Here is a 72,089-nt window from a genome sequence, read left to right on the forward strand (position 1 = left end):
CACAGATTCAAGTTTTTCTTTGGTACAGAGGAGTGTTCAGTGGTTACTTCCCACCATCGATGAAGAGTATTCCTGATGAGAACCTGTAAACTGGTCTGACCCCCTATCATTTGCTTACAGCCCACTTTCATCCCTGTTGCTCTCACACTGCATTGGACACCCCACCCTGCTTGCCTCCAGAATCCGAACTTCAGTTCTTGTAACAAATATTTAGCAAATGCCTACTCTGAGGCAGGTACTGTTCTAGACTCTGGGGATGCAGCAATGGGTGAAAGGGGAAAACCAGAATTCCTTGCTTTCATGGAGCTTATATTCTTCAGTTGTTGGAAAATGTGCCTGGATTGTGTGGCTTCCCTTTTCTGAGCCAGCCTCAGAAAGGTCCAGAAGCTAGACCATTTCCCACAGCTCTTGCTACATTTGATTCAGACTTTTTCATCTCTCTGCTAGTCCTGAGTGGCTGAGGTCTCTGCCTGCCCTGCCAAAGTAAATAATAAGTCAAAACTAACGCAGATAGAAAGAGAGGCATTATCAGAAATTATATTTCTAAAGCTGGGCTGGGGCTGAGTGGATTAGGACCTTGGTTAGAATAGTGTAGACAAGTCTACACCATCTCTCCAATAGAAGTAGGCTTGTTGGCTTCTTGTTCAATGTCTTGTAGGGTGATGCTAAGCTCCCTAGAGTGTTGTAGTTCCACAGTTTAGGACACAGTATGTGGTTTCCAGTTTCAGTCTACTTAGCTCAGGACACATAGTCAGGCAGCATGGAGGGCTTGGCACAGTTCCTCATTCTCTGTCCTAGGGGGTCAGCAACATCACATTCCAGGCACTCTGTCCTCTTCTCCCCATGTATCCATAGCCACACACAAATTTGTCCTTCTAGGAAATAGGCAACAGCAGTTCTAATAAGCGTAGGAGGACACATCTAAACATGTTTATTCTACTAGAATACATATATAGCAAATGCAACATATTTATATTTGGATGACTGACTTTCAGAGTTTTCATGGTCTGAGCTTATCTTCCACATGAATTTCTCCTCTGTATACACCAACTTGATAAAGTTACCAATGAATACTCCATCTATCTCAGCTGGGCTTCACTTCTCCCCATTCCTCAGCCACCTTCCTATGGGAGGAAAATGATCTTCATAAAATAAATTACTATCTCTTAAGAAGTCACACGGCAAAGCAAAAGCACTTTGAATGGTGCTTGGCCAAGGCCTTGTGATTTTTAGAAATCCCCAAACCTACCTTTGCTTTATAGATCACATATTGACTCTTTATGAAGTACAAGGCCAAAACTTTGAATTGGGCACAATGAACTGAAACTCCCTGCTTTCAGAGGAAAAATTCAGAGATAAGAAGAGCAAAACTATACCTTGGTGATGTCATTTGTCCATAAGGCTCCAAAAGATTCATTTTAATGTTAATGTGAGGATCTTTTGTGATAAGAACAGGCCCAGTTATTAGCAAAACAAGGGAAATTAGGAACAAACTAGGGTTAAAGATCCAAGACTTTATCACATTTTCCTTATTTCCAGTGCAGAGACCAGATCTTATGGATTCTCCCCCACCCCTCTCTTACCACCCTACCCCCACAACCTGGTAGGAGCCTTTCCAGGGAAGAATCCTAGGGTGGTAGGGTACGATACAAGAAGGGAAAAAAGTAAGTATTTTATTTACATTTTTTGTATCTATAAATATAAGTGAGATTTGTGTATAATTTGTTTTTTTTTTGGTCCAGTTTTGGCATAGAATTACATTATAAATTAGTTCATAAAATTAGTTGGATAGATGTTCATTTTTTCTTGTGTCTGAAACAGTTTAATAAAAGGTGGATTATTTATCTGTTCCTTGAAGGTTTGAAAAAAATAATTTATAAACGTGCATGTGGGCCTGATGTCTTGTGGGTGGACGGGTGTGGGGGAAGACTTGAACACTGATTGAATTTCACATGGTTGTTGATTTACTCGTGTTTTCTATCCATTGTCTGAGTTAATTTAAAAATTTTGTATTTCAAAATAATCCATTCCATCTAAACTTTAAAATTTCCTGATACAAATTTATTCTCAGTATCTGTAACTGATTCCTTTTTCATTCTTGACACATTTTCTGTATCTTTTCTTTGTTTTTCTTAACTTGTTTGTTTACTTATTTTATTTTTTTACTGACTTTCTGTTCAGGTGAATGTCCTGCAAAGTGAATCCCCTGTAGATTTCTGTCAGACCAATGGGTCCCTATCTGGGTCTCTACCTGTCAACACCAGGGTATGAGATGAATTTCACAGCATTGCTAGAAGACATGGATTCAGGAATAGGCTTCACTGAGAAAGCTTACAGAAGTCAAGGTCAAGCAGCAGGAAGAAAGGCAAGGGTCCCCCTTATCCCCCATCCTTCTGTTGCCCACAGAGAGGCCCATGGGTGAACTGTTGGCCTGCAGTAAAGGTCTTCCTCTTCAGTGCAGGAACCTCTCCAACTCTGGCCACTCTTTTCATTGGGTGAGAGGGGTGAAGCAGCTTGTCAGTGGGTAACAAACAGGATGCTGGATGCCAGGCTCTCTAGATTTGGGGGCAGATCTGTCAGCAATGTTAGTGAGCTGCCTGGTGCTTGAAAACCTTGTTATCAACCCCTCTTCTGGTGGGCCACTGAAAAGCCATTAGTTGCCAAGGAAATTGAGTTCAGGTCCATCTCTCCACCTAGAAGGAAACAAGGAAAGACCCCATCTGGTTTCAGCTAGTTGATACTCAGACAGTTCAGAGTGAGCACTTAGGTCACGCCATCTGCCTGATCTCTGTTTCTGCTAGAGATGCATTACAATCACCCACTTGAATTTGGATTATGTCAATGTTGCCTTGCAACTGGGTCAGATCCGCCATGTGTATTTCAAGGTGATGTACATGGTCACAAAAATTCGTGATTATCTCTTTGACAGTTTGTCCCTCTTATTATTATGGAGTGTCCCTCATCACTTTTAGTAGTTTTGAGGGAATTTGAAAAAAATCAATCTTTTATTTTTCAACAGTGTTAGGTTTATGGAAAAATTGGGAAAAGAGTAAAGAATTCCCATACATATATCCTACACCCAGTTTTTCCTACTAATAACAATTTACATTAGTATGGTACATTTGTTACAATTACAAATACTGACATTCTAATATTGATAAATTAATTTTAACTGAAGTCCATACTTTATTCAGATTTCCCTAGTTTTTACCTAATGTCCTTTTTTTTTTTTTTTTTTTTTTTTTCCTGTTCCAGGATCTCCTCCAGGAAACCACATATCCCCTTAGGCTTCTCTTGGCTGTGACAGGTTCTCTGACTTTACTTGTTTTGAAGACCTTGACAATTTTGAGGACAACTAGTCAGATAGTCTGTAGAAGATCCCTCAATTGGGACTTATCTGATGATTTTTCTCATGATAAGACTGGAGTTATGGGTTTTAGGGAGGAAGACCATAGAGGTAAAGTATCATTCTCATTACATCATATCAAGGGTACATACAATGAACATGACTTACCACGTTGATGTTAAGCTTGATCACCTGGTTGAAGTAGTGTTTGTCAGGTTTCTTCATTATAAAATTACTCTTTTATCCCCCTTTCCCAACTCTGCTCTTTGAATGGGGTCATCATGAGTAGCCCACATCTTCAGAATTATGCTGTATCTCCTTGAGGGTGGAGTATCTACATAAATTATTTGAAATTCTGCCTAGGAGGTCTATTTTCTCCCATTTATGTATTTATTCAACTATTTGATTTATTTATATTACTATGGGCTCATGGATATTTATTTCATACTTTAGTTTATTAAGCAATATTACTCTATGTTGCTCAAGCTGTTCCACCTTTGACGATTGCAAGCCCTTTCAGTGTACTCCTGTGTCTCTTTGAAATACCCCTGTCAATGTAGTTTTTGTTTGTTTGTTTGTTTGTTTGTTTATTTAGTACTTCCTTACCTTCTGCCACTACAAGATGCTCCAGGGTTATCATGTATATTTTTTTCCCTCAGTCATTTCTCCAGAGAGCCCTGGTTCTTTTTATCAGAGAATGTTAGAACCCCAAATCTTGTCACTATACTGGGTGTCATTCCTTCTGGGCCCTATCAGCTGACAGAGCAAGGAAATATATGTGGGCACATTGGCCATGCACATACACACACTGATAAATATTTCTGTATGTAACTTTCTGTATATACATTAAGTTAAACGTGAGTTCATACTGATGTCACCAACTTTACTCCCTTATCACACAGATCATTCCAGCCCTCTCTCCTATCTGATCTGTAACCTTCCATTCCAACAGTGAGTAAGCTGGCTTTCACTATCTGTCATTAATTTATTTAATCATTCAATTCCAGTGTAAATATATATATATAGAGAGAGAGAGCAGTGTCATAAGTATTAACCCATACCTCTGTGGGAAACAACTTTATCAGCTTCACTAGTGCTTATGTGCAGTTTCTTTTGCCTTTAGTCTCATGGACTCCACTCATTTTCCAAAGTTACTTAGATCAGTACTTTTTCCCTCACCCCTTTCAGTGAGATTGTTTCATATATTTGTAATATAGTTATTGTTTTGTCACATTCTGCATTCCTTCCTTCCTATTAATGTTTTAAAAGTCAACTTCACTGAGCTGTAATTTATGTACAATAAATTACATCAATTTAAATGGTTGGAACTGGAGGGGATTATGCTAAGTGAAGTCAGTCAAGCAGAGAAAGACAATTATCATATGGTTTCACTCATATGTGGAACATAAACAATAGCATGGAGGACCATAAGGGAAGGGAGGGAAATCTGAAGGGGGAGAAATCAGAGAGAGAGATGAACCATGAGAGACTATGGACCCCGGGAAACAAACTGAGGGTTTCAGAGGGGAGGGGGTAACTGGGTGATGGGTATTAAGGAGGGCACGTGTTGTGATGAGCACTGGGTGTTATACGTAACTAATGAATCATTGAACACCACATCAAAAACTAATGATGTACTATATAGTGGCTAATTGAACGTAAATAAATAAATAAATAAATAAATAAATAAATAAATGTAATTCAGTGGGCACTGACAAATGCACACACCCAGGAAACTCCTGCCAGAATCAAGACAGAATATTCTTATCACCCTTGAAACTTCCCCAGACCCCATTGTCATCTATCCTCTCTCCACTTCTGTCCCCAATCAACTACTGATATACTTCTGATACTAAATGTCAGATTACATTTTTTGAATGATTTTGAGATGCACTCATGGTTTTGTGTATATCAATAGTATGTTCCTTTTTAAATTAAAAAAAAAAGTGACTAGTATTCCACTGTGTAGATACACCACAATTTATTTAATCTTTCACCTGTTGAGGAATATTTGGTTTGTTTCAAGGTTTCAGCTATTGTGAATGAATAGAGCTGCTATAAACACTATGTATAAGCATTTTTGTGAATATAGTATTTCTTTTTTTTGGAGGTAAGTAATTTGAAGTAGAGTGTCTGGGTCATACGGTTGGTGTAGGTTTAACTTTAAGAGAGCAACAAACACTTTTCCGAATTGACTGTATTTTCATTCCCACCAGTAGTGTCTGAGTGTTGTTACATTTTCTTCTCTCACTCTGACTTGCATCCCTCTTACAAGGATCCTTGTGATTACTGGACCTACTAGGACAATCCTGGATCGTCTACTCATCTCAAGATATTAACTTAATCACATCTGAGAAATCTCTTTTGCCATGGAAGATAACATTCAGGGGTCCCATTGATTAGGATGTGGACATCTTCCAGGGGCCATTTTTCAGCCTACCAGAGACCCTTGCTTCTCAATCAGAGCAGTCTAAAGGAATATGTGGCCATGTCTCATTACCCACACCAGCATTTTAAAAGCAATTTCTAATTTCACAGGGACTGATATAGCTGGGACACAGTGCAAACGTGCAGCATAGCAGGGCACCAGATCTGAGAGGTTAATTGGGTGATCCCATCATCCAGAGCATTTACGGCCAATGGGAGATGCTTGGCTTTTACTTAAAGTAAGACAGGGAGAAATTAAAGGACTCCCTGGCTATTGTGCCAAGAGTAGACTAAAGGAGGACAAGGTTGGAAGTGGGAGATGAGTTAGGAAGTGTTTGCAATAATCCAGGCACATATGAAAGTGGATTAGATCAAGGTGGAAGCGGTGGCAGTGGTCTGTAGTTGTAAGTTTCTGGTTTTAATTTAAAGGTAGAGTCAAAGGTTTGCTGGTGGGTGGAATTTGGGTTTGAGAGGAAGAGAGAAAGTAAGGATAACTTTTTTTTTTTTTTTTATCAGAGCCATTATATGGATGAAGTTAAAATTTATGAAATGGGATTATAACCTGCTGGTAGGTTAAAGGGGGCAGATTAGACTTAGTTTTGCACATGTTAAGTTGAGATGCCTATTAGATAATTTATGGAAATGTTGAGGAAGCAGTTGGATATACAAAAAAGTTTAGAGAAGAAGTCTGGGCTGAGGGAGTTTTCAGCATAGAGGTGGTACTTCAAGTCGTAAGAGTGGATAAAATAATCAAAATAGTGAGTATACAGAGATGATGACCAAGGACTGTTCCTAGAATTCTCCAGCATTGAGAGATCAGGGGCATGAGAAGTCCCCAGAAACACAAACTGAAAATTCACGATTCCTGAGGTAGGAGGAAAACCAGGAGAGTGTGTTGCCTTGGAAGCCAAGTGAAGAAATTGTTTCAAAGGGTTGGAAGTGATGAACTCTGTCAAGTAAGGTGCAGATTGAGACCTGATCACTGAATGTAGCAAGGTCATCTGTGAACTTGATAACAACAATTTTGATAGAGTTGGGTAAAGTGCAAAAATATGATTAGAAAAGTTTCAAGAATGGAAAGAAAAGTATTGGAGATAGTAACCACTTTCATGGTATTAAGCTCCAAGGGAAGGAGATAAATAGGGTGGTACCAAAAGGGTGAAGGGAGGGATGCCTGGGTGGCTCAGTTGGTTAAGTGGCTGCCTTCGGCTCAGGTCATGATCCCAGGGTCCTGGGATTGAGTCCCACATTGGGCTCCCTGTTCGGCGGGGAGCCTGCTTCTCCCTCTGCCTGCCGCTCCCCCTGCTTGTGCACTCTCTCACTCTTTGTCAAATAAATAAATAAAATCTTAAAAAAAAAAAAGGAGAAGGGAGGTCAAATAGGGTAGTTTTTAAGATAGGAGAAGAAACAATGTTTGGAGTAGATCTAGGGAAGGATTCAATATGGAGGGGGATATGATGGTGGAGAAGAGAGAACAACTGCTAGAGAGATGTCCTTAAGTAGACAAAAGGGATGGTCCTCAGCTGATCCTAGCTAGGAGTTAGGTCTTAGGTCCACGGGGTTTGGTTCTAGCTAGGAGCAGATAGTACATTAACATTTAACAGTTTTTTTCTTTATTCAAGTATAATTAAAATACAGTATTATATTAGTTTCAGGTGTACAATATAGTGATTCAAGGAGTCTATGTGTTTCTCAGTGCTCATCAAGATAAGTGTACCCTTAATCCCTGTTTCTATTCCTCCCATCCCCCCATCCACCTCCTCTCTGGCAGTCAGAGAAAGACAAATACCATATGATTTCACTCATACATGGAATTTAAGAAACAAAACAAATGAACAAACAAAGGGGGAAAAACAAGAGACAAATGACACAACAGACTTTTAAATATAGAGAACAAGCTGGTGGTTGCCAGAGGGAAGGTGAGAACATGAACATTTTGATCCCATTTGTTCAGAAAAGCCAGTAATGGATTAAGAAAAGCCATAACATTAAGGCAGCAATCCTATGCTCACAGGAAGTCCAACCCCTTACTTTAGAAAAAGAAAAATTTCCTAGAACCTAGTTTAGATTTAACCCATGATTTTTTATGGATCCATATTCTCCATGATTTTATTTTAAAATTTTTAATGGCTTCTATAAAAGAGTTTATAGAAGAACTGATTTGAGAAACACTAATTGGCATGATTAGAAGACTGGTTTCTTACCCCAGGAACTTTACTAGAAAGATGAATGAAGAAAGCTCCATATTGTCCCCAGTCATTGAGAGAATGCAATTTCTCCCCCTAAACCTTGGGAACTGCATTTCACTGAGAAAGTCTCTTTTCAGTAAAACTCCCTAGAAAAAATAATCAAATGAACCCTAGAAAGAAAGCTATAAAGATGGTTTTACTATACATACCCAAGCACAACCAAATTTCTTTGAAGGACTAAACATTCTCAGGGATTGCTTGGGTTCAGCTAGGAAGAGCATACAATTCTATCACTTTTTATCCCCCATGAGATAATCTCTTATTGGAACTAAATGCAGTGATAGGGCAGACATTTCTTGGAGTTAAGTAGGAACTTTCAGGGGATCATCATTCCCTTCTGGCTATGCATTTGAACCTTTACTGAGATCTCAGGGTTTTCTCTCTCCTCTTGATTCCATTTCTAAAAATGTTGAGTGTTATAAAAGGTCAAGAAAACTACCAAATTAGGATGCCATAGGAGAGGCTTATCCAATTAGTAGGTAGAGTAAGAGGGCTATAGATAGATGTACATGGAAAAGACTTTCCTTCTTTCCTGAAAGATGACTTCTTTTTCCTCACTCAGGCTTCATCTCTCTACTCCTGCTGGTTCACTTGGGTAGTAAGAGGCCCTGGAGTCTCTTTCTGGTAGTCCTTGACACCTTTGGGAGGCCAACCCAGCACCTGGTACAGCCCAGGGGACAGGTAACATTGAGTCAGGCACTTGGCCTGGTTCTGCAGAAGGCTAGTTGGAGTTGGAATGTCTTTCTCCAAGTCTTTCTTCGCTAATTGAGTGGGTCTTGTAGATGTGTGGATCCAGGAGAAGGAGAAGAAACCTACTGCAGGCTTGAATGTAAGACATAAAAGAAGTTTCTAAATCACAAACATGGTCAAACCCAGTTCACAAGGTAAGGAGACCTGTAATTTTTAGGACTTTATAGTGAACACTCTTGTTTAGTCTACCAAGCTCCTACTTTCTTCTAGGAACAATGCTCCTATTCTTTTGGGAACTGTATCTCCTTTCTCCTCCATCCCCTGCTTCTCCCTCCCCCAAGCCATCCTGTGGGCTGGCCTCATTCTTACATGACTCTGCCACCTGCCACTATTGATTAGGCCAAAAATGAGCATCTGACTCATGCTGGCTCAATCATATTTCTTCCCCAGAATTTTGTCCTGTGACATCATCTGTTCCTCTCCAGTTCTGACAACAGGAATCCCAGGAGCCATCTTCATTTCCTTCCTTTCCCTCACCCTACACCCAATCCATCAGCAAGGTCTAGCAGGCCTGTCTCTAAAAGCTATTGTTTTTTCCACCTCAAGCCATCACCTTGGTCAAGCTACCATCATCTCTCACCTGCATGATGGTGCCTTGACCCCTCCTAACTGGCTTCCCTACCTTTACTCTTGCCCTACTGAAAATAGCCTTTCTGCCCAGTAGCCAGAGTGATACTCTAATGATGGACATACGATTGTGCCATTTTCTGCTTAAACCTGTTCATAGCAGCACTGTGCACAATATCTAGAAGGTGGAAACAACTTACATGTCATTCAAGAATGAATAGATACACCAAATGTGATATGTCCATACAGTTATTATTCAGCCATAAAAATGAATGAAGGACTAATATGTGTTATAACTTAGGTGAACTTTGAAAGCATTATGCTAAGTAAAAGAAGCCAGACACAAAAGGCTTGTATCGTATCATTCCATTTATATGAAATATCCAGAATAGGTAAAGCCATAAAGACAGGAAGCAAACTGGTGGCTGCCAGGGGCTGGAGGGAGGTGAGAACAGGGAGTGATTGATTAGCGGGTGTGGGGTTTTCTTCTGGGCTGATAAAAATGTTTTGGTACTAGATAGAAATGGTGGTTGCATTGAGAATGTATTGTAGACTTTAAAATAATGACTTTATGTTATGTGAATTTTACCTCAATTAAGAAAATTTAATATGGAAAAAAACCCTCAGTGGCTCCCCAATGCATTTAGAATAAAAAACAAATTCCTGGGAGCCCATAGTGGGTCACATGCCTATATATCTCCCTGCTCACATGTTCCAGGCATGCCAGACACCTTGCTGTCCCTATTTTCTGCCTTAGGCCTTTTGCTCTTGCTCATACTTTTCTAGGCATCTGTCCTTCAAGCCTCAGCTGACATGGGACCCCATCAAAGGCGCCCTCTCTGATCTTTCTGTAATAGGTACTATCCCACCCAGTTTCTCTCTGTCACAGGATCTTATTTATTTATGTCATGGCATTTATCACATCCTATAGTTATCTGTTTCCTTGTTTGTTGAAAATTTGTCTCTCGACAAGGGTGTATGATCTTAAAGGCAGAGCTTACTCTACCTCGTTCAGCCAATCTTCTATTCCTGATGCACAGTGCTTGGCCTAGAGTAGGTTTTCAGTGTGATTTGCTACAGTTCTGTGGTAGGCTGTGAGAAAGGTTTAAAACCATGTGCCAGACAAAGCAGAGACAAGAAGCAGAACACCAGCACCGCAGTTCCCACCGAAGCTGAGGCCCTATACTCTTGTGTTTCCTGGGGTGGGACTGGTAGCTCCTTCTTGGATTCCATGAGCCAATGTGCTCCTGTTTTGCATAGGCCACTGGCAAAGATAAATAAAGCCAGATGCTAGTTAAAGCCACTACAAACTGATCTCATTCTATAACTGCCACAATAGGGGAGGAGCTGAGTCCGCTCTGATTTGTACAGAGGTGACTGGGCCTTTTAGGGAGGGGAAGTGAGTTGTGGGGATGGCTTGAGCAGTCAGGAGAGGGAAGAGTCGCAAAAGCTGGGTGAGAGAGTTGGTCAGCTGTGAATGTGATCAGGCCATGTGCTCTGCTAATGCACTGATGGAAGTTAGGCTTCTACCTTCCCATAGACACTGGAAGGCAAGAGGCCCTACCCGTTCTGATTATTACATATCAAGGGAATGGCTTTCAGTTCCTTGGAAAAAACATTCCTAGACTATAGGGGATACATATATATCTCAAAAGGGCAGAAGAAGCACTGATATGAGGAATTCTTAATCTCAGGAAACAAACTGAGGGTTGCTGGAGTGGTGGGGGGTGGGAGGGATGGGGTGCCTGGGTGATAGACATGGGGGAGGGTATGTGCTATGGTGAGCGCTGTGAATTGTGCAAGACTTTTGAATCACAGATCTGTACCTCTGAAACAAATAATACATTATATGTTAAAAAAAAAAAAAGAAGAAGATAGCAGGAGGGGAAGAATGAAGGGGGGAAATGGGAGGGGGAGACAAACCATGAGAGACTATGGACTCTGAGAAACAAACTGAGGGTTCTAGAGGGGAGGAGGGTGGGAGGATGGGTCAGCCTGGTGTTGGGTATTAAAGAGGGCACGTTCTGCATGGAGCACTGGGTGTTATACGCAAACAATGAATCATGGAACACTACCTCTAAAACTAATGATGTAATGTATGGTGATTAACATAACATAATTTTAAAAAAAGGGCAGAAGAAGGATTTACAGTTGTAAGCTTTAAAAATAAATACTCTAAGAAAGGGAAGAGGTCAGAAGCCTATCATCAGGTGTCGGCTGGAACAAACAGTTAATTCTTTTGGCAGACTTGAGTTTTCCCCACCGACCTGACTCGAGGGGTAGGGGATGCCAGGTCATGCCAGTGATGAGGCCTTAGTGAGAGTCGATCAAGTCTCTTAGTGTAGGGGTTTGGAAGGAGTCGGTCATGTGGAGAGTTTTTGCAGGTCTCACCACTTTAACTGGCCTTATATCACTGGAATCCTAGAGTTCTGGTTTATATAAATTAACATTTCTAGGTGCACTAAACTGTGCACTTCCCAGGTTTTTCCTCCCTCTGCATGTCATCCAGCAGAATGTTAAGTGTGGTGAGGACCACCGGGGATGATGGGTTGATGCATTGGAGCAGATCACGAATTAATTTGCTTCTCATCTAGGCCTAAACAGCCAATGAAAAGGAAAGTGTGTGGCTCAACCGGGTTCATAGCTACACCTCTTTATATCTTTCAAGCCTACACCATTCCTGTTCCACTGTTTGTTACTCAGGGTGCCTCCTTGGTGGGGAACAAGCCATCCCTCTCTGAACTATGACATGATTAATAGTCTCTATCCCTTGCTATGCCCCCGATGTCTCTTGTTAACATTGGATGGTTGTAAAGTGTTCCTCTGGGGAGCTCAGCAGCAGGACATACTGTAAAACTGGCTGATGAAAATAGAGTACAATCATAAAACCTAACTTTTTTGTCAGTAAGTGAATCTAGAAAGGGATTATCTCTTAAATGAAATATTTATCTTTTTTTTTTTAATTTCATGGAGTCTGCCTGAGATAAAAACAAAGTCATCCCTGCCCACTAAAACAAAGTGTCTGTCTGACATGAGAGTAATTATCACCATTCTGCAAAAGCATTTTGAAGTCTCACATGCCGTGCATTGCACCAAGAGCTTTATCAGTTTGTTAAGTATATACTGCAACCATCTAGGGCTACAGTTCTTAGTGTTTTTAGAGATGGGCCCATTTGAAAATTTGATGGAAGCTGTAGACCTTCTTCATTGTTTATGCTCATAGACACAACATTTTGTATGTCATTTCAGAGCTCTTTTGTTTTTCTTTTTTTAAAGTAAACTCTACATCCAACGTGGGGCTTGAACTCATGACCCTGACATGAGGAGTCATGTAGACTGAGCCAGCCAGGCGCCCCCTATATATCATTTCAAAGAATGCATAGATTCTGTGCTTAGGTCCAGAAACCCTACTTTGGAAACTTATGATCATAATACAGTTAACATTCCCAGGTACTCCCTGTTCATCTGCCTCCTAAAATACAGTGCACCTGGCACTCAGAGAGGGAGATGGCTAGTCCACGGCTCCTCTCTAACAGGGCTTTCAGTTTTAGTGAAGAAGCAAACAAATGCTGAAGAGCCAAATTATGGCAGAATTGGTAAATTCCACAAAAGAAATATTGAAAATGTTTCAATGTTACATAGTAGATTTTACTTTTCAAAATATTTAAAGAAATGTTGTAAATTTTATTGAATTTTTATAATCTTTTTAATTTTATAAATTTAGAGCAGTGGAGAGTGAGAAAGGGTTGTCAAATTTGGAACATATTTTGAGGGTGGAGTCTTGAGGATTTGCCACCATTCATGTGACTAGGGGACAAATATCAGAAATCCATAATAATTAAAATAAATGTGATGGTAGCATACAGTAAAAAGGGAGTTCGGTGCAAGGAGCATACAGTCCTCAAACTGAGCCACATGTGTGAGAGTCTGCAAATCATAAACAAGGAGCTAATCAGTGAAGAGTGTAGTTTAGTTAAAAGTGGTGCTGAGAAAGTTGGCTTACAATTTGAAAAACAGAATGGGACCATCCATCATCTCATACACACCAAGATATATTGCAGAGAGATCAAATAATTCAACATTCAACACAAAAACATGAAACCATAAGGAACTGATAGAAAATACATTTCCCTGATGGCTAAATGTTGAGAATATTTTCATGTATTTATTGACCATTTGTGTTTCTGGTTTCCTCTTCTTACTTGTTCACCTCTTTTGTCTATTGTCCCCATTTTGGGTTGTTTATTTTTCTTTGCCTGATTTATAGAACTTCCTAGTAAATTCTGGATATAAATACTTTGCTATGTTTGTGACATATATCTTTTTCTAATGTGAGATTTGTCAGTTGATCTTTATTGAAAGTAAGGAAGTTTTTGCCCTAGAAGCTATCAGGGAACCTCTTCTTAACTTTCATGGGTTTCAAATGGCTTAGGGCTGATTGTCCCTAAACCAGTCACTGGCAAGAGGGATGATGGGGTTATCATGACTGGGTCAGCTTAATAAGGGCCACCTCTGGAGATGAGTGAGGAAGAGATTCCTGAACAAAACCACAATTTTGTTAGGAAGGAAGAAAGACATGGAGATGGAGTCTGTGTATTTTTCTTTCCCCATAAACGTTTTCAGCTACCATACCTTTTCTAGACATTACTTACAGCAAACTCTACAAAAAAGTTGCCTATACTCACTGGCTACAATTTCCCAATAGGACCCTCTTGTTCTGAGGTTTTCACTCACCACTACCCCACCAACATTGCTCTTGTCACTGTCACCAATGACTTCACTTTGCTAAATCCAATGGTCAGTCCTCAGTCTTCATCTTACTTTACCTTCTAGCAGTTTTTGACCCAGTTAACCTCCTTCTTCTCCTTGACATCAATCTTCTCTTGGCTCCCAGCAACACTCTCCTGGTTTTCTCTCTACCTCAATGAGGCTGCTGGAATTATCCAATCTTATGTAAATAATCACCCAAAGACTTTAGTGGCATAAGAAGAAACCAGTTATCTTGCTCATGCATCTGCAATCTGCGGGGACAGCTTATGTCCGCTTTACTGAGCATCATCCAAGGAAATTTGAAGACTGGCAGTTGGAGCTGAAAGCTGGTTCACTCTCATGTCTGGAGCCTGCCCTGGGTTAATTCAAAGAACCAGGGCTCCTAGACATCTCTCTCTATCTCTGTGTGGTATCGGTATGGGGTCTCTTCAATTTGGCAGCTTCTGGGTGGCTGGACTGATTTTGCACCTTGGTTCAGGGCTCCCAGAGTGAGTTCCTAGAGAATAGCCAGGCAGAATCTTTATCACCTTTTTAAAGGTAGCTTCAGAAGTCACATGTGGTCACTGCTAAGGAAGACTGCCTCCTTGGTGAAATTTTAGCCAGACACTTTTGAGCCCTCTTCTTGACTAGGCCTTGACCTTGGCTTTCCATGTCCTTGGTCTGCTGAGTCCAGTTTAAGCAAAGAATCCTGCTGAATTAGTTTAGCAAGAATCCCTCCACCCTCGATAACTGATTAAATTCCCCTATTTTCTACCCTTGATATAAAAGTCTTTGGCCTGCGTTTAGCAAGAATCCTGTTAAGCCAGTTAATTTTTTGTTTTGTTTTGTTTTTCTCCTGTTAAGCCAGTTTAGCATGGATCTCCCTATCCTCAATATCTAATCAAGATCCTCCTATTAATATTCCATCCACTGACTCCTTCACTCTTTTCTTTAGCTATAAATCCCCAACTGCCTTTGCTGTATTTGGAGTTGAGATCATTTTCTCTCTCTCTCTCTCTTTTTTATTGCAATAGTGTTCAATAAAGTTTTCCTTGCCATTTTAAACAGATGTCTTGTGCAAAATTTTTCTTTTACACTGCCATCATATTCTGATCATTAGAAAGGAGCCATGAAAGCTAGGCTAGTACACTTTTTATGGAGGGAATGTTAATGAATTTGGGACATGTTTTAAGACTATCACAGAGGTTACTTTTCAAAAACTTTGCTGGTTCCCCCAATCTCCATGCTCACTAAATATTAAAATGTCCCAGTCCTGGGGCTTCTTTTTTCCATCTACTCTGATTTCTGTAATAATTTCATCCAGTCTCCTGTCTTACACATTATTTTTAAAAATTGAGATAAAATTTACACACCATAAAATTTTTGCTTTTTAAAATTTTAAACATTTTATTTCATTTTTTTCATCATGATAAGTGTACTTTTTAATCCCCATCACCTATTTCAGCCATAGCTCCACCCCTCTGGTAACCATCAGTTTGTTCTCTAGAGTTAAGAGTTTGTTTCTTAGTTTCTCTCTCTCTCTCTTTTCCTTTGCTTGTTTGTTTTGTTTCTTAAATTCCACACATGAGTGAGATCATATGGTATTTGTCTTTCTTTGACTGACTTATTTTGCTTAGCATTATACTCTCTAGCTCCATCATGTTGTTGAAAATGGCAAGATTTCATTATTTTTTATAGCTGACTAATATTTCATTGTGTGTATATAACTTTTTCTTTATCCATTCATCTATTGATGGACACTTGGGCTGCTTCTATAGTTTGGCTGTTGTAAGTAATACTGCAATAAATATTGACGTGCATGTATCCCTTTGAATTAGTGTCTTCGTATTGTGTGTGTATGTGTCCTTGTATTTTTTAGGTGTATACCCAGTAATGTGATTACTGGATCATAGGGTAGTTCTATTTGTTTGTTTGTTTGTTTTTGGTAAAATTTATCTTTTTAAAATGCACAATTTACCCCTTTAAAGTAATATTTCAGCATATTCACAAAGTTGTGCACCATCACCATAATCTATTTCTAGAACATTTTCATCACCTAAAAAGGAAACCCCATACCCACTAGCAGTCATTCTCCATTCTTCCCCCTTCCCCCAGCAACCATGAATCTACCTTATGTCTCTGTGGATTTGCTTATTCTGGACATTTCATATAAACAGAATCATACAATATAGACCTTTTGTGTCTGACTCCTTTCACTTAACATAATGTTTTCGAGGTTCACCCTTCAGTACTTCATTCTTTTCTGGGATTGGATAATATTTCATGGTACACATATATATCACATTTTGTTTCTCCATCCTTTAATTAATGGACATTTGGGTGTCCACATTTTGACTACTATAAATAACACTGCTGTGAACATTCATGTACAGGTTTTATGTGGACATGATTTCAATTATCTTGGATAATTGATTTTGTATCCTACAACTTTACTGGATTTGTTGCTAGTTCTAACAATTTTTTGGTAATATCGTTAGGATTTTCTGTATATAAGATCATATCATCTGCAAACAGAGACATTTTCACTTCTTTTCCTATTTGGATGCCTTTATTTCTTTTTCTTGCCTAATTGCTCACGTGAAGACTTCCAGTATTATGTTGAATTGGGGTGATGGGCACTCTTGTCTCATTTCTGGATTTAAAGGAAAGGCTTTCAACCTTTCACCACTGAGTATGATGTTAGCTGTGGGCTTGTCATATATGACCCTTATTATGTTGAGGTATGTTCCTTCTACCCAATTTGTTGAGAGTTTTTATAATGAAAGAATGTTGAATTTGTCAAATATTTTTTCTGCATCAACAGTTGAGATGATCATATGATTTGTATCTTTCATCCTATTAATATAGTATATCACAATTATTGATCTGTGTATGGTGAACCATTCTTGCATCCCAGGAAGAGGTCCCACTTGATCATGCATGATACATGCTTTTAATGTGCTGTTGGATTCAGTTTGCTAGTATTTTTGCATTTAAATTCACCATATTGGCCTGTGGTTTTCTTGTTGTGTCCTTATCTGGCTTTGGTGTTGGGGAAATACTGTCCACATAACATAATTTGGGGAGTGTTCCCTCCTCTTTGGTATTTTGGAAGAGTTTGAGAAGGATTAGTATTAATTCTTTATAAATGTTTGGTAGTTCATCAGTTATGCTATCTGGTCATGGGCTTTCCTTTGTTGGGAGATTTTTGATTATTGATTCAATCTCCTTACTAGTAGTAGTTGGTTTGTTCAGGTTTTCTATTTCTTTATGATTCAGTCTTGGTGGGTTTTATGGTTTTAGGAATTTATCCATTTCTTCTAAGTTGTCCAGTTTGTTGGTATATAATTGTTCATGGTAGCCCCTTATAATCATCTGTATTTCTGTGGTATCGGTTATAATGTTCTCTCATGTCTGATTTTATTTATTTGAATCTTCTCTTTTTTCTACATTAATCTAGTTAAAGGTGTGTCAATTTTGTTTGTCTTTTCAAAGAACCAGCTTTTAGTTTTATTCTAAACTTTTTAATTTTTTGATCATTTCTATTGTTTTCTGATCTCTATTTTATTATTCCTGCTCTGATCTTTGTGTTTTTCTTCCTTTTGCTAACTTTGGGTTTAGTTTGTTCCTTAAAGCATGAAGTTGGATGATTTATTTGAGATCTTTCTTTTTTTGTAATGTAAGTAATTATCGCTATAAACTTCCCTCTTAGAACTGCTTTTGCTGCATCCTATTGTTTTGGAGTTTAGTGTGTTCTTCTTTTTCCTTAAGGTATAAAGTTGGGTTGTTTATTTGAGACCTTTCTCTTTTTGTAATGCAAGCACTTATTGCTATAAACTTTCCTCTTAGAACTGCTTTTGCAGCATCCTATTAGTTTGGTATGTTGTGTTTCCTATTTTGTTTCAAGATTTTTAAAATTTCCCCTTTCATTCATTCTTCGGCCATCAGTTGTTCAAGAGTGTGTTGTTTCATTTCCACATATTGGTGAATTTTCCAGTTTCCTCCTGTTACTGATTTCTGGTTTCATACCACTGTGCTCAGAAAAGACACTTGGTATAATTTCAATCTTCTTAAATTTTCTAAATATTCTGTGACCTAGCATATAATCTACTGTGAAGAATGTTCCAGGCACACTTAAGAAGAATGCATATTCTGTTGCTGTTGGATGGAATATTCTGTATATATCTGTTAGGTCTATTTGGTCTGAAGAATAGTGCATGTCTAATATGTCTTATTAATTTTCTGTCTGGATGATCTATCCATTGTTGAAAGTGAGGCGTTAAGGTCCCTACTATTCTTATGTTATTAACGATTTCTCCTTTTAGATCTGTTAGTATTTGCTTAATATATTTAGGTGCTTCAATGATGGGTATACATGTAGTTATGACTGTTATATCTTCATGATGAATTGACACCTTTTCATTATATGATGACCTTCTTTGTCCCTTCTTCCGGTTTTCACTTGAAGTATTTTTTCTGATATAAGCATAAGTACCCCTGATTTCTTTTGGGTTCCACTGGCATGGGATATCTTTTTTGCATCCCTTCACTTTGAGCCTCTGTGTCTCCTTAAAATAAGTCTCTTGTAGACAGCATATAATTGGGACTTGTTTTTTATTCATTCAGCCAATCGATGTTTTTTGATTAAAGAATTAATCCACTTACATTTAAAGTAATTATTGATAGTTAAGGACTTTCTAATGCCCTCTTATTACTGTTTCCTGGCTCTTTTATAGTTCCATGGTTCTGTCCTTCCTCTCTTGATGTCTTCCTTTGTGAATTGATAGGTATGCTCCGATTCCCTTTTTTTCTTTTTTGTATGTACTGTAGGTTTTTGCTTTGTGATTACCAGGAGGCTTAAATAAAATGTCTTATAGATATAACAGTTCTATTTTAAGCTGATAACAATTTAACTTTGATTGCATACAAAATCTCTACCTTTTTACTCTCTTCACCACATTTTATGTTTTTGATGTCACAATTTACCACTTTTTATACTATTTACCCATTAACAAATTATTATAGCTTTAGTTTTTTAAAATACTTTTGTTCTTTATCCTTTATATTAGAGTTAGGTGATTAACATAACACCATATTACAGTATTAGTATATTCAGAATTTGACTACATACTTATCTTTATCAGAGTGTTATATATATTCATATATTTTCATGTGACTAATTAGTGTCATTTCATTTTAGCTTTAAGAACTTCTTTTGAATTTGTTGTAAGATAAGTGTAGTGGTGATGAACATCTTCAGCTTTTGTTTGGGAAAGACTTTATGTTTTCATCATTTCTGAAGGAAAACTTTGCTGGGTAAAGTATTCTTGGTGGATGGTTTTTTCTTTCAGAATTTGAATGTATCTTCCCGCTCTCTTCTGGCCTGCAAGATTCCTGCTGAGAAACCTGCTTATAGCTTTATGGAGCTTCCCTTGTATGTGAGGATTTTTTTTTTTCTTGCTGCTTTTTAAAATTATTTGTCTTTAATTTTTTACAGTTTTATTATAATTTTTCTTGGAAAAGATTAATTTAAGTTGAAATTTTGGAGAGGAATCTATGAACTCCATGAACTTGGGTTTGGGAAGTTCTCAGCCATTATTATTTCTTTAAATAAGCTTACTGTCCCTTCTTCCCTCTCTTTTCCTTCTGTGACTTCAATAATGTGTACATTGTTTCTCTTAATGACATCCTGCGATTCACATAGGCTTTCTTCATTCTTTTTTGTTTTTTTTTTTCCTTTATTCTTCTCTCACTATATGTTTCTACTTCCCAGGTTTTTTCTTCTGCTTGATCCAATATGTTATTGATGTTCTCTATTGCATTTTTCATTCCATGCATTGTATTCTTCAGCTCCAGAGTTTATATTTGGTTCTTGTTTGTTTGGTTTTTTGTTTGTTTTTACAGTTTCTAGCTCTCTGTTAAACTTCTCATTTTTCACATATTGTTTTCCTGATTTCATGGAATTATCCTTCTGAATTTTCTTTTAGCTCACTGAGCTTCCTTGAAAACAGCTATTTTGAGTTCTATAATGTGTAAATGCCAAGTCTCCATTTCTTTGAGGTTGGTTACTGGAATTACTGTGTTCCTTTGGTGGTGTCATGTTTCCTTGACTTTTTATGTTCTTTTAAGACTTATGTTACTGTCTAGCATTTGAATAAGCATTTACCTCCTCCAGAGTTTATTAACTTGCTTTGGGAGAAAAATGTCTTTGTTAGCCCTGTTAGGGATTCTGAGGCTTCTGAGACTTTTCCATTGATACACCTGCTTCACATTCCTTGTTCCCTCTTGATGGGGAGGTTCTTAAAATTTTTGCATGGAAAATCAGGCTAAGAGCTGACAATATGTCCTTTACTTTCACTAGGGTGCTGCCGAATGGTCAGGTTTGTGTACTTTCTTCTGAACCTGCAGATCCAGGCCGGCTTGCTATCTGTTCTCACTAGCTGTCTATAAGAACTTACTCATCACTGTTGAAGATTGCACAGGGAGCCTGCCACAAGGTGTGTGTGTGTGTGTGTGTGTGTGTGTGTGTGTGTGTGATATACCTGGAGCATTAGATTTTTGTGGGTCATATGGGGGAACCACAGGTGAGACCTCCCTAGCAGCTCATGGACAGGCTTTCTGATAGAATCCATGAAGTGTTTAGTCAGATCTGTGTCCATTGGCTATGTTCCATTCCAAGCTCTGGCTACTGTTCTCCCTGCCTCTCATCACTCCCCCATGGAGCAGTTTACAACTCGGTATTCTGGATGGAATGATAATGAAGTGGGCCTCTTTGGCAGCAACCTACACATGTGGGGAACCCAGGCACTCATCACATGTTCTCACTTTTTCCCATGGGAAAAATCAATGGGCCAGAGGTCTCTCTAAAACTGGACTGTGCTATCTTGGGCAAGGGGTGATGTAGGTGAAGTGAAACTGTTCTTCTTACCCTCTTCAGTGCATCCAGTCTTGGATTTTTTTTTTTCCTCCATTGGTGTGCTGGAACTTCTCTGCTGGACTCCTGGACTTCCACAAAGGCTCTCTTGTCCATGGGTGATTGTCAAATATATGTTCTTTGGGGGGAAGATTGTCGAAAACTCCTATACCACCATTTTGATGACATCACTCCTCAACTGATTTTTCTCAGAATTGGAAAACACATTTCCCAAGAAATGCTGGGGAGGAATTCCTGCATAGACGTGCTGTTCTTTTCATGTTTATATGCACTAATTTCTCTTGAATATGTACTCAGGAGTGGAATGGTTGTAGAACCCCCAATGATATTTGAAGTGGTTGGATTAATTTAGACTCCCATTAAACATACAAAGGAATTCCATTATTCTGCATCCTCAAAAAACACTTAGTATTGTCTGTCTTTTAAATTTTACCTATTCTGGTAAATATATTCTGGTATCTCATAGTTGTAGACTTATTTATAGTAGTGAAACTTAGAGACAATATAAATGACTAAAATGTATAAATAACCATTTGTGCTTTCCATAGAAAAACACTCAGCAATTATTTTGCCCTTAAAAATCTAGATAAGGTTAGCTCAAATCTCCATTCCATCCCGTATCTTATTGAACTGTGATGCCTTTCCCAACATTTCTGTGGATTTCCAGGTAACCTATGCTCCATGGTTACCTTGGGCTCTGAGTGGTTGCTTCTTCTAAATGTTTATTCTCTGCTCTCTGTTTTGGTGCAATTTCTCATTAGTTTTACCATTGACCCCACGTGGAACTTAGTCCTTTTCCTTGCTGTCCACACAAAGTCATTCAAACAAGCCCTTGTGATCCAATATGGGGAGCTAGAAAGAGCTGCATCACAAAACACAAATTAGTTAAAATTGGAGATTTAACATTCCTGCTCTTAAAAAGTCTTTTGGCTACTCTACCATGTAATTTGGTCCTCTTTTTTTTTTCTCTCTCTCTCTTTTTTAAATCTTTCTTTTCTGCCTTTTTTCCCCCTTAGGGCCAAGGAAACAAATTTCCTTTCATTTTTTTGTGTGTGTATGAAGTCAACTCTCTTTAGTCTTTTCCCGTAAGCTCATTTCTAAATTTCCCTTTGCAAATCCAAAAGCTTGGCTAAAGCTTAGAATTGCCACTTGTAAGAACCTGATTAGGCTCCAAGACAAGCCACCATTCTCTTTTGCAGGCTCTTGTCTCAAAGCAGATAGTGGCTCTATTCTTTTAGTTCAATAGACATTAAAATAGAAAACTGGAAAACTATTAACAAAATGTTAATAGCATTTATTTCTGAATGATGATTAGAGTTTTCATTTTTTTTCCAATTTTACCTTCTATACTTTTCAAATTTTCTAAGTAAACATGTCATATCATAATCTCTTACAGATCAGTTACTTTCGGAAACTTGGTCCTTTTGGGGAAGAAATGTATCAGTATAACATAGGTAGCATACAGGTTAAAACCTTGGCAATCAGAACTAGATATAAATCCTGCCTCCATTCCTTACAAATTTAGACTTCTTAGGCATCTTTCCTCACTTAAATGGAGGATATTGCCAGTATTAAATCAGATAATATATATTAAGTGCTTAACATAGTGCCTGCTATATATTGGGATAAGTCTTGGGACTTGAAATGAGTAATTATGGTGGTGTTGAAGTGGTGATGTGCTGGCATGTTCTGTTCAATAGTGCAGTGTATGAAATGATTTATTTCCAGTTACAAGAAAAAAGTGTTAAGGCTTACAAATGTTTTAGTTAAGTATACATTTAAATTCAGTTAATTTATTTAAAATATATATAAAGTGGCTCTAAGGTAATACTTATAGTCACATCAATTTTCCACATTTTATTTCAGGATACTTTCGTAAGTGGAAGAAAATAAAGTGGAGTTATGCTAAAAATTCCAGATGAGTACATTGTCTGTGTTGCAGTTCACCTAACTTTTACTTGTACACTACTATTGGTTGAAATGATTATGAGTGATTAAATTGCTATGACGTGTGATTGTATAATTATTTCAGTTTTTCTTGATTTTTTTACTCCCTTGAGTAACTCTTAGTAAGAAAGAAAAGAGGTATTAAGAAGTTTCAAGTAGTGTACTTATATTGCATATGGGAGAAGAATAAAATAAATATCTTTGTTAGGAGCATAGGACTATTAGACTGATCAAACAAGGAAATTAAAAATAATGATCAAATGACTTTGTATTCCATTTCTATGTTTATAATACACTAAATTTGATTTTACTCTGTCCATGAAAGGCAAAGTATGTGCCCTTATTTACTTTATTTCTGCCCAAATTGTCTTTGGGTTTCTTCAAAGACTTTAAGGTGCCATTACAGTACCCATAATGTATGTTTTAAGGAAAAAAAAAAATCAATGAAAAGTGCTACTTTTAACTAGGTTTTCCCCAGCCTGTTCTATTCAAGATATGAAAATGCATAATCCACAGGACTCTCTTTTGTAGTGTTCAGATCTTTAACCAACTTCTCTTTCTTTTATTTTCTGCTCACATTTGTTTCTTTCCACTTCTCTTCCTTGACTTTGTTCTTTCATATGCAAGAATTATTTTACTATGGAACTCAGTTATGAGTTTTCAATTATTGAGAAAGCAAGCTAATTAGCTGTAAAATTTTTTTTTTAAAAATCTTTTTCCTGAAGAAGGAAATAAAGGATGGGAAAGGAGATAGTCTTGTAGGAATGCTTTGCAGGAGTTCTGAAGCAAACTACATTGTTGAAAATACTATTTTTGTTGGATAATTAGTAATTGATGTGATAGGTATTTCATTTTGGTTGCTTTTTGTGGGAGAGATTGCAAAAAATACAATAAAATGTATTAAGAAGGTAGAAAAACCAATGTACTTTATGGCACATCACATACTTTTATAGCAAATATAATTTAGTGTTAAGATAGTTGTTTTTGATGAACAGAAACTTATTATTAGAATAGTTCTAAAGCCTCAAGCAAATCAGCCTCCTGTGTTCCCAGCAGGGTTCACAACCATCTTCCCATTAATTAAGAATCAGAGATGAAGGCAAGGAACTGCTGAACAACAGGAAATCATTAGCATCTTATGTCAATTGCAGAGAATTCTGCTGTATCAGTCACTGGATCTTCATCAAGGCTCATGTGAAGTGGGTGCCTTTGGTATAATGTTTGTCATGGATGAATTAAATTATATATATGCAAAATTGGACAATAAAAAGATGTTTCTCCCCAGAGGTCATGTTCTCACAGTGTTTTTCAGTCCATTGGTCCTCAGCACAGCAGATATTGATGGCTCATTTCCATTGTACCAAGGCCAAGTGACAAGCATAGGAAGAGTGACTCTAGTTCTGCTCATTGACCTACTGCTGTAGACTAACTGTGGAGCCCTCATGAATGAGATTAGTGGTCTTATCAAAGAGACATTGAAGAGCTCTCTTACCCTTCCACCACATGAGGACAGTGAGAAGATGACCCTCCATGAACCAGGAAAAGGACCGTCACTAATCACCAAATCTGCCAGTGACTTGATCTCAGACTTCCCAGATCTGTGACTCCAAAACTGAGAAATAAATGTCTGTTGTTTAAGCCATCCCAGTCTATGGTATCTTTTTTATAGCAGCCCAAACAGACTAAGACACTTACTACGATTATTTGGACCCCTCGATGACTTTGACTTCAGTAAAGAGTCACGCTTCCTATCAAAGATATCCCCTAAAGTTGAAAACACACACACACACACACACCTGATTGCATTTGTTATTCTGTTAAGGGAGAAAGAAGGCTGATGAGTTTGTGCTTCTATATTGCTAAACTAAATTAAAGATAAGTCTCTTCTTTCCCATCCTAGTTAGTAATTTCTCCTAGAATGATCCACTATGTTTTGTTAAAGATAAAAGACCAGATTTTGGCACTTGCTCTGCCTCCTGCCCGTTGTGTGACTGTGACTGAGTTAAATTTTAGGACTTCATTCTTTTAATCTTTTTAATGGGGAGATTGGTTCCCTCATTCTTTCATTCAATAAACATGAATTGAATCTTGACTATATTTCAGTCATAGTACTGCATGTTAGTTTTAAAACTTTTCACCATATGAGATTCTTCCTTAATATATATTTTTTGCATCTTATTATTTTGAAAGATTTGATCTACCAAATGGACTGTGCACATATTGTATATTAAATAATATGGATTTTTCTGGGCGCCTGGGTGGCTCAGTCGTTAGGCGTCTGCCTTCTGCTCAGGTCATGATCCCGGGGTCCCGGGATCGAGTCCCACATCGGGCTCCCTGCTCGGCGGGAAGCCTGCTTCTCCCTCTCCCACTCCCCCTGCTTGTGTTCCTGCTCTTGCTGTGTCTCTCTCTGTCAAATAAATAAAAAATCTTTAAAAAAAAAAAAATAAATAAATAAATAATATGGATTTTTCTATTTAAAAATATATGTTTTTTTCTATGAAAGTATTTAAAAGGAGACATTTAGAAGTGGGAATCACAGCTTTTGATTAGCTGGAGATAATGATTCCAGCCAAAACAAGAAAACCTTACTGTAGGAGTTAGCTTTTAATCATATCGCCAATAACTGTGCTGTTTCCATTAGGTTTTTTTTTTTTTTGGAAGGATAGTTTACGTATAATATTATATTAGTTTCAGGCGTACAACATAGTGATTCAACAATTATATGCATTATGAAATGCTCACCATGACACATATAGTTATCATCTGTCACCATACGAACTTACTAAAATATTATTGACCATATTTCCCATGATGTACTTTTCATCCCTGTGACTTATTTATTTTATGACTGGAGGTTTGTACCTTTTAATCCCCTTCACCTATTTTGTTTTTGTTTGTTTGTTTTTAAATTTAATTTAATGTAATTTTAAATTCCAGTATAGTTAATATACAGTGTTATATTAGTTTCAGGTGTACAATATAGTGATTCAAAACTTCCATACGACACCCAGTGCCCATCATGACAAGTGTACTCCTTAATCCCCATCACCTATTTTACCCATCTCCACCCACCTCCCCTCTGGTAACCATCATTTTGTTCTCTAGAGTTAAGAGTCGGTTTCTTGGTTTGTCTCTCTCTCTCTCTTTTTTTCTTTCCTCCTTAGATTTGTTTCTTAAATTCCATATAGGATTACAATCATATGGTATTTGTTTTTCTCTGGCGGACTTATTTTGCTGAGCGTAATACTCTCTCTCTCTCTCCCGATATATCTATATCTATATCTATATCTATATCTATATCTATATCTATATCTATATCTATATCTATATCTATATCCCACCTCTTCTTTGTTCATTCATCAACTGATGGACACTTGGGCTGCTTCCATAATTGGCTGTTGTAAATAATGCTCCTGTAAACATATGTATCCCTTTGAATTAGTATTTATATATTTTTTGGCTAAATATTCAGTAGTGTGATTACTGGATCATAGGGTAGTTTTATTTTTAATTTTTTGAGGAACCTCCATACTGTTTCCCACAGTGGCTGCACAAGTTTGCATTCCTACCAACAGTGCACAAAGATTCCTTTTTCTCCACATCCTCACCAACACTTATTGTTTCTTGTGTTTTTGATTTTAGCTGTTCTGACAAGTGTGAGGTGATAGTACATTGTTGTTTTGATTTCGATTTCCCTGATGATGAGCATATTTTCATGTGGCTGTTGGCCATCTGGATGTCTTCTTTGGAGAAATGTCTGTTCTTGTCTTCTCCTCATTTTTAATTAGATTATTTGTTTTTTGGGTGTTGAGTTATATCAGTTGTTTATATATTTTGGATACTAACCCTTTATCAGGTATGTCATTTGCAAATATTTTCTCCCATTCAGTAGGTTGCCTTTTGGTTTTGTTGGTTGTTTCCTTCACTGTGTAGAAACTTTTTATTTTGATGTAGTCCCAGTAGCTTATTTTTGCTTTTATTTCCCTTGCCTCAGGAGACAAATCTAGAAAAATGTTGTTGTAGCCAATGTCAGAGACATTACTGCCTGTATTCTGTCCTAGGATTTTTATGTTTTCACGTCTCACATTTAGGTCTTTTTTTTTTTTTTAAAGATTTTATTTATTTGACAGAGAAAGACACAGCGAGAGAGGGAACACAAGCAGGGGGAGTGGGAGAGGAAGAAGCAGGCTTCCTGCCGAGCAGAGAGCCTGATGTAGGGCTCGATTCCAGGACCCTGGGACCATGACCTGAGCCCAAGGCAGACACTTAATGACTGAGCCACCCAGGCGCCCCTCACATTTAGGTCTTTAATCCATTTTGAGTTTATTTGTGTGTATGGTGAAAGAAAGTGACCCAGTTTCATTTTTTTGTATGTGGCTGTCCAGTTTTCCCAACACCATTTGTTGAGGAGACTGTCTTTTTCCCATTGTATATTCATTCCTCCTTTGTCAAAGATTAATTGACCATTAATTATGGGTTTATTTCTGGGTTTTCTGTTCTATTCCATTGATCTATGTGTCTATTTTTAGTACCATACTGTTTTATTTACTACCACTTTGTAATGAGCTTGAAATCTGGAAATGTGATACCTCCAGTTTTGGTTTTGTTTTTCAAGATTGCTTTGGCTATTTGAGGTCTTTTGTAGTTCCATACAGATTTTAGGTTAGTTTGTTGTAGTTCTGTGAAATATGCTGGTGGTGTTTGACAGGAATTGCATTAAATCTGTAGATTGCTTTGAATAGTATAGACATTTTAACAGTATTTGTTTTTCCAACCCATGAGCATGGGATGTCTTTCCATTTCTTTGTGTCATCTTGAATTTCTTTTGTCAGTGTTTTATAGTTCTCAGAGTAAAGGTCTTTCACCTCTTTGGTTAAATTTATTCTTAGATATTTTGTTTTCGGTGCAATTGTAAATGGGATTATTTTCTTAATTTCACTTTATGCTGCTTCATTATTAGTGTATAAGAATGCAGTAGATTTCCATACATTGCTTTTGTATCCTGCAACTTTACTGAATTCATTTATCAGTTCTAATAGTTTTTTGGTGGGGTCTTCAGGGTTTTCTATATATAGTATCATGTCATCTGCAAATAGTGAGTTTTACTTCTTCCTTACCAACTTGGATACCTTTATTTCTTTGTTTCCATTAGATTAAAAAATATATAAATAATTCCAAGCTTTTAATCAGTTTGTTAATAAGTGTTATCTACAAATGAGCACCTTGTCATATCTCTTCTTCTATTTTTAATTCATAGTTCCTGAGCTCTCAAAAACCAGTTCTGACACAAAGAAAGTGACAGAGGTAGCTTTAATTGTAATATCAATGCAATTAACATTTTCAGGTAGTTCCATTGTCATGGGTCTTATCCATTATGTTTTTTAAAAATATTAAAAATGGTTCAAAGTTACATACTACTACCTTTGAAGGTTGTTTAGGAATCCAGGAACTCTAAGGTCAGATGGGAGAGATGGTCTTTTTTCTAAATTGCTATGACCTAATAATTCAAAGGACAGATAAACAAAATAATATCATCAAGCACTGTGCTTTTGGTTTTGAGTTTGTTAGTAGATGCTTAGCAAAGCAGGAGATCATTTCACATCCATATGTTAGATGCTTGTAGAAAATGATTTATCTATCCAGGATATAAAATACCCTTAAAGTTTTCTCAGTGAGCTGTGCCCTTATTAGATCATGGGCCGAATAGTTTGAGCGATCACTAGTTAAGTCACTAGGCTGAGATGGGAAAACTTGCAGTTAAAAACAATATAGGTCAAGAAAAATAATGTTCTCAAAACATGCTTGAACCTCTGGATTGCACTTAATTGAGTTCTTTGTCCTTCACCTCTGACCCCACTCTTTCCCTGAGCCTCCAAAGATGAAAGTTTCCATTCATGTCTATTTGATGACCTCTGGGAATAAGTAACATTTGGCTGACAATTTGAAAATATTCATAACAGGCATGATGTGAGTGAGAAATAATCAAGGAACCAAAAAGATGACCTCTAGATATTTCTTTATTTAGTGTTTAATTGAATTTAAAAGCATTTTAAAAATATCTTTTATAGGCCAGGATTTATGTGATATAATAATTTATGTGTTGTTTCCCTATTGCCCTTAAGAAGCTTCCAGTGAGATGGAAAATTTATAATATACAGACATAGAATCAATAGTCATGAAATTATTATAGATAAAAAAAAAGGTAGGATGGTAGACTAACATTTTCTACTGAAGATTATTGCTGCTCAGCTTCTGACATAGATATTGAAGCCAGCCATTTTTAGGAGGGGAGGAATTGATATTGATGGTGTTACTTAAGAGGCTTCCTAAGAGTGACATGTAGGTCAGGCCTGCAAACAAGATAGAATTAGGTGATAAAGGCTCAAGAGCATGTAGGCAAAAGCAGTAGCAAAAGAAAATGACCCAATAACCTATCATAAAATATCCTTTGCAGAGTTAATTTTTCTGGTTGGAACAGCCAGATCTCTTTCCCAAACACCTTGACCTTCATTGTTGAAATCTAGCTGTTAAAAAAGGAATCAGTAAAGCCCACTGCATTTTCTTTGTAGTACAGTTTAATTGTGCATTTAAAGAAAATGAATCGTGAAGGCTTTATTTTTAGCACAGGGCAATTTCAAAAGCTTTAAGAATCTATTATTGTTGGAAATGCTTGTCACATTTCATTTTATTAGAATGAATTGCTAAAGCAGCACTGTGTGAAAACCACAATGAACTTTGAGGAAGGGTATAGTTTGTAGTAATAGAAGCCAGTATTTAATAATAGAAAGTAATATTTATCAATCAGATATTTGCCAGGCATTACGCCAAAAGTTTTACACACATAATACCATTAATCTCACAAGGCCCTAGGAAATGGTACTGGTTTCATAATTTTACTCAAGATAAATTAATGTTAAGAGAAAATAAGTGATTTGCCCAAGGCCACACCATTAGTGAATAGCAATGCCAGACCAGCAGTTATCAATACCCTTAAGCACCTTTCTATGCATACACAGTTACTTGATATTGTTATTATCAAGCTGAAAGGTGAGAGCAGTATATACAAGGCAATCTTCAGAATGTTAACTGTGCAATCTGAGGAAGTTTATTTTCCTCCTCTCACAATAAATCCCCAATTACCTCGTGAACTCACTTGGAAAATGGTAAATTTAAGTTTCTAGCTAACCCAGGATTACAAAGAAAGCTTTCCTTTTAAACTTCACAGTGAACAAGACCAACTCAAGTTTTTGATTACTGATGAGCTGGCAGTATCTCAATTCAATAGAGCAAATATTAATCAAGCACTAATTGGTATGCCAAGCTGCTTCAGGCATTCTGAAAATCAGAGTTGACTGTACTCCTTGCAAAGTGACAAGTGTAGGACTGAGATCTCCAACAAGCCAATCAAGGAATTTGAGTTTTGATGGGACCAGATCCTAGAACAGCCCTTTCTGTCATTTTTGCAATGGGATCCATCCCCTCAGGATTCTCCTTTCTCCTTCCACTAGGACACCATCTCTCCTCTCTTTAGGAGATCACAGAAATTAAAATAAGATCTTCCTAACAAAATATTGAAAGCTTAGTATTATTTTAACCTAAGAGCACCTGAAAACACAGATCATCTTATATCATTATTTTCCTTAAAGACCTTTGATAGCTCCTCATTCCCTAGACTAGAAAAGTAAGCCCAAATGCTTAGCGTGACAGGAAGGCCCGTTAGATGTGGCCTCAAGCTGCATTTTTATTCTCCTTGGTGATTGATTCAGCCTCTAGTAAAGGTCAGGGGTGGGATTGAAAGTTCTAACCCTCTAATCACATGGTTGGTTCCCCTGGCAACCAGCCCCGCAACCTTAGGGATTTACAAAAGTCACCTCATTAACATATACTCAGTTGTGGTTGAAAGGGACTTCTATGAATAATAAGACACTCATTTCAGGAACTAAGGACAAAAGACCAAATATTATAACAAAAGATGCTCCCCTTGCTCTTATCACCAGGAAATTACAGGAGTTTGGGAGCTGTGAGCCAGGAACCATGGCAGAAGACCAAAATATACGTTTATTATAAATCACCACATCACAGGCTACCTTGCAAATATCATTTTCTTTGTTTATATGACCTAAAAAAGTTGGCAAGCATCTACATAAATATCACTTGTAAATCTAATAAGTTAAATTTATGAGAATACTTCTCTTAAATATTGCAATGCCTCTTAAAGGCTTAGTAAAATACTCAGACCTTCCAGTTAAATTAATCACTGTTAAAAAGAAAACCACAGGCCCAAGGTGGAATCACTTGCCCTCAGGAGAGCAAACCAAGACCTACTTGCAAGTTCAACCTCAGTGGAATTTTAAGCCAATCAATGTAGAATTTTTCTGGTCAGTAGTCTGTGACATGGGTCCTCTTCATCCCCTATTCTCCCCAATCCCTGCCTCCAAGGAAGATGAGATAGTCTGCAGATAAGACTCTCAGCTCTTTCTCCTAAGGGAAGGTGACCTTGCCTGAAATAATTCTTTCTTTTCTTTTGCTAATGACTTTTTGCTGCATCTTCTTTCTTATAAAAACCTTCCATTTGTACAACTTCATCCTAGATGGAATGCTACCTGATACATGAATCTCTTAATAAAGCAAATTAGATCTTCACATTAACTAGGTTGAATTTTTTTTAATTAACATATAATGTATTATTTGTTTCAGGGGTACAGGTCTGTGATTCAACAGTCTTACACAATACATAATGCTCACCACAACACATACCTTCTCCAATGTCCATAGGTTGAATATGTTTTTTTAACATTACTCAGTGTGGTAGGCAGGATAATGGTCTCCCAAAGATGTCCCCTGTCCTAATCCCTTGAACTGTGAATACATGGATGTGATTGAGATTATGGACCCGAAATGTGAAAGTTATCTTAGTGGGTGGACCCAATCTAATCAATTGATTCCCTGAAAACAGAAATCTCCAGCTGGAATCAGAGATGCAGCAGAGGAGAAGGCAGGAGAGGTGAAGCTGAAATCAGAGAGATTAGTAGCTAGAGGACTCCACCCACCATTGCTGGCTTGAAGGAGGAAGGGAACCAAAACTGGCGAATGTAGGCAGCCTCTTGAAGTTGAGACAGCCCACACCTAGCGAGGAAATAGTGCACTAGCCTCACAACAGCATGCAACTGAATTCTGGTGACAGCCTGAAAGAGCCTGATGCATATTGTTCCACAGAGTCTCCAGCAAGGAACACGGAAACACAGACCTGTTGACATTTTGGTTTCAGCATCAGTTTCTGACTTATATTTAAGCCATCAAATTTGTTGTAATTTGTGGACACAGCATTAGAAAACTAACAGACTCAAGACACTTTTTAAATTAAATCCAAAGGTTAATATGCCAAATTCATGTCTATATTATATTATAAATTACTCTAAAATCAAACACATTAATTCTAAGGATTTGATTTATTTCATCATCTCAGTAGTTGATTCTAAATCTTCCTGAGTCAAGGATGCTTGCACACTAAGCACTAAGGACACTTTGCTAATCAGAGCTACTTGGGACCATCTTCCCAAGTAAATTTGGAGTAACCTTCCCAGCTGGATGAGGTTGCAGATGAGAGATTTTGATCCATTCATGAGGTATAAAGTTATAAGCCCTTAGAACATTTTCCCCGTGGCCCAGGTGTCTAGTCTGAACTCTTTTTATTCTTCTGAGTCCATCCCTTGTAAATAAGATGCGTTTCACAACTGGTGTCCTCAAAATTCAAGATAAGCCCTGCCTAATGCACTTTTATCTCTAGATCGGAGCTGATGAAATTCCAAACAGCCAGCCAATTACTTCACTACTAGATTTCATTCAACCAATCTATATCCTGCTTCTTTCTGAGTTCTTTATAGATTCTTCCTCTTTTATAGGACCACAGCACTTACATTTAAATGACACCCAGGGGCGCCTGGGTGGCTCAGTCGGTTAAGCATTTGACTCTTGATTTCAGCGCAGGTCATGGTCTTGGGGTCCTGGGGTCCTGGGATCGAGCCCCGTGTTGGGTTTCAGTGCTCAGTGCAGAGTCTGTTTGAGGATTCTTTCTCTCCCTCTCCCTCTGCCCCTACCCCTGCTCATGTTCTCTCTTTCTCTAAAATAAATAAATAAATCTTTAAAAATAATAAATGACATCTAATTGAATTTTGGGTGTCTATCATGGCTGTGGTACCCTTGCAGGTGTAGAGTCATATTGGTGACATAAATCAGTACATTTACACATTGGCACTGATTTCTAGCCTTCAACAATCATTACAGTGTGTGACTTTAAAAAATAATCATGCACACTGATGCCCAGAAGAAAAGTTGATGTTTCACAAGGAGATTTAAATAGCAAAAGAGTAAATCAGTCTTATTTTCTTAGTAGAAGAAGCATTTTACATTTTGAAACATACACATAAATATAAACTCATCTGGAGCATGCGAGTTTTCATTTCAAAAGAAAGTAAACTTGGGGTCTTTCCAGAAAAGATAATACTTGCATTCAGCAAGAATTAACCAGGCCCTTGTTGAAACAGCACTGCCCAGTGCGGTAGCAAATACAATAGAAATAAAAGAAAAGGTCACAGAACACAAATAATTTAAGAACTAGGAAATTATATAAGAGAAACATGCCCCAAACAACCAGAGCCTATGTGAAAATTTTAGAAATGATTGTAGAACCTACATCTAGATGTGAAAGGAAGGCCAAAGAAGTGAGAATCTGTGCCAAAGATGATTCATTAAGGAAAAGTGTGATGTCTTAGAGATTTATAAAGGACTTAATGCAGATGAAATGACATAGAGAGGAAGGGCATTCTAGAGTTTTCTAGAAAAAATGTACATTTAGTAATGATATTTTGTATTTCAGAATCTACTATTATTTTTATCAACCGGATGTCTTGAAAAAATGTAGTGTTGGGCGCCTGGGTGGCTCAGTTGGTTAAGCCACTGCCTTCGGCTCAGGTCATGATCCTGGAGTCCCTGGATCGAGTCCCACATCGGGCTCCCTGCTCGGCGGGGAGTCTGCTTCTCCCTCTGACCCTCCCCCCTCTCATGTGCTGTCTCTCTCATTCTCTCTCTCTCAAATAAATAAATAAAATCTTTAAAAAAAAAAAAAAGAAAAGAAAAAATGTAGTGTTGTTCAGAATAGTTATGATCCATCCAGCTCACATCTTTAATCTTGTTGTCAAAATGTCAATACTCATAAACAGGATAAATTATGAGTATATGCTAATTTGGTTAATAAATACATGAAGTACACAGGTGCACACAGTGGAAAACACAAACAGGTCTGCAAGAACAAGACAAGAAGAATAAAAAAGGATGAATTTGATAGATGTTGCATGAAATTCCTGTTTTGCTAGGAATTTACTGCCAGGAGCCTAACATTTGGAAGAAAGAACCTTTAGGGAAGCAGAAAAAAAGTCCTTAAAACCACAGAATATAGAATGGGATACCCAGAACAGCAATAAGCAATCCCATCTTTCAAAAAATTGGATAAAAATTGTTAGAAATCCAGGATCAATTCTGATATGCTTAAAAAAAAAAAAAAAAGATTTATTTTTAGAGAGAAAGAGGGGGGATGGGCAGAGGGGGAGGGAGAATCTCAAGCTAACTGCTTGCTGACGTGAAGCCCGATTAGGGGCTCCATCCCAGGACCCTGAGATCATGACCTGAGCTGAAATCAAGAATCGGATGCTTAACTGACTGAGCCACCCAGGCACTCCTCTGATGTACTTTTAAAAATGGTTTAAATTACTAAATTTGAATACAAAATTGTAAGCAAATTGGCCATTAGTCAATTTGATCATTAGGCATGTTAGGTTTAATGGGATGTGCTACCACTCCAGACAGGGACATGAGATGTGTGAGCCTCAGAAGAGGAGCAATGGGGACAGAAAGGAAACCAGCCCTGCTGTAAACTAACACATCTGACTCTGGGATTCCAAGATGGGGGAAGAAAGTGTGTGTGTGTGTGTGTGTGTGTGTGTGTGTGTTTTAGAATCAGTTGATACAGGACATGACCCAAAAGGATGACAATAACAACAGAATTGCCTTGATCTTTCTCAATTCAAGTCACAGTAGGTTTGTGGGAAGTCTCCCTTAGGACTTCAAGGGCGTGGTTTGGAAGACCCTGTTGGGAGGATGTTTAGGTGACCCTGAACTGGAGGAGGCTGGGTCCATGCAGGAGACTGCAGTACTGTACTGTACTCACTGGCACAAGCTCATCAGTTTTCAAAATGAGCCTTGTGACCTTCATCTCTATCACCATCAATGAGATAAGTTCCAAATCAAACAAGCACTCTTTTTGTTGACACTTAAAATCTATTTTTTAAAAAATGTGTAAGCAATACATGCTAAATAATGAAATTTTAAAAAATTGGACAGGCTTGAAGAACAAAATAAAAGTCATCAGGGATTGCACTCCCAGAGGCTCCTGTTTTAGTTTTTAGCTGTCCAGGCTTTCCTATTGTATATATTTAACCAGTATATACAGGGGGATCTCATCCCAGTAGCCGTATAATAGGAAGCAGGTCAATGAATTCAGGTAGGGTCTGTCAAAACTCTTTCTTGTCCTTTACTACCACCTTTGTCAGGTTCCATAAATTTGTCATGAAAGCTGATTATTCAAAGTCCTGTCTGAGACTAAATGTTAACCTCAAATTTGCTTGAGAACACTTCTTGTCTCTCATTACAGGTCAAACATATGGCTGGAGGGACATGGTGCTCTTTGCCCTTTCCAAAATCTCTCCTTCTGTAGTCTGGCGGGGAGTGGGGTTGGATATAGGCTGATCCTGCCTAGTTGTAGCAAGTACTGTGAAACATGTCTAGCTCCACTTGGAGGGGTTCTTTCTAGAATATTAGGGAGTTAGCATCCCTTTGCCTTTAGCATTGTCTTCAGCAATAAAACTGAAGTCCTGCTCAAGGTGGCCAGTGGCTTCCATAAGGGACAGAGCAGCCCTAAATGTTACCATTCTCAGAATTCTTTCTCTAGGATCACAGAAAAAAATCTTTTATGCAAATTAGGAAGAGCAGTGCCTACTTAGTTTCTACTTCCCAAACCTGCCAAGTGAAAATAGTATCTCACTTTTTTAGTTTCCATTTCTTTGGTTATAAGTGAAAGCAGACATCTTATCCTGTTGATCTTTTGTATTTAATCTATTTAATGCCTGTTTATATCATTTGCTTATTTTTTCTCCTGGGGCATTCTTCTTTTTGATTTGTAAGAGCTCTTTATATATTAAATCTTTTATTGCACTTTTGCTAAAATGAGGTTTTAGATTTTTTTGTATTTAAATCTAATTTTTTTCTTTTCAAGTTTTGCCTTTGATCAGCTTTCTCACCTCAAGATTATAAAAATCTTTACTTAAATGTTTTGAATAGTTCTTTTATGTCTACTTAATTTTTCATAATTGACTCTTCAGTTCCTTGGAATTCACTGTAGTGAGCTACAAAACAAGGATCCATATTTTAAAATAAGAGTTAACTAATGATCAAGGTTTATTTATCCTTACACTACTGATTTGAAGTCCACCATTATCACACAGCAAATGCTTCTATATGTTTGGATCTGTTTCCAGCCTTTCTTTTCTATTTCTTTGATTTATGGTGCCAGAAGCCCATTTTTTAAAATTATCATAGTTTTAAAATATGTTCTTTTTCATTATTCTTTTTTCTCCCTGATGTTTTCTTGGTTATTCTTCCCCATTTGTATTTCTAAATTACTTTAAAATCCTTTTGAGAATTTAGTTAAGAATTTGTAAATTAATTTAGAAAGAATTTTTGTATTTTAAATACTGAATTTTCTAATGCAGGGATATTCTCTCTCTTTCTCTCCCTCATTTTCTTCGTATGGATACAGTGTATTTCTTGTTCAATCTGCTTTTGGTTAATTCATATTTATTATTGTCATTGTGAATGGTTTCTTTTCCTTTTTGTATTTTCTAACTGGTAGGTATTATATTGGAAAAAAATTTTTGGTACCTTTATTTTGAATTGCAAACTATTACATTTTAATTTTGTTTTTTATAGCTTTTCAGCCGATTCTTCTGGAAGTTCTGGGCTAACAGTATTGTCATTTGCAGCTAATGATAATTGCCTTCTCCTATCTGCCTATATATATTTGTTTCCTCATTGTAATGAATAGACTTTCTGCAACAATGGTAAATAATGGAGGTTGTGATGCTCTTGTTGCTTACTAGTTTTAATGGTTTGTTTTACTGAGAATGTTTTTAGGGCAGCATTTGAGCCAGAGTGTTGAGTTGCTGTCTCCCTCCCACCCCCAAGCCCCCATCATCTCCCACCTCTCCATTGTGTTATATGGGTGGAACAGTTAACCCAGACTCTACTTCTTTCTACCAAAGAACAGCTTGTTTCTCTCTTTATACTTCAGAGGGTTCCTCATTTCCCCTTATTGACAGAGCCTGTCTCATCAAAGAGATTGACAGATACTTTTCTAAGGGACAGACCAACCACAGTACACCTCCATTTGTAGGTTGCAACACACCAGCGACTTTACCTGGGGTAGGCAGAAATGCCCCTGCCCCCAGAATGCTCCTGTACGAGGGCATTCCCTGTCAGCCTATACCTAGTAAAAAGAGATGAAGAACAGGGCCCTTGGCCATTGGTTCCTGGCCATCAGGATGACTGCCCAATTCTGCCTTGTATTGTGTTGTCTTTAAAAGATATGTTTCTTGATTTTGTCTGTTTTGATTAGAAACATCATACATGCTAAATAAGTTTTATAATAATTTACTATCTCCAATTTAATGGTCAAATGTTTTTTTGATTACTACTCTTTAATATTTCTTTGTACATTTATTAGTTTGAATTTCCTTTGTGAATGACCTCTTAGATTCTTTGTCCATTTGTTTCATTTTTTCTCCTATGTAATAAATCCTTTTCCCCTTTGTAATAACTCTTTAAAATCCTCGGTTTATGTCTGCAAATATTATCCTCAGTTTTCTATTTGCCTTTTACATTTATGTATATGTATATTTTTAATTAAAGTATAAGTAATAAGTAAGCAGTTTTATATTAGTTCAGGTATACAACATATTGACTCAACAATTCTATGCATTACTTGGTACTCCCTGTAAGTGTAGTCACTATACAACGTTATTACAGTGTTACTGACTATATTCCCTATGCTGTATTTTCCCCGTGACTTCTTTATTTTATAACTGAAAGTTTGTAGCTCTTAACCCCTTTTATCTGTTTCACCCTTTCTCCCACTAATTTCCCTCTGCCAACCACCAGTTTAATTCTCTGTATTTAAGAGCCTGTTTTTTTTGTTTATTTATTTGTGTTGCTTCTTTAGATTCCACATAGAAGTGAAATCATGTGGCATTTGTCTTTCTCTGACTGACTTATTTCATTTGGTATAATACCCTCTAGTTTTGTTCATGCTGTCAAAAATGGCAAGATCTCATTCTTTTTCATGACTGAGTGAGATTCCATTGTATATATATATACCACATATTCTTTATCCATTCATTTATTGATGGACACTTGAGTTGCTTCCATATCTTGGCTATTGTAAATAATGCAATAAGTATAGGGGTACAGATATGTTTCAAATTAGTGTTTTTGTTTTCTTTGGGTAAGTCCCTGGACTCATGGGAGATGGTCCAGAAACTGATATAAGAACTGATAACTCATACAGAAAGTAGGTGAATCAGAGCAAGGCATTGCACTAAACAAAGACATATGCATAACTGGAATAAGTGTTTAGTGGTTAAAAGTTATATTTTGAAGAATATTTGATAATGTAGAAAATACCATGTTGTATTAGAAGAAAATACTAGTTATATCAAATGTTCTTTGCAATAGGACCCATGGGATTCTCGGGGCGGGGGGTAAAGGTAATAGGTGTTTTAAATTTTTTCTTATACTTCTCTAAATTTTCTTTAATATATATTTAATATGTATTATAACCCCATAAAAATACAGTTATTAAGTTTGTAAAGAAATGAATCAAAAAGATAGGTTTATTGAGTTATAATTTACCTACAGTAAAATTCACCCATTTTAGTGTAGAATTCTACACATTTTGAAAACTGAAAACACTCATGTAACAACAACCACAATCAAGATACAAAACACTGACATGCATTTTTAAAACAAGCATTTTGATTTTTTTCTGATTAATGTAGTAATTGTCCCAGTACTTCACTTCATCTTCACAAAGAAAGTATCTTCAAGTTGAGAAATTTGAACGAATGTTATTTCTTTCCCATCCAAATTCACATGTATACAGGATCCATTATAAAACATAGTAAAGGAACAAAGGCAGAGTTACCTGCCTTTCCACTTGGAAAGGCATGGCTAAGGCTATAAACACAAATGGGTCCGCAAATACTTGCAAATTCAACAGAAAGATTTTGGAGGGGGAAATGGGAGCAAAGCACAAACACACACATGAGGCATGTAGTCACAATGCCCATTCAAGTGTTCCTGACTTCAGGATAACTATCTTCTAAGTACAACAGGGCATGTCTAGCTTTCTGCTTTATTGTCCCTTACCTGTCTCCCTGTCAAATGGCTTTAGGTGACCAGATGGTCTCCCCTAATGGGGTGAACACGTTATCCTTTCAGACGGAGGAATCTTTCTTATTAAAATACAACCTCTTTGCTTGGCACCTGTCACCAGATCTTTTGGAGCTCATTCTCCAAGTTCAATCTTCAGTCTAAGGTGTAGTTCACTGAGAGCCAGTAGGCAGCATAGGGATAATTAATAGTCATGGAAACCTAATGTATCATCTTCCTTTTCCGGCCTAGGTTTTTAGCTCTTATCACTTCAGACAGTTCTCTGATGACTCAAAAAGTGAGACTCATTATTAATTGAGAACGTATCAGTAACTGCATTGTGCAGAAGTCAGCTATGTCTGATACACCTGGGAAAGCAACGGGGTAATTCTCACCCCCCCCCCCCCGGAAGGCTCTAGAATATCGATGATTAACAATGTAAGCTGGTAGTAATCTTGGGCAACCTGTTTAGCCTTTTTTTTCACTTCAGTTTTCACATCTGGAACATACAATGATATAAATAGTACCTACATCATAGGCTTGCTGAAGAAAGAGATAATATATGAGAAAGTGAAAAACGGCTCTGGCAGGTGGCAGCCAGGCTGTGATGTTTCCAGCAGAACATAAACTTGCTCCAAGAAGATAAGAATGCTCAGACAGAGCTGCTCTAGGACCACGGTCAAAACAAGCTGAGACAAGGCCGTTTCGAACCACAAAATGCCTAAACATCCCCCTCTTCAAACTTATGCAGTGACTACTGTTCCTATATTTATTTGTTTCTTTCATGAAAACTTCATTGCTATTTAAGCTGAAAGCATACTCAAAAATACTTATTTTTGCCTTGACTCAGAGCTTCATAAAGTACCATGAGATGTGTGTTACTACTACTCCTTCACCAATGACAGCTTCCTCTAATCCTCTTGTCTTTAAGATAACAACGGTTAAGATGCCCCACCACCAAATTGTCCCTATTTCTAGATAAAATCCATTCTAGAACTGACCCTTGTTGCCTTAAACCCTCCTGAGGATCACCCAGAATGGACCCAATTCTAGAAGCCCTCCCCTCACTCTCTTCTTCTGAGATGTCTCGCAGTTCTCTGGGGTACCTTTCCCTTTGCTGCAGCCAGCTAAACAAAACGAACTTTTGCCCAATGAGTAGAGTGTGCATTTTGTGCACTGCCTTTTGGCCACTCAGTGTCTGCTTTGTTTCTAATAACACATTTAATTTGGCAGACTCCTATTGTCAGCCATCCAGACCCTCTATCTCATTAGGCTTTCACAATCCCCCAACAGAGCTATTTGGAGAATGTGCATAGTAAGCCAAAGAGACTTCTGGTTCTAAACGGTGCCTGGCTAACTGCCTCCATGCAGCCTTTCCCACTCCTCATTGAGAGCCCACAAAATCACAGAAAAGCCATCTACAAGCAGACTGGCAACTCAATTCCAAAATCTTGGAAGAAATGACACTAATTATAAAGCATATGGATCAGGGCTGAGAATAACCCACTATGCTTTAACTCACAGCACACCCAGAACTGGCTCACAAATTAGACAACTGCAAAACCACAGAAGACGGTGCATACCTCCCCAAGAAATGTTCCCTGGCTCATAGATCCAGGTTCGGACCCGTCAGAAAATAGAGAAGGCATTCTTCTCTCTGCCAAGTGTGCTGCTCTGGGAGTTAACCTAGAGTTTTGTTTCTCATCTCCCCCGGTCCCCAACCTACCATCTTTCTATATCCAGGAAGACATGAAAAATCCCAGAAAACATTGGAGAGGAATGGGGGAACAGGCAAGGAGCTAGAGAGGGAGGCAAGAGAGACTGGGGATGATGCACCCACCACAGCGTAAGTATGGAGTGAGAGAGTCTTCCGTGGCAGCGCATTCTGCCAACTGGTGGTTTTCATGTATTACAGCCACAGTATACGAGAAAATCCACCGGGACCCAGGCAGAAAATGCTAGACCTTCTATTTCTACTTAGGTTCTGGGTAAGAATTTTAAAAGAAACTAAGCTAGTTAATAACATGTCTATATATTGGTCCATTAATTGTAACAAACGTACAATGTTAGTAACGGGGGAAACGAGCTGTGGAGTATATGAGAATTCGCAGAATTCTTCGCATTATCTATTCAATTTTTCTGTAAATCTAAAACTACCATAGGGATAAAATCTATTAAAATACTTGGAAATAAATTAAGATTTATTTATACTTAAAGTACAATGACAGTTGTGTACTAATTTGTGCTATATGTCAGATGGTTAGTGTCACCTCCTGTAAACAAGGGGAGAGTGGGGAGCTCTACAGCAGGGAAGGTTGATGGAGGTACTTTCGTGAGGTCATTTATTTCCAACATTTGGCAACATACTGTGGTTTTTGCATGTTTAGTTAAGTGGATGTGTGGATTATGACATCTGGTTTTATGTAAACCAATCTTCCCAAAATACTTCTGCAAAGAGAATGTGGATTATATATAATATAGTAATGTTAGCATAAGGAAATAACAAAATGGCAGGACTGATTCTCCTCTTCTTCCTGGTGGGGCTCTGCCTTTTTTTTTTTTTCTTTTTTTAGTCACATTAGTAAAAACAGCAACCCTTAAGACTATTTGAAATATTATTAATGATAAACTTTGTTCATTATTATCTACACCATTTTAAATGATGAATTTTGCCCTATTTGTTATTTTGCCTTGAGTGTTAACTAATTAATATGAAGCTATCATCATTACCAAGACATTTAAAAACTTTTTGTTAACCCCAGATATGAAAACAAACCTCTACAATTTTTTCGGAGATGTTTAAAGTCATGCAGCATTCCAGGGCGCCTGGGTAGCTCAGTCAGTTAAGCTTCTGACTCTTGATTTCGGCTCAGGTTATGATTTCAGGGTCATGATCTCAGGGTTGTGAGATAGAGCCCTGAGTCGGGCTCATGCTCAGTGCACAGTCTGCTTAAGATTCTCTCTCTCTCCTTCTGTACCCCCCCCCCAAGGTCATGTGCACTCTCTAAATAAATAAATAAATAAAATCATGCAGCATTCCATCTGGGGCATCACAGCACTTTATCAAACATGCTTCTAAGTATGTAGCATCCTCTTTTGACATTTATTGCAGTTAACAGATGAAGACAAAAAGTCAGATACCATTGTTTTTCCTGCAGTAGTAAGAATAGCTAAAATATTAATCAGAAAATAAGGGACAAGCTAAAAATGCCTTTATTTGACAGAAAACACTGGTTTAAAACACATGAAGGGATATTACCAAGGATATGACAACAGAAGTATTAATTTCGGGAGTTTGCCATGTTATGTTGTCATAAATTATGAACTTTTCTAGATTCTGTTTTGATAATGAAATGCATGAAGAAATATTTCTAGTGAGTCCCTGAGGAAGGATATTCTGAAGATGTATTTTCAGGACTAAATCACTTTTTAATAAATGTAATGTTTTATGGGGAAATTATACAAGTGTTACCATCGATGGAATGGCTCCCGGGAACGTGGTAAAGAAATAATTCTGGGGGATGTTTGCAAAGATGGCATCTCCCTTGTAAATTCACTCAGTGTATCGCCGGCAGGCAAGCTCCTGAGGCAAAGAAGTTGATGCTAACAGAGCACAAAGGGCAGCAGCAGTTCTTCAATGTCCCTTCTCGAATACAGACGAAGGTAAAAATATAAAAGAGAGCGCTTTTAAGGAGATGGGGTGCGATGGCAAACACCTCCCGCACCGCAGTGCTATTGACCGTTCCTTAAGTACAAAGAAGAGTAACTGTGCGCAAAAACGAGCCACTTGTTTTTCTATTCCAAAACACTCGTGCTGATCCTTCCGTGTTCCTATTTAGTAGATCTTTCTGGGGGAATGAATGACCTGTCCCAAAAGCAAAGTCGATACTTGGTGATGGAGATAGAACTAGTTTCTCTCTAACAGAAGCTAGTGATGTGGAGAGTACATTTTGAAAAGCAGATATTAAATCACTATATCTGGGGGTGCCTGTGTGGCTCAGTCGCTTGAGCATCGGGACTCATGATTTCAGCTCAGGTCATGATCTCAGCATAATGAGATTGAGCCCCTAGTGGGGCTCAGTGCTGTGTGAAGTCTCTTTAAGATTCTCTCTCTCTCTGGGGGCTCCTGGGTGGTTCAGTCGTTAAGTGTCTGCCTTCGGCTCAGGTCAGGATCCTAGGGTCCTGGGATTGAGCCCCGGGAGCCCCGCATTGGGCTCCCTGCTCAGCGGGAAGCCTGCCTCTCCCTCTCCCACTCACCCTGCTAGTGTTCCCTCTCTCGCTATATCTCTCTGTCAAATAAATAAATATAATCTTTAAAAAAAAAAAATCTAAAAAAAAAAAAAAGATTCTCTCTCTGGCTCTCCCTCTGCCCATCCCCCCCACCTGCTCGCGGACACATGAGCTCTCTCTCTCTTAAAAAAATTGTTATCTCTGGGTGGTAGCATTTCTTTTCTCTTTTCTGCATTTTTTCAGGCTTTTAAATGTTTTAAATTTTATTTAATAAGTATTATATACTATATAATATTAATATTTAATATATTATTTAATAAAATTTTATTTACTTATTTATTTATTTACCATATATGACCTTATAGAAGTGAAAAATCAGGTTAGTTTTTTAAAATGCACCCTCTACGTGGGAGATCTTTCAAATGTAAAAAGAAAGAAAACCCAGAAAGGCAAACCAGAGTTCTCTTCTGACAGCTGGAATAAAATAAAACTGTAGGAAGAAATGTCCTACTGAAAATGTCCATTTTTCCTTGAGTTGGTTATAAGTGAACTGGAGTCTTCAAGTGGTTGTTATTTCCTCGGTAATCCTGGACTCCCTGTTTATGAGAGGACAAATTTAAAATAATTCCTCAGCCACTGGCTCAGAGGCTGGCTCTCCCTTTGCTCTTTCTGAGAGCTTCAATTGCTGAACAACCTGGGAGGAGCTAGAACCATATGGAGTAAATTTCCTCACAGGAGCATGTTGATTTCAAGGTCGGCTCCGGAGTTCCCAGCCAGAGAGAACTTGTGTTTTGCTGTCCCTAAAATGTTGAACTGTTTGGAAGTGTGTGGCAAACACAATGTACTGTCAGCTTCTTGAGTCCAGAGGAAGCCCCAGGGGAGAAGATGGCCTGTGTCCGTGCCCACCTGTTTGTGCGTTTGGAGTCCTGAGGCAGCCTTGTCCTCTTGAGTCCAGAATCCTGACAGGATCTCAGTGTGATGCGGGACGTGTCCTACTAGTCATCCCCCCCTCCTTTAAGTCAGTTCAGTTCAAGTGAAGAAAATACTGAATTTCTTGAGATGTCAGATTTCTCACTTCTCTATCGGAAAGAATTGATGAGCAATTTCTTCAGAAGAAAAGAGATTGAATCCCTGCTCTGTCACTTTTTAATGGCTCTGAGCATCAACACACTCGTGTAAAATACGTAAAAAAAACCACTTCTAAAGCTGATGCAAACAGAAATGAGAAAACACATAAAGCTCAGAGCACAGTCTCTGGCCTATAATAAGTACTTAATACAGATTGACTATTATTGTTGTTGTTTTTATTAATATTTGTTATTATCATGACCTCTGGACTCCCCTTAAGATGCCCCGCTCTTGGCACTGGCCTTTCTCTCCTGGGAAGACGTACGTGATCTGAATCCCAGATCTATACTTGGGAACTGGAATTGTTCACTGTTAATTCCAGTGGTGGTTAAAGCTGTTTGTGGTGGTTAATTTTATGTGTCACAAAAATATCTGGGCCGTGATGCTTGGTTAAAAATTATTTCTGGGTGTGTCTGTGGGGATGTTGCCAGAAGAGATCAGCACTGGAAACAGTAGACTGAGTTCAGCAGATTGCTGCCCTCCCCAAGGCAGGTTGGCCTCGGCCAATCCACTGAGGGCCTGAACAGAACAAAGAGGCAGAGGAAGGGAAAATTCGCTCTCTCTGCCTGACTGAGCTTGAACATCAGTCTTTTGCCCTTGGATCAGAACTTACAGCATTGGTTCTCCTGGTTCTCAGGCCTTCAGACTTGGCCTGGGACCATACCACCACAGCTTTCTTGGGTCCTCAGCTTGCAGAGAACGGATCATGGGACTTCGCAGCTTCCATAATTGTGTGAGCCGAGGCCTTATAACAATTCATAACAAATATAAATTCTTTACATATATCTATCTCTATCTATCTGTATATCTCCTATGGGTTCTGTTTCTCTGAAGAACCTTGACTAAAACACTGATGTGAAGGCTCAGAGGCACCACCTCAGTGATTAGGCCAACATAGGCTGGAGCAGGTACGAAGGATCATGGCACTCATGCAAGAATGCCATCCAGATGCTCCACCATTTTAGGTATTTATTTGGCAGTAAATAACAGAGACGGGAACAATGTCTACGCGCAAGAGACATCTCTGAGAACCCATGACCACATAAGGCGTGTCCTGGGAGGGCAGAGAGACGTAAAGTTATGCTGAGTGCAGGCAGGCAGTGTATGGGCCGTGGGCTGGGCCTGGAATGGGGAGGGGCAGGGGCACTGCTATCCTTGACGTTTCTTTCCTGTGCTTTTCAACACAAAGTAAACCTTCTTCCCTTACCTCGACTGTCCTTGATGCTAGGGCCCCACCTTGGCTGTGGGAAGAGGTGTGATGGTTTTCCTTTTATTCTTTACCTTGTCTTCAAATGTGTAACTCCTTTTGTTCTTTTTTTTTTGATCCTTAATGATAGGACTATTGGGATGCCTGGCATCTTGAAAAATCATCAGAACTTATTACTTTTAGAAAAGAATAAGTTGCTGTTTTTCAAATTAGATAAGATTTTAAATTTAATTAAAGTTAACTTAAAAAACTAGCAAAACAAATACTACTTAGCAATCTTTTTTTTTTTTTTTTTTTAGCAATCTTTTTTATTGATGTGGACCATTCCATCAGAGGCGACTTGGAATATAAAACACAAAGCTAGTCCTGTGTGCCTGGACTTCCACAGTAACCAGATGCTCCTATGACAGGGCTATGACGTGATCATTTCATTCCAAAATGTATAGATACATACGATTATACTCTGGAATTGAGCCCTTTTTTCTCATGTACCATGAAGATCTTTATCCCTTAGCTCTGATGGCAGAGATAAAAACCACTGACCCAGCATCAGATAAGGCAGTCTTTGAGGTGTTTTCCATTTGAGATTCTTGGGGGTTCTTTCTTTCAATCTTAGTGGGCAGCATCCTTGGAAACTGGGGTTGCCAACATGGGTGCTTTGGAAAAGGCATGCCAGTGGTGAGTCAGCCCTGCCCCTTTCTAGTTATTGGCCTTCAGCGAATCAGCAGCATTGAGCCTCACTTTTAACATACGCAGAGTAAAGGTAGGACCCCCAAATGTGGGCAATACCCATACCATGGAGCTGCTGTGAGAATTTAATAAAATTATGGAGATGATGTATTTCTAGCCCTCACCTTGCTCATAATTGGGAGGGACAGCTTGTGCTGTCTTGGACTTGGACCATTTTCTGAAGCATGTTTGTGCCCTCCCTACAACTACCCTGAAGAAGAAAGGGGCCCCACGAAGCTGAGAGGTGGCAGAGCAATGGTTGTGGCCTGGGGTCGCTGGTTAAGGCGGCCAGGGTTTGGGACTGCAGGAGTGATGACATGCTGGCGTGTCTGCAGAAGGGAGCAAGACCCATGGGAACCCCAGAAGAGGTGCCACAGGCTCTTCCCAGAGCCCAGGTGAGGGCAGGGCACAAGGGTGTGTCCCGGCTGTCTCCGTACCCTGCCCTCCATGGTAGGCAGCTTCCCTGGTCCTCAGGACTCCAGCTCTCAACCCAAGCTTATATCTCTCTCAGCTGAGTCTGTCCAATCAGGAATAACCTCTCTGGGGATAAGTTGTTTTGTTTTAGTTTTAAAAAATTATTTTAGTTAACATAGCATTATTATTAAAGGGGTATCAGAGGGGCGCCTGGGTGGCTCAGTCGTTAAGCGTCTGCCTTCGGCTCAGGTCATGATCCCAGGGTCCTTGGATCGAGCCCTACATCAGGCTCCCTGCTCAGCGGGAAGCCTGCTTCTCCCTCTCCCACTCCCCCTGCTTGTGTTCCCTCTCTCGCTGTGTCTCTCTCTGTCAAATAAATAAATAAAATCTTAAAAAAAAAAAAGAGGTATCAGAAGTTTATTTCTGTTTTTTTTTCATTTTTATTAAGTTTTTTGTTTTAATTCCAGTTAGTTAACATGCAGTGTTATATTAGTTTCAGGTGTGAAATATAGTGATTTAGTAATTCTATACATTGCACAGTGCTCATCAGGATAAGTGTCTCTTAATCCCCTTCACCTATTTCACCCATCCCCCACTCGCCTCCCATCTGGTAACCGTCAGTCTGTTCCCTACAGTTAAGAGTCTGTTTCTTGTTTTGTGTCTTTTTTCCCCCTTTGTTTGTTTTGTTTCTTAAATTCCAAATATGAGTGAAACCATATGGTATTTGTTTTTCTCTGACTGGCTTATTTCACTTAGCATTATACTCTCTAGCTCCATTCATGTTGTTGCAAATGGAAAGATCTCATTCTTTTTTATGGCTGAATAATATTCCATTGCATATATATGTGTATATATACATATATATGATATATACATATATTGCATATATATATGTATATATACATATATATGATATATACATATATATGATATATACATATCATATATATCATGTGTGTGTATATGTATATGTATATATATCATATGTGTGTATATATATATACGTGTGTGTGTATATACATATATACACACACCACATCTTCTTTATCCAGTTATCGGTCAATGGACACTTGGGCTGCTTCTGTAATTTGGCTATTGTAAATAATGCTGCAATAAACATAGGGGTGCATATATCTTTTCAAATTAGTGTTTTTGTATTCTTTGGGCAAATACCCACTGGCGTGATTACTAGATCATAGGGTATTTCTATTTTTAACTTTTTGAAGAACCTCCATACTGTTTTCCACAGTGGATGCCCCAGTTTGCATTCCCACCTTGAGTCCACAAAAGTTCCTTTTTCTCCACATCCTCACCAACACTTGTCATTTCTGCGTTGTTGATTTTAGCCATTCTGACAGGTGTGAGGAGATATCTCATTGTAGTTTTGATTTAATTTTCCTGATGATGAGGGATGTTGAGCATCTTTTCATGTATCTGTTAGCCATCTGGATGTGTTTTTTGGAGAAATATCTGTTCATGTCTTCTGCCCATTTCTTAACTGGATATCTCTATTTTTTTTTTTTTTTGAAATAAATTTTTTCCTCAGGACAAAATGCATGCTTATTATAAAGTATTTGGAAAATATAAATAGTTAAATAAGAAAACTAAAATCACCTATTGCTCCAGAATCCAGAGGAAAGCCTGGCTTGGTCTGCCATTACTGCACTTTTCAAAAGACCGTGTAAGTGTCCAGAAGCATGGTGTTCTTCTTCCTCTTTCAGCTAATCTTCTCTCTCCAAGCACCTTCCTGACTTCACCCTCCTGGTGCTTTCTGATGTGCTGCCTCTTGTCTCTTTCACAACATCATTGTCACGTAATCGGGTTTTGTAAAGGATATGGAGGTTTATATTATAAGGTTAACTTCAATGTACAGTGTTGAAGTCAGGAACTCAAGAATTTGGAAGTAAATAAAAATGCTTAGTTGCAAACAACAGAAACTCATTTGTTCCTAGAAGCCCCAGTGCAACAAGACTCTCTTATAGGGCAGCATCCGGAACCAGCTGCTAGAAGGACAAAGGGGCCTCGATGGGAGTTCTCCAACTCTCATTCAGCCCATCATGGCTTGCTTGTCCACTCGTCCAATGCACCATGGCGCTCTACTCTCTTACAAACTTGTTTGTCATCTTCTTCTCTTGGCTGTCCCCACCTGCGGGAAGGCTAGGCCATCCTCCAACCCAGCCCTCTCCTGTTCTCTGTCTCTTTGTCTCCTCTTTATTTGGCCCAGTGGGCTCAGGCATCTGTGACTGGAATGGAGACAAGGCTGTCACTTCGTCTAGGAACATGCATGAGATGGATTCTCTAGGTCACGAGTAAGAGCCTGCACATCCGCTAAATGATAGCCACTATCAGTGTGGGAGGGAGACTCAAGGAAGCAGGTAGAACATGCATTTCCACGGGAGCCAGATTCCTTCAAGACTCATATCGAACATCACCACATGCAGCTTCTTGGCCTCTCTCAGGACAGCTAATACCTGTTGCCACTTTCAACTTCTTTACTGCCCGAGCATGTAGCATGTGGCCTTTTAATTCTCCATTTACCAGCTATACTTCCCTTGACAGATGGTGAACTCCCACAAGGGAGAAAATATTCTATTTGTCTTTGCATTGCCACTCATATTCCAGTGTCGAACACATGATAGGTTCTGAGTAAATGTTTGTGGAATTAATGCTAAGAATGTGGGACCTGAAAAAGGAAATAAGAGAAGGAGTACACATTGTAACAAATTTCTAAAAAGATGGGAAGCCTTCTCAAATAAATAGGAACCCCCATATTTACATGAATAATGCTTGGTGTTGTTGGAAGAACTAAATAATTAGTCTCTGATTAAAAGAAAAAAAAAAAAACCAGTTCCTTTGTTGCCTGGCTTTGCTATGACTCTTTCTGAGGGCTTTGAGCATGATACAGTCTGAGAGAACGTGAGGCTTTTGAGCCTTACATGCTGTTTTCCAAAAGGCATGACCCTGAACTTGAAGGGCGTTGTGATGGCTCCAAGCCTGCCTGGGAATGTTGGTTGGGTTAAACATCTAATTAGAGTGGATGGTATTTTTTTATTTGTGGTTAGGTGCTGTGGATATTTGGCAGGCTGCAGAGCAAAGAAAACTAAAAAATGTCCCCAGTGAGTGAGAGGGAAAGCTTGAGAACTTAGTAGAATTTCCATCCCTGCAGGTTCTATAGATACTGGCTTTTACATTTTGACGTTATTTTCCCAAATGATCACTGTGGCTTGGCAGAGAGTCATACATTCAAGAATGACAACTAGAGAAATGGGTCACATAAATGCTGGTGGCGATTAAGGAGAGACTGCATTAACTGTTATGGACAGTCTAGTGTTGGGGAAGAGCCCCAGAAATCAAGCTACCCCCCCATCTGGACTCTGCCCATCATTAGCTGTGGCTTTTTGTGTCAGTCACCCAAGTAAACATCACTACACTATAATATGAAGGGTAAAATGAAGGAAGAGAATGGCCTAAAAGATTTGTGTCATTCCTTCCTACTTGGTTTTAGAGTCTCATACTCTAAATTTGCAGAACTGACCATAGACAACGTTATTGGTACTTACCATTTATTTTTGAAACCCATCCATTGGTCTTAGTGTCACATCTATCTTTCTAATTCTCTTAGGGTTTTCCTACCCCCATCCCTACATTGTGGCTTGTTGCCTTATGTCCTAATCTGGTGGACTAACTACCATTATGAAAGTCACCTAGGTTAGCTCTCTTGTAAAGTTTCTCGTGCTTCGAAATTATCTCCTGTGCCCCATTTTACCCTCATGAAATGCTCTGCTCCCCCAGTTTACACAATCTTAGCTAAGTGCTAGGAGGTATCATGTGTGAATGAACCAAGTCCTTGTAAGGCAGGCAGGACCAGTAGGCAGATGATCGTGTTCTCAGTTAGAATGTGATGTTTGTAATGAGAGCATGTGCGAACCTCAGTGAGTCTCTAGTTGGCAGAAAAATCAGTGAAGATGGAGTGAGGATGCTCAAAACACTGTATTTGAGGATTTTGGGGAAAGGTCCTTTCTATGCCCCTTAAATGATAGCATGTAGACTGTCACCATTCTGCCTCTATGTATGTTTGGTTCAAACATAAAAGCTTCAAATTAATTTCAAATTAAACTGCCATTCTCCTTTGGTTTCCATGATTACCTCTGAGATGACTTGGGTCTCACTACTTCTTTGATAACTGAAGTTGGGCAAATGAACCGGTGCCCATTGGGAGCTCCAATCCTGCAGACATACTGTGCTGTCACGGTCTGTTTCTTAAATAAGCCTCAACCTGTCAAATAGTAATCTTCTTGCTAATTATCCAATTCATTTGTAGTTCTAAATACACTCTTAACCACTTTGTCCCATTCCCCCATATCCTAGTAGTTTATTGAAAAGGTTTTTGACTTGATTTTACCCTCTCCACATTTTGCCCATTGGCAAATTCTCTCAATAAGCTTCGTAGGCATCAGAGATGAATTTATTTCCATATGACATGATAATCACCTCTCCATAATCTATATACACTCCTTCCATTTCTTCACATACACTTTGAGTAAAAAAGCTCTCTAAGAATGGATTGGGTCGGGCGCCAAGGAGTCAAAAGGTGCTTTTTAATGCTTAAATCTTGCCAGACCTCTGTAATATGTGTGCCAAACCCCAGAGGCTAGAAAGTTTTATTCACTAGCTCTTCAGATTCCTGAAGCCCTAGAGAGGTTTTTTTTAATAAACATACTCAACAAATTAGACAATTATTATTCAGTCCTGCATTTCCTGTCAAGGTACATAGCAAATGTTTTACAGCTGATGTTTTAATCGGGTTGATCCACGGTCTTGAAGTGGCATGCCATTCAGAGAACATTTTTTTAAGCTATTTATTTGCTAGAGATGTCATTGAATACGCTCACTCGGACATATTTTGAGGAGGCATTTCAGCTGTAAAGATTGCAGGCTGCTAGTTTCCTTGAAGTTGGTGCTATCAGAGCTCCAGTGGGAGACATTGATGGGACCTAAATGACATTTTCTCATTATTGATTTGATGTGAACACCTGGCCCATGGCTACAAGATGTCGAAATAGGTTATAATTGGTTTCTGAAGTGCAGCATAAGTCTGGCAAATTATTGCATGCATTTCGGTTCGTTAACTCTTTCCTTCTCTATGAATTAATTGTTATCATTAGCATTGCCCTGACATGGAATTTGCATCTGAAGCCACATAGAATTTAACACTCTGAGTAACAAAAACAGTTTCTTTGTTCTGTTCTCTTTTACTGCGATGTTGCTAGGTGACTATGTGTCTTCATAAATTCTCTGTTTATATGCAGGAACATGGTAGACACACATAACAACTTCCAGAAATCTTAGAAGAGGATACTTCTTAAATTATTTGGGGGTTCAGAAAGAAATCAATCAGATGATTGTGGGCCTTCTGAAAAGACACCGTCAGTGACCCAGCTGGTCTGTGCTGAGCTAGGCCCTGTGGCAAACACCCTACCTGAGTTATTTCATTTCACGCCACAGGCTCATGAGGAAAGTGAAAGAGCGACCCTCCACTTTAGAGAGAGGACATTAAAACACAGAGAGGTTAAATGGTTTGCCAAAGAAACTGGCCGTGGAACCCGGGTCTGAGCAGAGAGTTTAGATTAACAACCTGGGCTCCTAATCATTTTGCTACCTGGTCCGTGTATGGGCAGTGTGCCTAATGAGCAGGGGTACAGAGTCATCAGAAAAGACACCAGCTGTGATGAAAGGAGAAAGGATGTCTTTAACAAGGCGACACAGTAAATAAACTGTGGTACATCCAGATAGCAGAAGATTTTTCAGAGCTTAAAAGAGCCATGGGATGACATGGAAGAAACTTACCCTCAAATAACTAAGTGAAAAAAAAACAATCTGCAAGGTCTCCAGGCTGTATGATTCCAATGATCCAACATTCTGGAAAAGGCAAACTTTTAAGAAGTGAAAAGATCCGTGGTTGTCAGGCATTGGGGGAAGGGAGGGATGAATACTTGGAGCACGGAGGATTGCAGGGCAGTGAAACTACTCTGTATGATACTATAATGGTAGACATGTGTCCTTAGACATTTTTCCAAATGGACAGAATGCATATCAAGAGTGAACCCCAATGTAAACTATAGACTTTGGTTGATATAGACATTGGATGTACCAATGTAGGTTCATCGATTTTTAACACACGTATCACTCTGGTTCCGATGTTGATGGTGGGGGAGGCTGTGCATGTGTGAAGGTAGGGGGTACATGGAAACAATGAATTTCCTGATTCATTTTACTGTGAATTTAAAAATCTAAACATTAAAGGAGTTTAGTACAGTGCCTGGTGGTTAGCACTCCATAAAAGGACTATATAAAAGGTTGTTAAATAAAATGAATTTCTGTATGTAACAGAAACAAAAGGCAACAGGATGAGAAAAAAAAAAAAAGGTGCAAGGATGAGACAAACAAGAAGTGTAAAACTAGGAACAGCCAAGAGGAAGCTGACCCCGAGAGCAACAAAATGAGCTGATGTGTCACCAGCAGTGGGCTGACCAACTGGTCCCTCAGCCTCCCTTTTCTCTTGGGCCTTTGGCCACTTTGATTATGGAGAACCCAGCTTCCACTGCTCCCACCGTAGCTTCAGACTCAGCATTTTCCACCTCATGTACCAGCGTGGGGTCCGTCTTCCCCAGAGTGGGGCTGAGTGTCCATCATGGCCTCCATCATTCCATCAGCTCAGGGATGAGCCTAACCTGACCAGACTGACAGGAACACTGGTTCCTTCCATCACTGCCAGGCACACATACCACAGGACCTGCATGCTGGTGTCTCCAGTGGCTGCATAGGGCCAGGGGGCATAATCTGGAAGTGCAGTGGAGTCAAGTCCCCGTATTCCTTTCCTAGGGCTCCCATACAAAGTACCACAAACAAAAATCTGTTCTATCACTGTTCTGGAGGCTGGAAGTCCAAAATGGTATCTGCAGGCCCATGCTCTCTCTGAAGGTCTTAGGGAAGAATCCTTCCTTGCCTCTTCTTACATTCTGGTGTTTGCTGTCAATCCTTCAAAGTTCCATAGTTTGTGGACGCATCACTCCAATCTGTCTTTGTTGCCACATGTTCTTCTCATTGTGTGCTTGTGTTTGTGTTTCCTCTTCTTACAAGGACACCAGCCACATTGGATTAGGACTCGTCTTGATTGATTATGATCTTAACTTGATCATATCTGTCAAAAACCTATTTTCAAATACAGCCACAGTCAACAGGTAGTAGGGGTCAGGACGTCAACATATTTTGAGGGAGGGAGGGACACCGTTTAACCCACAACAGTCCCATAGGGTGAAACTTAACCTAAGATTCTTCTTACACTTCTTCCTGATTCTACAGTAGTCTGAGGAATAATGAGGAGATAAGTAGAGGGCAAGTTCAATTATTTTTCTCTAAAATTATTTCCATCTCTAAATAATTCTACCTTTTTGTCAGTGAGAAAATGTTAATCAACTATTTGTTTTTCAGCAGGAGATGTAACCATTACTATTGAAAGTGAGCTATAACTTTTGTTTCAAAGGAAGTCTTTTTGTTTAGTCTTTGCCAAGTTGCATCACTATGGTTGGGAATTCTGCTCTAAAGTTACTTGTACTAGTGCCAATATTGTTATATTTATATTTCACTGGTTTAGAAAGTCTTTGAGCTACAGTAAGAATTATTCCTCCAATAAAAGCTTTCCTTTGTTTATTGTCATTATCTTCCACCGGGAGGGTTGTGGCAGTACAGAAGAACACTTTCTGAATGAGTGTACCTCTTTGTTGGAGAGTCATGATTTTAACAAAGAATCTAGTCTCTTTATAGAATAGGGTTTTGTTCAGCAAGCATTTTCATCAAAAATTGCATAGTAGCAATTGTGACTGGAAGGCTCCTTAACGTGTCATGTCCTAAACACAGACACCACTGGGGCACCATGCCAATCACCATGAGTACTGATGTAGAAGGACGTGTGTTTGCTCCTTGAGATTTGCATAGGCTTGCACATGTCCAGACTCACCGAGAGCAAATTGTCTTGTCTTCTTACATAAATTGAGAAATTGAGTCTTTGATCTTCATTCCAAGATACAAATAATTTTAAATTTTAAAAATATCAAGATAATTGTATCACCATAACAAAAATATTTTTATTTATTGGTACTTAGAAATTGCAGGGGAAATCATTGCAATAACGACAGAGACTATCATTTCAATCACCAGCTGTAGTATCTGTGATATGAATTGGCAGTACTTTTTTCTCCCCCTCTCCCCCCCGCCATTCTTGCTGGTGGTAGATTATGCCATGAAGAAATTTTTATTTTTATGAAGTCTAATTCTTCATTTTTCATATATGGCTTCTGGGTTTGAGTCCTTGCTTAGAAAGACTTTTTTCATTCTTAGTTCATATAAATATCCCCATGTTTTCTTCTAGTACTTTAGTGGTTTTGGCTTTTATGTTTTAATTTTTGATCCATTTGGAATTAAAAAATGAGATATTCAACATTATTTTTTTTCTCAGGTGGATAACCATTTGTCTAAAAAATTTATTGAGCAATAATCTTTTCTCCAGTGATAGGCGGTGGCTTCTTTATCATACACTAGTTGTTTATATATATTTGTGCCTATTTTTGGATTTTTTTTTTTTTTTTGAGAGACAGAGAGAGAGAGAGAGCACATGAGCAGGGAGAGGGGAAGAAGGAGAGAGCAAGAACTCCAAACAGGTTCCATGCTCAGCACAGAGCCTGACTTGGAGCTCGATCTCAGGACCCCGAGATCATGACCTGAACCGAAATCAAGAGTCAGAGTCTTAACTGACTGAGCCACCCAGGCACTCCTATTTTCGGATCTTTTTAAAAAAAAATTCATGGTCCTATGGCCAGTAGGCCAAATCCAGATAGCTACTTATTCTTGAGTATAAAGTTTTATTGGAATAGAGCTACACCCATTTGTTTATGTATTGTTCACAGCTGCCTTTGTACTACAATATTAGAGTTGACTAATTATGACAGAGATTGGCCCACAAAGTTGAAAATATTTATCATGAAAATATTTACAGAAAAAGTTTGCTAACTCCTATTCTAATCCACCTATCCATCCCTACCACACTGTTTTAATCACTGCAGCTTTATGTTTAAATACCTAGTAGATTTAGTCTTTTTCTTATTCCTTTTCTTTCTCACAAATTTTCTGGGTATTCTTGCTTGTGTTTTCTCCATATGAATTTAGCATTAGGTAATCTAGTTTGTGTATACTCCTGTTGCTGTTATTTTTGGTGTGGGGGAGCCACCTTGATTGTGTAAGTTTATATAGGGAAACTTGATTTATTTATGATGTTAATTCTCTCAATTCAAGAACAGGATAGGGGCACCTGGGTGGCTCAGTTGGTTAAGCATCCTTCCAACTCTTGGTTTCGGCTCCGGTCATGATCTCAGAGTCGTGAGATGGAGCCCCATACCGGGCTCCAGCTGGGTGTGGAGCCTGCTTAAGATTCTCTCTCTCCCTCTGTCCCTTCCCACCACCACCTCCACCGCCCTCCTCCACTCACACACACATGCGCACTCTCTCTTTAAAAAAAAAAAAGAAAAGGTATACTTTTCAATTTGTTTACATTTGACTTTCTAAAATATTTTAAAATTTTTCTCACATAATTTTTTGTACCTTTCTTGTCACATTTATTTGTTATTTTTTTTATCACTTTGGTAGATATTATAAATGGTATCTTTCCTTCCATTATATCTTCCATTTTTGTTTAATAAATAATAGGGATATTGATTATTAATTCTATTTTTTGTTTCCAACCAACTTACTGAATTTTCTTATTTTTTAAACCTTTTTTGGGGTGTTACTATCCTAGTTTTTCAGATACCTAATTATTATTATATGATTTTTATCTTGAATATAATATAATTTAACATATAATAGTACCATCATAGGCAATTTTACCTCCTATTTTTTAATATTTCATTCGGTGTGCATTTGTATTAGCCATAATATAAATAATATAAAAAATTTTATGTTGACAGAGATTTTTTTACTGACTTAATGGAAATGTTTTCTCATTCTCCATCAATTCCTATTCTTTTAAGATTCTTTGTCTGAATCATAAATGGATGCTGATACAACAAAAGCAGAAAAACTAACTTGTGCTATTAGAAATCAGAATAATGTTTCTCTTGTGGGGAATCATGGACAGAAATGCAGCAAAGGGGTTTTCTGGGGGTACTGATAATATTCTGTTTTTTCATCTGTCTGGTATGTTCATTTCATAAATATTCACTGAGCTATACATTTAAGATATGCTTACTTTTCTGTATGTATGTGGCATCTCAATAAAGAGTTGAAGAAAATGTTTGCTAAATTTTGTCAGAGGCCTTTTTAACAAAGATAGCTCTAATGTTTGGATTTTCCTATTTGATATCTTGAATTATGTTAATAAATATCCTAATCTTGAACCATTTTTGTATTCTTGGAGTAATATTCATGGTGCTGTAGTGCTGGGTTCTGTCTGTTTATATTTCATTTGGAGTTCTTACTTGGTCTTAGTTTTCTTTTATGAGCTATTCTTGTTGGGGTTTAAAATCCATGGTAAGCTGAATTCTTAGAAAAGTGAACAGTCTCCTTCTTTCATGTTCAAGTATAAGTTAATTGCATGCAAATTATTTGTTCTTTAAATGTGTGGATGGAGTACTTTGAAAAATTGCCTAGAACTACTGTTCTTTGGGCAGTAGCTTTTCAAAAACTTTCTATTTTTCTATTTAACTGGCACACTTAGATATACAGTTTCATTAATTTAGATTTTTTTTCCCTAAAAAGTCAAGTTTTATTCACATTAGCAAATGTGTTTACCTGGAAGTGACAGAAGTTGTCTGATGATTCTTTGTCTTCAATATTTGTGGTTGTTGCATTGTCTTTTTTTATTTGGGTTTTTTCTATGTTGTTTCTTTATTAGGTGTGTTAATGATTTATACTTTATTTATTTATTTTTAATTTTTATTTATTTGAGAGAGAGAGAAAGAGAGAGAGTGAGAGAGAGAGCATGAGCAGTGGGAAGAGGGAGAAGCAGACTCCCAGCTGAGCAGGGAGCCTGATGTGGGGCTCGATCCCAGGACCCCAGGATCATGATCTGAGCCAAAGGCAGATGCTTAACCAACTGAGCCACCCAGGTGCCGTGATTTATACTTTATTCATTTTTATTTCTTAGAGGACTAGCTCTATTTGTTGGATTCTATAATTTTTATATTTTTCTAAATGCATGAATTTCTTTAATTCTTTTCTTCATTATGTTTCCTTAGGTTTTTTTTTTTTTTTTAAAGATTTATTTATTTATTTATTGAGGGAGATAGTGATAGAGAGCATGAGAGGGGGAGAGTCAGAGGGAGAAGCAGACTCCCCGCCGAGCAGGGAGCCCGATGCGGGACTCGATCCCGGGACTCCAGGATCATGACCTGAGCCGAAGGCAGTCGCTTAACCAACTGAGCCACCCAGGTGCCCCTATGTTTCCTTAGGTTTATCTTGTTGTTCTTTTTATAAACCCTAAGTTAGATGACTAATTTATTTTTAGTTAGTCTAATTTTCATCCAATCAATTGGGTAATTCAGATTGAAAAAAATGTATTAAATTGTTGGCAGTCCTACAATCTTTATCATCAAGAAATCCTAATAATTAACCAAAATGGAAATGAGCCATTATAGGATCTTCTATTTCATGAGGGGCCCACCTAACCTGCAAAGAATAAAAGACATAATGAGAGTTTGATCTGGATTAAGGGTATTGAGTAAGGAAGTGGGCAGCCAGAAAAAGGGAGGCTTCCTCAAGAAGACCCTAATGAAGAATTTTCTTGTTGAAGTCAAAAACAGTGTGCTTAGCTTAACATCATGGAGATGTTGTTATGGATGTAGGATGTAGGAGAGGATGTAGGAGAGCCAAATGTAGCAAGTTCAGTGGCATCAAAGGTAGGTGTTAAACTTAGGGTTACAGAGTTAAGAATTCAGAAATTGAGTTATCTAATACTAAACAAAGGAAAATAAGAGGTCTGGAGAGTAGAGGTTCTGAAGCAATGTTCTGAAATGCCAGTTAGCATTTGAAACTATTCCATGGCTGTCCCTACCAATAAGAAAGGGCTGGCTCAGACCCAAATGGCTTACCTATGTTAGGGAGTAGCCATATAGGGCCCCTCTTCTGTCCCATCCTTCTGGTCCTCATGAAATATTTCTAAAGCATCCCCTCTGCTCTGTATAGGAATTATTCCAGACGTGTTTCCTTCCCTTTATTCTCAAACCTCTCTCTCTCTGTTGGCAGCCAGTTTTATAATCTTCATCCTTTTTCTTGGATAGAGACTAACCCTGCAAATTAACCACCTAGTTAAGGCTGCTTTCTTTTTCTCCCCCAGTGTCTGCATGTGCAGTTAGTTTAATATTTTTTCAGCCAAGATTTATTTAGTTAAATATGTTAGTCTTATATACAGAGTAAATTCAACCTTTGGTATTCAGAGATAAATGTTGAGTTCCAAGTATCTCCAATTGTGGGACTTCTTAGTAAAACTCTTATTCGAATTCATGTTATGGGTGTTTTTCAATGGGAACAAATGAAATACTAGTCTCATAATACCTAGAAATTAAAGAAAAGGAAACAACTTACTCATGAAATTTACTATAAAATAAATTACATTCATAAAACACTGTCTTAAGAATTATAATTGTATCAAGTTTCTATCTGAGTATGATCATTTGACCGTAACAGTGAAACCACATGAAAGAAAATTAAAAATTACTTTAGAAGAGAAACAAAAAAATTGGCAGTGTTTCTGAATCAATAGAAGAGAGTTGTTAAGTATCAATGACAAATCTAGACTATCTAGAAATCAAATTAGAAGGATACAATTTAGTAGTAAGATTCACATTTATATAATGTACATTTATAAAAAACTATCCAAAGAATTATAATTCTTTCAGACTACCATTAGAGTTATTGTATAATCACTTTAAAAATAGCAATAAAACCAAAGGAGAAAAAGAAATCAAAATTACTGTACTAAATCCAAGTCCAAGAAGAAAGACAAAAAAATTCTTTGGTGGTTCTGGATTATTCAAATGAATTTGTCAACAATAACAAAAACATTATAATTATACTACCTACAAATAGAATCAAACAAAAGCAACTGATAAGATTTACAGTTAAATGGTCTACAATTACAAAACATTATCCTTAAAATTATAATCCTACCAAGCTTCCAGTGAGCCAAAAGACTGCCTTCATTTTGATTTGGCATTTCCTTAAACTGTGGATTCTGGGGACAACTATTAGTTAGCTTCACATACTGTAGTTGTCTGCAAATTATGCCAAGTTGTTGGAAGCAGCTCGGAATGATATGATATGGCAACCTTAGCCTGGCCTTTATCTACTTCTCCTGAGGATAGGATTGACACAAATAGTCAGCAGTGGTGGAGGTTCATTACATGAAGATGGTCATACATTTAGTTTGGATGGGCAGATGAAAGAAGTGCATGCTCCTTGGACTACCCTTAAGGCAATGCAACAAAAAACAAAGTAAAGAGGTTACTGTGATTATTTGCCAGTATAGTCCACAGTGGAGCAAAAGTCATTGTAAAACAGTCATTGCAAAAAAAAGGGGGGTATCCATATAAGGCCAATCTGAACTGAACAGCACTCCTAACTTTGACTTTTTTCTCCAAGGAACTTTTCCAATAACTATAACTAGCCAATAATATTCTTTCCTTCCCCTGAACTCTAATTACACATTAGCTGGACCACTCTCTGAATTTTTATCTTATACTACCTTGTGACATAATTTCTTGTTGACTTAACTTTCAGCTGTTATTTAGCTTTCCTTAAGTACAAGGCTCCTTTACCCAAATCAAGTGAAACAGTTTCTTAGAACAGGTACTAATTCTTTCCTTCCATAATAAGGAATAAGTTACATTGCCTAAAAAAGAAAGTGTGTCATTTTAATTTCTCTAGAGTATCAGGACCCAAAAACCTTTTCATTAAACCAATGTAGCTAGAGAGGGGGCCAGGAGCCTGTCATGTAAACAATGGAAAGGACTCTGTGTTTTCTTCTAAATGTTATGGGAAGCCTTAAACAGGAGAGTGTAGCTCACAGATTTGATGTAAACTATCTTGTTTGGCTACGTTGGGAGTAGACAATAGAGGGTAAGAGTAGAAACAGTGATCACCTAGAAGGTTGTGTAGTCCAGCCTTGTGATGATGGTGACTTATATTATGATGTTAGCAGTGGGAGTGTAAAAATTCCAGCATCAAAAGCTCAGTTGGTTAAGCATCCAACTTTTGATTTTGGCTCAGGTCATGGTCTCAGGGTCATGGGATCAAACCCTGCGTCAGACTCCATGCTCAGCACAGAGTCTGCTTGTCCCTCTCCCTCTACTTCTCCCCCTGCCCCTGCTCAGGCTCACTCTCTCTCTCTCAAAAGTAAATAAATAAATAAATCTTAAAAAAAATCAACTCAAAGATAAAGCCAATGGGTTTTGCTGATAAATTGGCTGAGTGGACTGAAAGGAAAAAGACAAGGATAAATGTGGAGAAACAGTGCTCCAAGAGATAAATACTCTGTGTGTGAAGCCAAAAAGTTTAGAAATTGCTTTTCTATGTTATTTGTAAGTGTTTCTTGTGTTCATTTTCTTCAAAATGGAAAATGAAGCCTGGGTTTCTTGAAGTAGCTTTCATCACCAGCGTAGAGGTAAATAAAACATTTTTGGTACAGGCTTCAAATCCCATTTCCTAAGTATTTATTAAACTGAGTTAAGCAACCTCAGCTATGTGGTCAAAATGTAATCTTAATAATAAGTTATCACTTCCATTTTCTAGTAGTATAGTGATTAGAAAGCCCAAATATTTTCCCAGTATGAAATACCCAGAAATTGTACAGGATATAACAAAAACAGTTTTCATTGCAAATCTGCAAGAAGAATAAGAATTCCCCGCAGTTAAAATGAAGGATTGAAAACTAGGCTAGATAGTTTGAGCTACAAGTACAGAAGCTGTAGGGCTGTTTAGTAACTTTGTAAGCAAGAAAGTAGCATTAAAATAGACAGGAAGGGATAGGAAACAAGTGCTTGAGTCTTCATGAGGAAGTTATAGCTTTTAACAAGTGTATTGAATAGAAAAAAACCCTATAGACATAAAGGCATCTTCCTTGGCATAAAGAAATAGCAAGGATGTTTTTCTATATCTGTCTGGGCTCTAGATGGGGAAAGAACTAAGACATTGAATTAGAGGTGTGTCCTGTCACAGGTTTGAGAGGAAGTCAATGTAAAATTCCTGCTTAATTCAGGGAGCTCCAAGCTGGTAATACTAAGATCCATCAGTTTTAGTATCCCTGGGGCTTCTAAGTAGCAGATACAAAATTCAATATAGAGGAATGCAGTATTTTCCCAGTTCAAACAAGTTTGCAATAGAGAACTAGCTAAAGATGAGCTCATAATCCAAAATTAGAAAGCACTGATAAATAACCTACCATGAACAAAAGCAGAGATAACAATCCCCTTTGGAGATGATCCCCAAAGAACTTGAAACAATAGAATTGTCAAAAAACATTTCTTTTTTTTTTTGTAGTTTTTAATTTTATTATGTTATGTTAGTCACCATACAATACATCACTAGTTTTTGATGTAGTGATCCACGATCCATTGTTTTCGTATAACACCCAGTGCTCCATGCAGTACGTGCCCTCCTTAATACCCATCACCAGGCTAACCCATCCCCCCACCCCCCTCCCCTCTAAAACCTTTCTCAGGTCCATAGTCTCTCATGGTTCATCTCTACCTCCAATTCCCCCCGCCCATTTTTCCCTTCCTTCTCTTAATGTCCTCCCTCTTATTCCTTATGTTCCACAAATAAGTGAAACCATATGATAATTGACTTTCTCTGCTTGACTTATTTCACTTAGCATAATCTCCTCCAGTCCCATCCATGTTGATGTAAAAGTTGGGTTTCATCTTTTCTGATGGCTGAGTAATATTCCATTGTATATATGGACCACATCTTCTTTATGCATTCATCTGTTGAAGGGCATCTCGGCTCTTTCCACAGTTTGGCTATTGCGGACATTGCTGCTATGAACATTGGGGTGCATATGGCCCTTCTTTTCACTACATCTGTGTCTTTGGGGTAAATACCCAGGAGTGCAATTGCTGGGTCATAGGGTAGCTCTATTTTTAAATTTTTGAGGAACCTCCACACTGTTTTCCAAAGTGGCTGTACCAACTTGCATTCCCACCAACAGTGTAAGAGGGTTCCCCTTTCTCCACAACCTCTCCAACATTTATTGTTTCTCTCCCTGTCCATTTTTGTCATTCTAACTGGTGTAAGGTGGTATCTCAGCGTGGTTTTGATTTGGATTTCCCTGATGGCTAATGATGATGAACATTTTTTCATGTGTCTGTTAGCCATTTGTATGTCTTCTTCAGAGAAGTGTCTGTTCATGTCTTCTGCCCACTTTTTGACTTGATTATTTGTTTTTTGGGTGTTGAGTTTGAGAAGTTCTTTATACATCTTGGATACCAGCCCTTTATCTGGAGTGTCATTTGCAAATATCTTCTCCCATTCTGTGGGTTGCCTCTTTGTTTTGTTGACTGTTTCCTTTGCTGTGCAGAAGCTTTTTATCTTGACGAAGTCCCAAAAGTTCATTTTTGCTTTTGTTTCACTAGCTTTTGGAGATGTATCTTGAAAGACGTTGCTGTGGCCGATGTCAAAGAGGTTACTGCCTATGTTCTCCTCTAGGATTTTGATGGATTCCTGTCTCACATTGAGGTCTTTCATCCACTTTGAGTTTATCTTTGTGAATGGTGTTAGAGAATGGTCGAGTTTCATTCTTCTGCATGTGGCTGTCCAATTTTCCCAGCACCATTTATTGAAGAGACTGTCTTTTTTCCATTGCGTGTTTTTTCCTGCTTTGTCAAAGATTATTTGACCATAGAGTTGAGGGTCCATATCTGGGTTCTCTATTCTGTTCCATTGGTCTATATGTCTGTTTTTGTGCCAGTACCATGCTGTCTTGGTGATCACTGCTTTGTAATATAGCTTGAAATCGGGCAACGTGATGCCCCCAGCTTTGTTTTTCTTTTTCAACATCTCCTTGGCAATTCGGGGTCTTTTCTGATTCCATACAAATTTTAGGATTATTTGTTCCAGCACTTTGAAAAATGTCATTGGAATTTTGATCGGGATGGCATTGAAGGTATAGATTGCTCTGGGTAGCATAGACATTTTAACAATGTTTATTCTTCCGATCCATGAGCATGGAATATTTTTCCATCTTTTTGTGTCTTCTTCAATTTCTTTCATGAGTGTTTTGTAGTTCCTAGAGTATAGATCCTTTACCTCTTTGGTTAGGTTTATTCCGAGGTATCTTATGGTTTTTGGTGCTATTGTAAATGGAATCGTTTCTTTAATTTCTCTTTCAACAGTTGCGTTGTTAGTGTATAAGAAAGCAACTGATTTCTGTGCATTGATTTTGTATCCTGCCACATTACTGAATTGCTGGACGAGTTCTAGTAATTTGGGGATGGAGTCTTTTGGGTTTTCCACATAGAGTATCATGTCGTCGGCGAAAAGAGAGAGTTTGACTTCTTCTTTGCCAGTTTGAATACCTTTTATTTCTTTTTGTTGTCTGATTGCTGTTGCTAGGACTTCTAGTACTATGTTGAACAACAGTGGTGAGAGTGGGCACCCTTGACGTGTTCCTGATCTTAAGGAAAAGGCTTTCAGCTTTTCCCCATTGAGGATGATATTCGCTGTGGGTTTTTCATAGATGGATTTTATGAGTTTGAGGAATGTTCCCTCTATCCCTATACTCTGGAAAGTTTTAATCAGGAAAGGATGTTGTATTTTGTCAAATGCTTTTTCTGCATCAATTGAGAGGACCATATGGTTCTTCTCCCTCCTCTTATTAATGTGTTCTATCACACTGATTGATTTGCGAATGTTGAACCACCCTTGCATCCCAGGGATAAATCCCACTTGGTCATGGTGGATGATCCTTTTAATGTATTGTTGGATCCTATTAGCTAGGATTTTGTTGAGGATTTTGGAATCCATATTCATCAGGGATATCAGTCCGAAATTCTCCTTTTTGATGGGGTCTTTGCCTGGTTTGGGGATTAAGGTAATGCTGGCCTCATAGAATGAGTTTGGAAGTTTTCCTTCTGTTTCTATTTTTTGAAACAGCTTCAGTAGAATAGGTATTATTTCTTCTTTGAATGTTTGGTAGAATTCCCCAGGGAATCCATCAGGCCCTGGACTCTTGTTTTTTGGGAGGTTTTTGATCACTGCTTCAATCTCGTTACTGGTTATTGGCCTATTCAGGTTGTCAATTTCTTCCTGTTTCAGTCTCGGCAGCTTATAGGTTTCCAGGAAGGCCTCCATTTCATCCAGATTACTCAGTTTATTGGCATATAGTTGTTGATAATAATTTCTAATAATTGTTTCTATTTCCTTGGTGTTAGTCGTGATCTCTCCCCTTTCATTCATAATTTTATTAATTTGGGTCCTTTCTCTCTTCTTTTGGATAAGTCTGGCCAGTGGTTTATCAATCTTATTAATTCTTTCAAAGAACCAACTTCTAGTTTCATTGATCTGATCTACTGTGTTTCTGGTTTCTAATTCATTGATTTCTGCTCTAATTTTAATTATTTCTCTTCTAATGGGTGGCTTAGGTGTTGTTTGTTGCTTTTTCTCTAGTTCTTTAAGGTGTAGAGTTAGTTGTTGAATTCGGAATTTTTCTATTTTTTTGAGTGAGGCTTGGATGGCTATGTATTTCCCCCTTAGGACTGCCTTTGCAGTATCCCATAGGTTTTGGACCGATGTGTTTTCGTTTTCATTGATTTCCATGAATTGTTTAAGTTCTTCTTTGATTTCTTGGTTGACCCAAACATTCTTGAGCAGAGTGGTCTTTAGCTTCCAAGTGTTTGAATTTCTGCCAAATTTTTTCTTGTGATGGAGTTCCAGTTTTAGAGCATTGTGGTCTGAGAATATGCAGGGAATAATCTCAATCTTTTGGTATCAGTTGAGACCTGATTTGTGACCCAGTATATGGTCTATTCTGGAGAAAGTTCCATGTGCGCTCGAGAAGAATGAGTATTCTGTTCTTTTAGGGTGGAATGTTCTGTAAATAGCTATGAGGTCCATCCGGTCCAATGTATCATTCAAAGCTCTTGTTTCCTTGTTGATTTTCTGCTGAGATGATCTGTCCATTGCTGAGAGTGGAGTGTTGAGGTCTCCTACAATTAACATATTGTTATCAATACGACTCTTTATTTTGGTTAACAGTTGGCTTATGTAGATGGCTGCTCCCATGTTGGGGGCATAGATATTTACAGTTGTTAGATCTTCTTGTTGGATAGACCCTTTAAGAATGATATAGTGTCCTTCTGTGTCTCTAATTACAGACTTTAGTTTAAAGTCTAATTTGTCTGATATAAGAATTGCTACCCCAGCTTTCTTTTGAGGTCTGCTGGCATGGAAGATAGATCTCCATCCCTTCACTTTCAGTCTGGATGTATCTTTAGGTTCAAAATGAGTCTCTTGTAGACAGCATATGGATGGGTCCTGTCTTTTTACCCAATCTGCAACCCTGTGCCATTTTATGGGAGTGTTTAGGCCATTCACGTTGAGAGTGATTATTGAAAGATATGAATTAATTGTCATCATGTTGCCTGTGAAGACGTTGTTTTTATAGATTGTCCCTGTAAATTTCTGTTGTATATCACTCTTGGGGTCTTTCTCCTTTTATAGAACCCCCCTTAATATTTCTTGCAGGGCCGGCTTAGTGGTCACATATTCTTTCAACTTCTGCCGGTCATGGAAGCTCTGTATCTCTCCATCCATTCTAAATGAAAGCCTTGCTGGATAAAGTATTCTTGGCTGCATGTTCTTCTCATTTAGTACCCTGAATATGTCTTGCCAGGCCTTTCTGGCTTGCCAGGTCTCTGCGGATAGGTCTGATGTTATTCTGATGTTCCTCCCTCTGTACGTAAGGAATCTCTTCCCCCTAACTGCCCTTAAGATGGTTTCCTTGGTTCTAAGATTTGCAAGTTTTACTATTTACTATTACATGCCAGGGTGTTGGCCTGTTTTCCTTGATCTTAGGAGGGGTCCTCTCTGCCTCTAGGACTCGAATGTTTGTTTCATTCCCCAGATTAGGGAAGTTCTCAGCTACGATTTGCTCAAATACATCTTCTAGCCCTCTCTCTCTCTCCACTCCCTCCGGGATTCCAATGATTCTGACATTGGAATGCCTCATGGTGTCACTTATTTCTCTGATTCTATTTTCATGGATTCTGAGTTTTCCCTGGCCTCCTCTTTTCCCTTTTTATCTATTATACTGTCTTCCAGGTCACTTATTCGCTCTTCTGCCTCAGTTACCCTAGCTGTTAGATTATCTAGATTGGATTGGATCTCATTGATAGCATTTTTAAGTTCTGCCAATTCCCCTTTTATTTCTGCCCTTAGAGACTCTATGTTGCCATTAATTGATTTCTCCATTCTAGCCATTGTCTTCACAGTTGCTAGCCTGAATTCCATCTCCGACATCTTGGTTATATCTGCATCCATTTGTAAATCTGCAGCATAAGTCATAATCTCTGAGTCTTTTCTGTTTTGGGGGCTCCTCCTCCTAGTCATTCTGTTGATGGGTGTTTGAGGGAATGTATAGAGTCCAAATTATTGACCAGAACCCAAGCAAGATGCACCTGTTTTCTTGGGACCTTAGGGTTGCTGGCCTCTTGTTTTCCCAGCCTGTCTTCTGCGGGAGGGGCCTGCCGCGCTGTTACTCAGGCAACCCTGTTTGGGCGGAGTTGCCCTGCGCCCCTGTGGCGGGGGATGGGCTCAGTGGGAATCAGTCTTTGGGGCTTTTGTTCTCTGGCGCCTTTCCCTGGTGGCTTTCCACTTCTCTTCCGCGAGTCAGAGCAGAAGAGACCGTTTCCAACCCTCTGCCTCAGAGCAGAGAGACCGCAGTCTGTTCTTCAGTGAGCTCTGCAGGCCACACCGTCTCCGTTTCTGTCTGTGCTGCTATAAACTGTAGCGTCCTGGGTTGTGCGCCCCTCCGCAGCACTCCCAGTCCTGCCTCCAGGTCGGGGCAGGTCTCTGCCTTTTGTGCTTCTAAAACCGCCAGCCGCTCCCAGTTCCCGCGTGCTCGACTCCGCAGCTCGGGGTTTCCACCCCCAGAGGTTGCAGTTCACCGGTGCAACCCCGGGGCACCGGGTTTCCGTCTCGGAGGCTGCAGTTCGCGTGCGCGCGACCGTCGCTCCGGTTTCTGTCTGGGGGGGCTGCAGTTCGCGTGCACGCAACCCCGCCGGTCTGGTCCCCCCTCCCCCCCCGGGGCTGCCCTAAAGTCCTTTCCCGACGCTACCGGTCTGCGAGTCTGTGCCCATCCGCAGCACGGGAGGCTGTCAGTCACCGGCGGTGTAGGATCCCCATGGCCAGGCACCCTCCCGCTGCCATTTATCCTCCGATATCTGCCCGCAGAATCAGGGCTCCCCGCTTCGTACCTCAAAACCAACTGCCTGCGATATTCTGTTTGTAGAGATCCAGATCTTCTTACATCTCAGGCTGGCTTCGTGGGTGCTCAGAGTGGTCTGGTAGATATCCAGCTCAATTCTGGGGACCAGTTGAAATAGGGTCCCCTACTCCTCCGCCATCTTTCCCCCCTCCCTCTCAAAAAACATTTCTTAAGAACTACAGAAAATAAGAAACCAAAAATATAAATAAATGTCAACATATTATATAATGATGAGTGGAAGATTTGCAAAATAACCAAATTGAACTTCCACAAATGAAAATGAAATATACAGTATATGAATATAATATTCAATAATTGGGTTAAACATCAGGTTAGATACAGCTGATAAGAAGATTAATAAATATGAATACATTATCTAACAACAGCCTAGAAGGATAAAGATAAGGAAAAGAATAAAAGGAATAAATATAAATGAAAAAGTATTTCATTGTATTCTGGTGTACATATGTAGCAATAATTTACCCAGATGATTTTGATGGAGATTCAGGTTGTTTCTAATTTTTTTTTTTTGCTATTACAAAGAATTATCCAAAAAATAACATCATATGTGTATCATTTTGCTTATTCACAAGTATATGATTTCATTCATGCAATGCATAATTCTTCTTATATGCCAGGCACTGTTTTAGGACCTATCAATATAACAACAAATAAAACAAATTTCTTATCTTTCCATGGAGCTCATAATCAAACTGGTAGAACAAATAACGTATGAATGAGTAAATATATTGTATGTCAAATGTCAATAAGTTCTATCGAGAAAAATAAAGCAAGGTAAGGAGAGAGACTGAATTCTGGTAATGGCGGCAGCTACTTTATGTAGGTTATGAGGGAGCTTCCTGAAGAGGTGAGTAAACGAGCCATGTAGATATCTTGGTGAGTACTTTCCAGACAGAAACCACCTCAAAAGCCCTAAGGTGGGGAGAAGCGAGGGAGGAAGGGAGTGATAGGAGATGAGGCAAAGGACAGCAAGGAGGTTATCTTTCAGGGCAAGGTAGGCTTGTGCAAGGGTTTTGGTGTTTACTTTCAGTGTGGAAAGAAGCTACTGGAAAGTTTTGAACAATATAATGATGGTCAAAGATCATTCTTTTTTTTTTTCTTTTAGATTTTATTTATTTATTTGTCAGAGAGAGAGCACAAGCAGGGGGAGCAGTAAGCAGAGGGAGAAGCAGGCTCCCCACTGAGCAAGGAGCCTGATACAGGACTCAATTCCCAGGACCCTGGGATCATGACCTGAGCTACCCAGGCTCCCCTCAAAGATCATTCTAGTGAGTATTTCTGTAGGATAAATTCCTTGCAGTGAAATGGCTTGCTAAAAGTAATGAATTTGTAATTTTGGAAGATATTGCAAAGCCATCTTCCATATTAATTTGTATAATTGACACCTCCACCGGAAATTTGCAGCAGATTTATCAATAACAAAGATAGAAGAAAACTGTGAAATAATATTTTTAAAATACAAATAAAAAATAACAGTCAAATTTGAATTCTATATGTAGCGGAAATATCTCTAAAAAATATGGGTAGAATAAAAGATATTTTTAGACAAGTAAGTGTTGGGTATTTGCCATTAACAAACCATCATGGAAAAAATGTCCATGTGCTTTATAAAAGAGATTGAATCGAGAAGGAGAGATGTAAGAAATGCTGAACAGGGAAAAAGTAAACACATGAGTAAATTGAAAGAAGCATAGGCCATAGAACAATATTTTTTTTTTAAAGATTTTATTTATTCATTTAATTGACAGAGAGAGAGAGAGACAGCGAGAGAGGGAACCCAAGCAGGGGGAGTGGGAGAGGGAGAAGCAGGCTTCCCACTGAGCAGGGAGCCCCATGTGGGGCTCGATCCCAGGACCCTGGGATCATGACCTGAGCTGAAGGCAGTCACTTAACCAACTGAGCCACCCAGGCGCCCCAGGACAATATTAATAGTGATAATTACGACAGTGGTAACAATGAATAATAAGGAGCTCTAAAGCCAAATATCAATGAAATATTTACAACCCTACTCTGTGGAATGCAGATGGGGAAGGAATGGGATGGAGATAAAATTAAAGTATTCTAAACTCTTCATGCTCTACATGAAGGTAAAGATAACGATTAAAGTCAGATTTTGAAAAGTGAAGTAGACACATAAAATAAATAAATAACCAGGAAAAGAATAGAAACAGAATGTCCTACTTCCAGACCTGGTGGGGGAAAAAAAGTGGATTAGTCAATGAAAAAGAAAAAAAAAAAAGATACAGCTCACAAAAATCATGGTTAATAGCCAAGATAAGATGACAGAAATAAATCTAAATACAGAGAAAATAATGTTAACCACATCAACCTTTAGAAAAATTGCCTTTGACAGTACTTAGGTACTTGGCTTTCATCTGCATTGGTGGCCCCCTGTGTCATCGTGAGATCACTGGCGTCTAATAATTCCACCTCAAGCAACATGCGCAGCACCATAGTCAGCAAGTTAACACGAACCAAGGACATCTTCCAGTGATCATTTATTTTCTTTGTTTCTTACAACCCCCCATACAACAGGGGGTCAGACTGCAATGCAATTTGGGTCATGTGATTTCAAGTCAGTTACATTGACTCAGTGCCTGTTCCAATATCCACAGCTGCCTTTATTCTTTGATTCTCTCTCTAATATTTTCTATTCCTGTCATCATAAATGTGCAACGTTTTTTTATTCTAGATCAGGTTTTACCATGGAAAAGACCTGTGGGAACTGGGAGGCTAGGGAGAATGGTAATCCTGACCAGTTTGTAAAGGAAGGGAGCATCACGGGCCCGGGATGACAATGGAGGTTTGAGTGACCTCAGAGCACTCTGTGCCTGATATCAGATGTTTGGGGAGCCACCTCCTTGGACAGAAGAAAATACGCAGGCATATTTTACTTCTAGTATCTGCATAATAATTTTTTTTTTTTTAAGCTGGCAGTTTTCTACCCAGTCCCAAACTACCATCCCTATTTTTTCAAAACTACCAGGACAGGACATTCATTTGGTACAGAATTTGCCAGGATTCCAGCAGTCAGGCAACAACTGTCCTGGGTTCATTCTTGACCATATCCATTAGAAGCATGAGCCTCAAAATACGGTTCATGGCTAGGGTCAGCACATGTCTTGGTTTGTTCAGGAGAGTTCTAGTTCAGATGACATTTTAGGGTCACCCTACTGATTGCACACTGGTGGAGCATTCCCATAAAGGACTCAAATTGCTTTAAAATACAACTTCTTGACTTCATTTTTAAAGGCAAACAACTCTCAATTCTAATTCCAATTTGCCAGAGATTCTGTCTTCATTAACTTTGGGGTCATAATTAA

This window comes from Halichoerus grypus, chromosome 3 (assembly GCF_964656455.1).
Source record: "Halichoerus grypus chromosome 3, mHalGry1.hap1.1, whole genome shotgun sequence".
NCBI classification, from domain to species: Eukaryota; Metazoa; Chordata; class Mammalia; order Carnivora; family Phocidae; genus Halichoerus; species Halichoerus grypus.